Source organism: Pinus tabuliformis, chromosome 3_2 (assembly GCF_031772625.1).
Source record: "Pinus tabuliformis cultivar Carrire ecotype Pingquan chromosome 3_2, CPIR1, whole genome shotgun sequence".
Taxonomy (NCBI): Eukaryota; Viridiplantae; Streptophyta; class Pinopsida; order Pinales; family Pinaceae; genus Pinus; species Pinus tabuliformis.
Window position 1 is genome coordinate 363,451,890 of NC_142302.1, and position 72,089 is coordinate 363,523,978.

The following is a 72,089-nucleotide window of genomic DNA, read 5'->3' on the forward strand; positions in this document are numbered from 1 at the left end:
AAAGACGAACAAAATTTTTATTAAATAGTTGTCGATGTCGAACCGGCCATACCACCAGCGCACAGACCGGGGTAGTTTTGAGCAAGTCGAGGTGGTTTTTGTCAGCAGAGAGTGGTTTTTCAAGGGAAGAGGTGGTTTTGGATCATTTCAGGGGGTCTAGAGGTCACAGTAGCAAAATATGGTAAATTTTATACTCGTTTGACTCGAAATTTTGAGCTGGACGCAATGGTGAGGTCCATTTTCTCATTTGAGTCTCTGTTTTTGATCTCATACCTGTAACATCATTTTGAAGACAAAATAAAGTGATCAACACTAGAAGCTAAAGGACCAGGAGATGTAAACATGAATTCTAGTGAGCTTCTTTATTAAATTTTGTTGTGTTGATGTGCTTGAATGTGTTTTCAATTTACTTATGTGTTTATGTTATTTGCAACATTTTCAATCCATTGCACTAAGTAACATAAACACCTCCACATAAAGTCTGTAAGACCTTTTTCATTGATGGATCATTTAGAGCATAGGACTATCAGTAGATGTACCACTTGCTGCATCCAGTGATCATAATGGAGACACTCTTCAGCAGACCTAACAGTAGTGAAAATTCAAGGGATATCTTGAAGAGATGGGTGAATAAGCCAGCCAAGTTCAGGATGACACCCAACCAGGTTTACAAGACGAAGATATTGTAGAATGAATATCAGTACTTGGTCATCTTTACATGCTTCTTATATGGCCACGAGAGCATGGATACATGTTATACAACAAATTGACCTTGTCATCAACTCAGAGGGGAAAGACATGATGACTGAAGCAAAGAACACAATTACAGGCCTTGATTCCACACTAACACTGGTTATACACTAACAACCTACTTTATAAAGCTTGTTACCAAGCCTAAGGGTGCATTAGTGACCCTACTAACTCAAGTTTCTAGTCAGGGGACAACGTTAGTGAAACTTGGTGAAGTTCCAAGGGTCAAAGGAATGAATTGACTCATAAATATCTAGATATTTGTTCCTAAAATTACTCAAGAAAAGCAAGGAAACATCCAAAATTGACCTATTTGGAGAATTTCTAATCTGAAAGAAGGAGGCAAATGGGAAAGAGCTGAAAAGCATGGAAAGTTCATTGCTTTTTCCCTAGTGAACTCAAGGAGGAACTTGGCAACCCTAACTCAATTGCTACACAAGCAAATTTAGGGCCATTGTGAAAAGGGGTCAGAGCATTTGAAAGGATAGCATACTTGACTGTTGAGCATTGACTCATAACATAAGAAGTGAGCAAGAAGGGAGAGAGAGATAGAAGCTAGAGGGGTAAAGGAAGGCTGATACAACAGATGGTTGTAATCACTCTTCCAACATTAATATAGAACTGCAGTAGTATTGTCTACTCATGGTGTTGATACTATCATTCATTTAGTTGTTTGTTCAATGCCTATTAGCATGAGTAGCTTAGTTGTATGCAATTAGATGTTCTTTTATATATTCATGTATTAGTTATCAGAGTTGTATGCTATGATTACGCTTGTCTCTTCTATGTGCAGGAATTTAATTGGAGCTGGCTTTGAGGGAGTTCCACTTGACTGCGTTGTGATCTCCAAACAAATCTACACAGAGCCTTGAGGTAATCTACTTCTAATGGTTTGATAGTTAGTTATTGTCTATGAACATGCATGTAACTTTTTGTAGTTACAGATAATCTTATAATCTGCTGAAGGTCCCGGGAAGACCTTTGAGGGTATCTACATTCTCCATACACCATGCATTTATCCTATAGCAAAACTAGCGACTCCGCTAGGGAGTATACATCTAGTTCCCAGTTTACCAAGACTCTTCTCAGTTCTATCCTTCTTCTAAGAGCTCCCTATACTTCTGCAATCCCTTTCTGACCCACCAAAAATCTTGTTGCATCCTGCCTACAAGTATTTCCCACACTAACAGAGGTTAGCAGGCTACACAGAGCTTTATAAAGCATTGTTCCTGTTCACAGGGAGCATTAATGGACCTATTAACTCTCTGTAGCCACTGTTACAGAGCGTTAGTCTCCCAATACCTTGATTTTTAGCTATATCTAGAAGCCAAAAGGGATAGGAAGCCTTCTCATGGACTGAAAGAGGATCTGTAACTGCATTTTGCTAGTAAAATAGGTGTCCTAGAAATTTATTTTTTAGGAAAAATGTTTTGTTTTTCTTTCTCAAAAGCATTTTTTACGAAAGAAAGACTCACATTTTTATTCATCCTTTTGTTTATATGGTTAAAAGTTGCTCTATTTTGGTTTCAAGTAGTTGCTAAGAAACATTGGAGAGAAGTCTTTTGGTTATGCATGTGTTAAATGACTAAGATGCATGGAACGAATATGAATATGTGGAAAATATGAATATGTAGAATACAACTTGTTTTCATTGAATTGAAAATTTTTCAAAGCATTGTTTTGTGCATGATTTATCGAGTCAGAGTCTCATCACATTTCATACGTCAACTCCCCTACCGAAGACAATAATTAAGTACACATAAAATTTACCTAAAATCAATCGGTAACTCTTTATTGAGCAAATAAACATTAGTGCAGGCTAGGATCTTGGGCTAAGTAGTGTGAGTAAACTGCCCAAGGTCAAAAACCAAACTAGTGTCATTAAAAGAGAGAAAAATTCCTTCTGCACTCATACTACTAGGACCACTCCAGTAAAAGTGAAGCAAAATATGAGGCAACATCAGACTGTAAGTGAAGGTAGCCCGCCTTCTCCTACAAATCCTTTGGGTATTCTGTGTATTGGGGATCCCTTTGGGGATTTCAGAATTGAGTCGAGGACTTAGGTATCCTTCCCACACAGCGTGCTATCTACGACTATGTCCCCCTCATTTGTGTTTGTGATCTAAGGTATCTTTAGTGGAAAACCTTTTAGGGACTTACACAAGGTGACTGGGACAGGTTGTCCTAGTACCTAACATGAATTGATCTACTCTGTCTTCAGTTTTTGGGAGGGTGCTCGGCTTCAGAAGAGTGCTTGGCCCCTCAATTTGAGGTTCAGGTGAAGCTCTAGAGTAACCGTAACCATACATCTGGCCATCCTTCTCTGTTATTCATTGAGAAACTGGGTTTCATCTCCGGTGATCAGTGTTTATGAGATAGGGCAATTTCCCTCTGTTTGCTGATTGATCAATTTAGTGTTTTTTTTATATTATTAGGCTCTCGTGTGTTATCATTTTGAGACTTTAACAAATATCAAGATAAAATTTATTGATCAAAATTAATGGTCACTATGGCTACATCCGGCCCTAAACATCAATCTAGATGATTGCTAGGACTTCCTCCACTCATTGTGGAAGATCCACTGAGCTCTAGTGAACCAGATTCACCATGTTCGGGGAATCAGTCTCCCAGATCTCACTCGAGATATATTTGGACAACCGATGATTCAAGTTTGTGAGAGAATTTCTTTACCGAAGGATTCCTTCTTCCCTTCAACCCTTTTCTTACAAATCCGTCGGACCCAATCTTGGATCCCGCGATACCTGTACTTCCTGCTTCAGTAGTTGGAACATTTCCATCTATCCCATCGATGACTAATAGGTTGTGGGACTTTAGGGACACTTTTGGTCCTTCACCACTTCCCCAGTCGACAGTCACCACAACACTGGTAATGGTGAACCCCGCTATCCCATTTGTCCTAGGTACAACCACTCACATGACACCCTCTACGAGTAGGACCCAGCCGATGCCGGGTTCCACTCCTTTCATGTCAAACTGCATACCTTTGATAGGTGCCACATACAACACTCCCTATAACGCTCAATGTGGCACTATGGGCGCAATTCCCGTTTGCCAACAACATGGTCAACTGTCGTTGTATAGTTCAAACCCTCAGATCCATATACCTAGGGGGGTTCCCACTATGCACATGCCGGTAGGGAATGTAACAATTCTCCCTCCATTCTCAGGCATGCATGGTCAGTCGCTAATTGACATGAGAATTCCCTCTATCAATCAAGGACAAATGGTTAGTTCTGTGTCAAGTGGAATCCTTAAGGGGTTCCCAAGCAATCCATGGGGGCACCCTACTCACATATTCAAATGATTCAAGGGGGCACCGCTTATCCTTGGGGCAATTCTATACCCCAGTATAAAAATCCTTATGGAAATCCACTCTAAAACACCATACCTCAAAGCAGCTGCTACACCATGCAACCCATGTATAAAATTGGGAACCAAATGATGGGAGGAGTGCAAAGCTTCTCAAGTCATCCGTCATCACCATGGTCTGAGTCGGGGGCACCAAACTCTCTGCCTTTCATGGAAACGTTGGATATACCTGACTTATAATAGCTAACAAACGACCCCATCTATCACAACTTACAATGGTCATTGATCCCGCATAAGATACCAATGGACATCCCAAAGTTTGATGGAAAGAAAGGGGAGGATCCGGGCACCCATATCACCACCTACCATCTTTGGTGTGTTTCAAACTCTATGGTGGATGATAATGTCCGATTACGTCTTTTTCCGCGTACCCTCACTGGCAACACAATGAAATAGTATATTGAGTTACCATGTGTGTCAATAAACGCCTTTGATGCTTTAGCGATGGGATTCCTAAAGCAATTCCAGCTACCCATCCTCATTGAGACTGGGATAGAGCTCCTCACTTCATTTTGTTAGGATATCGCCACCCACATCTCCTATCATATACATGAATGGAGACATAGGTAGAGGTTATTCAAAGCTCCCCTCCTATACATTTTCTTAAAGCATTGGTTCTGCAAGTCCTTACTCCTGCAAATCACTAGAGATGTCACTCTAGGTGGTGCGGTCATAGAAGACCAATCCATACGTCATGCCCAACACTTAGATCTGATATATTCACAGTTTGGCACTCTTTATGACATAATCCCCAGTGCCCCTAGCAACCCCAATGTTTCTGCTACTCACCCCCCCAAAGTGCACGCCGACAGGATTGCTGGTGCCACCTCTGGGGCTGCTATAAAACAACTTAGTGGTCACATCGCCGAGATGTTAATGGACCCCTCTACCAAATCAACTGCTCTTCCTACCACCATGATAAATTATGTTCAGACTATGCAAAAATTTGGTGGCAAGAACAAGAAGAATAAGAAAAAGACCGCTCCTTCTGAGGAGCAGTCGACAAAGCATCCAAACTCAAAACAAAAGGCCATTGTGCCTACTAACAAGGAAAAGGATAAGCCTCCCAGATATCCATGCAAACTCTATGATGAAGACTACATGACCTGGTGTTGTCCGTGTCCTCAGGAATGCACAGAATACCTTGCCAAAAGGGATACTGGTAAGACCCCCACTATCCTTAGAAATCCTTTTCCCACCCAGGAGCAGCAAAATCTTATTGCAAACCAACTGCAACCCCCACAAGGGGGCAACGATGGTTCACAACATCCTTTAGCTGGCGAAGGATCTTCTACCATTTACACATTTGAAACGGCAAAACTCACCACAAGAGCCAAATCTTATGGAGCTCCTGTCGCTCATGTAGCAGAACCTTCCTCAAGTCCAAACCCACAGCCGCCCAATGATTTGCATATCAAAAGGCCAGTTATAGACCTTGTAATTCGACCCCCAAAAGGGTCACTTCGATGCACAATGCATAATACATCTGCACGTGCTGCCCAAAACTACAATATTGTAGAAGATTTGGCACAAGCGTCGTTGGCTATGTCAGCCCTCGAAGTATTACAAACATGCCCAACACAATAGAAAGCTTTTCTTTCGGCTATTGGTGGTATCGACCTAGAGGATTCCATGCTTGCTATTTTCGACATGGGCAAGTGTAAACCTGCCCTTTCTCACCAACTTGCATTCCAAGTGCGTATCACTTCAAAAGGTAAAGGTATACACAGAACTGTCATCGACGAAGGTGCTTCAACCTATGTCATGTCGGCTTCATGTTGGCTTGCTCTGGGTTCTCCAACACTATCCCCACTGTCAAAATCCCTTAAAGCTTTTGACGGCCACACCTTTATCCCAAAAGGATACCTAGCCAGTTTCCCCATCACTTTGTATGGGAAAACTGTAACGGTAGACATAGAAATCATAGACAAAAAACTCGACTATAATCTCTTGCTGGGTTGCAGTTGGACATATGCCATGATGACTATCGTATCTACTGTCTTTCACATCATCTTATTTCCATTGGATGGAAAGGTAGTTACAGTAGATCAGTTGTCTTTCTGCACCCCTAATTATTCACCATTACCAAGTAGCTCCATACTCCTAGTAGGAGGTTGAACTGACTTTTATGTCAGTTTAGGTACCGATCTACTGAAGGCTTCTTCCCTCATGGGTTGTTTTCCTCTTCAACTGCCCAAGGTTTCACAGATGGTCAACATGCTTTCATATATTCCTCATGAACAGACCGATCCATGTATCCTACCGGCTCCTTCGGACCTTGACACATTCATAGAACAGATGCCGCTGTCACCAGCTAAATTGGCCTACAAAGCCATTCAATCTGCATCCGCATCTTTGGTCACATTGGTTACTGTTGACGGTACCACTACCCCTCCCATAACTGCTCCTCCTTTAGATCCACTCAATCAACTCCTACCTACAGATGAAGCTATTCGAGAAATCATGAGTTTTGGAGAGCGACATTGGGAGGATTGGCACCATCGTGTTTCAATATTTGATTCAGACATGATGCCTCTTCAAATCTTGTCCTTTAACATACCAGAAATTGTTTCCTCGCCCTATACAACCATCCATACTTTGGATGTAGAAGAAAACATGGGCAACACTTCCAAATAATTGCGCATCGATATTTTTGTCAAGACAGACATCGTGGAAAACATCCAAATTAGAGTGGATTACAATCCTGAGCAAATTGTGAGCTCCACCTGCCTATTTAAGGAATCCCACGATGTATTTAATGGGTCTCACGAGTAAATTCCCGACATTAATCCGTCTATTGTAGTGAATGAGATCCAGATTTACAGCAATGAAAAACCCATTGCGTGTCAGATCCCTTCCCTGGAAATAGCCATTGAACCCCTGCCCGACACTACTACCAAAGAAGAATGCTTACTATACCTTAAATAGCTGGATAAAACCTGTGGAGATGCCAACTTGGAACTCGGAACCAAGAGGGTGACCTTGTGTTGCTCTATCATCCAAAAGATGACCTCTTGGAGGCATGCACGCTTCAACCCATCTAGCTAGGTCCCTATGTCGTAAAGAAAGTCCTCCCCATGGGGGCATATGAATTGCAGGACTGGGAAGGAGTCCCGCTCAAGGAGCCCATATATGGGCTCTATCTGAAAAAGTATTATGCCTAGTATTGCACTAGGCATGTGCTTTGTAATTTTATGTATTCATAAGTTTTGCTTCCCTTTTTGATGTGATTGGACTATTTTATTATTTAGTGGAGTACTTGTCTCATACATTCTTCTTGCAATGCAGATGTCTTCATTACCCTTAGCATACGTAGGATACGCAGATGGTGCCAGCAGTCACACATGGCACATTGCATCAGCTGCTTGGGTCATTTACACACCCGAGTTGGAACTATTTTGCTCCGTGGGATTCTTTCTTGGTACCGCCACCAACAATATTTCTGAGTACATGTCTGTCGTTTCACTTCTCATGGAAGCGTCATCAAGGTGCATCTCCAATTTGGTGGTCAGGTTAGACTCCCAGCTAGTCATTATGCAATTGACAAACCATTATCACATTCATAATCCAAACTTGTTGCATCATTATCTAAGGGTACGACTCCTGGAACGTCGATTTGAAATAATCACATATGAACATGTTCCTCGAGAATTAAATATAGTTGTTGATTCATTAGCTAACTATGTATTAGATTGGAATTTGTCTCATTATTTATAGAACCATGCATGAAAAGTAAAAATTTATTGAGTTAAAATTTTACAAAAACGTTTAAAAAACATTTACACCATCAAAAACCCAAAATCTCTCTCTCTCTCTCTCTCTCTCGATATATATATATATATATATATATATATATATATATATATATATATATATATATATATATATATATATATATATATATATATATCGAAATCCAGTCTTTTACATCAAAATATTCCAAAACTTGGATGTTTTAAGTACAAAATGGCTACTAAGCCCAGCTACAAACACCCATTTGGCTACGCCAAACCACTTGCTAAAAAGAGCTTATTGCTCCTGAAATGCTAAAACTGCTCTAGCTACCCTCCGAAGAGGAACAAGAAACTGCTCAGGTACACTAACTATGTGTCACTGCATATGAGTGGGAATCTCCCTCATAGGAAGGGGGGGGACACCCATGGTCAAACCCTCCAGGTTCCTTAGAACCTCACGAATATTGTTGGCATCACCCCCTCCAGTAGGTAGTTGGCCTCCTTGTCGTATATGGCAGGGTTCGCTTGCAGGTCGTAATGGCGCCACATCTGTGTTAAGCATAAAGTTTCATGTCAGTACTTATTTCACCTATAAAAACATTACATAAACATTCAAAAGCTAAAAACTACTTAAAGTACTGTAAAGAATTATTATCACCTTGAGGACCCCAGTTGGTCTCGGGCAGTAGCTTCAAGTCTGGGTCACCAGTAAAGTCCATGCCCTCATAAGCGTAGTCATCAATAATCAAAATTTGGCCACGAAGCCACTGGAAGAAATCTTCATCAAAGAAATGTTGGATCAGTCCTCCTCCTGTGCGAGGATTGAGTGATAACTAGTGACCCTGCCTCAGCTCCCTTGGATCAATGGGACCTAAGCTCATCCTTGGGTGCATAACGGGTACCCTCTCAAGGAAGAATGAAACTATGATAGTACCGTACCCAAAATTGTGTTGGGTATGAGTCTTGCATGATGTTAATTCTACCTTCAATTAGAGAAGCACTGCTTCACACCAGTTGAACATCTGCGGCTGGACACAGTCAACTGCAAGCAATAGTTGGGCCTTTGTCGCAACATGGGGACTCTTTGACCCCGCAAACCATGCAATCAACCATAAAACTACCCTCATAGACCTGGACCTTTTCCTCTCTATGGGGACTCTGTTGCTAACTGGTCCACTCTCAGGGATGCAGTAGGATTGCGCCAGCTCTGAGGTAGATCTTGGATCTGGCCTACCACCAGTGAGGTTTGCCTAGGCCCTACGACACAACAAACTAGTCAAAAAATATATGCCATCATGATCAATAGCCAACCCTTGATCTCCAATCCTGAACACTTGCTTGTGTTCATCTGAGTGCTAGATAATCCATCTCAATAAATCCTCCTATCCTTTCATAAGCTCGAGCTTTGTATACTTCAGTAAGCCGCAGTGGCACAATGCAAGTATGCATGTTGTATCATTTTGCATCAACAATTACTGGCTATCATGGGCCTGTTCTCTCCATAGGTGAGTCATTTCGGCCTAAAACATGCACAAAATAACCCCAAAAATAGTCAAAATGGGGCAAAAACACTTTAGGAATCGATGCATGAGGGTTTTAACTACGCCCTTTAGCTCTAACGCTACCTGCAGTGCTGCACAGGGAGGATTAACACCTTCCAATGGCTCGTACAGTGTGTTTAACGCTCCCTATAGGCCATCTGGAGGGCGTTAGTGCACAAACTGGGCTTTAGGGCACCTCAGATATGCAAAATTCCACCCGTAAAACTGTCAAGAAAAGTTAAGCAATAATAGAGCAAGGTTTCAGCCTTCACATGGGACTGATGGCACGTCGAATGGTCACCTAGATCTTCTGCAATGGTCCATGGAAAATCTACTCCTCTTTAGCTCCAAAATGCTCTCACAAATCTCAAAATAGTGAAAATGATGAATGTGAAAGCTCAAAACATTTCCTTATATTTATTTTGGAGACATGATTTTTTGAAATCATTAGAGAGGAATTATTCGATTCTCCATGATTTTTTATCATGCATGAACCCATATGCTAAGGAGTTGCTAGCTTTTTATACTTTTTATCGCTTTTGATGAAAGTACCTTCAGGAATGAAAAGTAGTAAAAGCTGCATGAAATTCTCAATAGAGCACTTTTTGGGATATTTTATTGCTCTTTAAAAAATAGAAACATCTCCGAGTTTTCATCGTTGGGCTCATTAAACATACATGACGATGGTCTGAGCAACTCTTTTTCGATATTTTTCTAGCTCATTAAACTGAAAAGAACCATTAGAGCATTCATTTTAGGCTCTTTTTTCTCGCTCATTAAACTAAAAAAATCTTGAGTTTCGTCTTTAGGCTCATTAAACATTTATAAAGTGTTATTGGGAAATATAGTGTCTATTCAGAGCTGCTAGTCCCACTAAGATGGGTAGCTATCTGAGAAACAAACAGAATAAAGTCACTTGCTTTTCCTTTACAAGAGAGAGATAGGAAAGAAGCAGAGAGTACCAACCTTAGTCTTCCGCTTGGCTCCTTGCTTGTTTCCTTTCCCCTTTGACAGAATCTCGCCATTGCTTCCTTACTTGCCCTGCTTCAAAGAACACCTGTAGATTCACAACAGCATAATACCATCAAAGCATAGAGATCTTTCACTGTAAACAATATAGGATCAAATATATATTGACCATACAAATGCATATAGGAACACAATATTCAAAGATACACAAGAATATGGAGGAAAACTCAAATAGCTTTATTAGTAAAAGTAGTAGAAGAGAGAATTACAACCACTTGGTTTGACCCAGTGCCATCCTCCTAGCATGAAAGCCCTCTTCACCTCATACAAAGCAAGATCACCCCACAATGTCTTCAAAGAGAAACCAACAGCACTTCCTTGCAAATTACAAAATTCCAGCCCTTGGATCTCTTGGATGAGGGATCCATATATAGATGTTTACAGGGGAGTGAGTAAGCTTCTGGGATTTTGGTTAGTGTCATTTCACTGATATTTCTTGGTTCCACATGGAGATTTTAGATCCCTTACTCATCCCTGGGCGAAGTCATAGAGGCAAGTGTCAAATGAGCAATTTCTAGAATATTCTCTGGGTTTCCACCTAGCAAACTGCTTGTGCCATTTGTCTGCTCTCGCTCATCGCACCCTATAGAAGGGATTTCCAGTATGCATTGCACTTTTTGCATGTGGCAAGTGAGATGCATAGCACCTTTAGTACTGGGCAGTCTGTATGGTCCTGCTTTGACCAGTTCTTAATAGTTTTTCACGGAGAACTTCTGGGAGATGATGTAATCAGCTGATGAAACAACACTTTTAGGGACTTAGAAACCCTTAGTTTATGGACATGTATGATTGGGGTTGCATTGCCCAAATATGTCTATAACAGTTTCGCCCTAAAGCATGAGGTCGTAAATTCTTTCGATGTCGGGTGAAATGCTTTATAATGAGGATCCGAGGTTTTTCGAACAGGAAGGTGACTTGTAATAAGATACAATACAATACATTATCTTCATAATATTTTCATGATCTAGCTAAGGCAGGCATTCCCATGCTCAACTTTGATAAATTCATTTTAATGTACATAGGACAGAGAACTGTCTGTGTGCAGACTGATGATTCTAGTAGAGCCATCATCCCTTAGTTTGGATGATTATCTATGCAACAATGATGTACATTTGATGTCTTTATTCTCCTAAATATATCACAACCCGGATGGATGAAACTAGATTCGGGGTCTTCAAAACTCATTCAATCTTTGCCCAAAGTACAAGTCAATCCATGTGAATAGATGTTCTGATGTCGAACATGGAAAGACATCGCTTGATTACCAGCCAATGATGTAAGCTGTTAATAGGTGAAAGATGAATCACCGATGATGATGATGACCCTCAAGGTACTGCAGTACAATTCACGTGGTGTGAATACATGAGTTTATGTCGAACACCACGGAAAGTCTTTCAATTGAAGGCCGTTAGTGTAAACCTGTCGCTGGAAGTGAGAAACTTGCCATTGAGGCATGCAATCTTTAAAGTACTGGAAGGGTTGTCGCTAGGTCGGCTTCTTGGATAATGAGCTGATGTCAACAAGAAGTGACCTGTCATAGGAGGGCATTAATGGATCCCACATCTATGACACGGAATGGAGCAAATGATTTTGTAGAGGTGAAAACGATCTGATGATACAAGGTTCAGGGTGGCGGTCATAAAAGAATGAAGCATGAAGGTATTGTAGTGGATGAGACACAAGCTGGGTAGGTGAATTCTATGAGTGACTTCTCTTGAACATATCGACGACACTGAAATGGATTGGTAGCCTTAACCCCAAAAGTGGATGCTACGGTGGACCAATGGTGATATTACCAGTGAATGGAATAACCCAACCCAACTCAATCATGGTGATAGAGTGAAAGTGTCATGTTCAAGAGCGACCTGCTACCAATAAAGTTTCTTCGAGTTTTCTTCCCAATTTTCCCTAGTCATTTCTCACCAGTACCTCTTTATTTTTGTCAATCTTGAGGAGGATAACATATGCTTGTTCTATAATTTTCCCTTCGGGAAAACCCGTCGCTATGTTTTAATGAGCCTAGCGACAGTGAAACTCGCTCTTGTCTGAATGGACAAGTTTTTCACTATTGTTTTAACGAGTTTAACGACAAGGATAACTCGGTTCTTTTAAACTTTAGAGAGTCTGAAAAGACACAGAAAGGAGACTCCAATTTCCTTTTTCGTAATATAATCCCTTAATTCCAAAAAAGTATAAAACAATGCAAAAGGGATGACTTTTCGATAGTTTTAACGAGACGAACAAGACAAACGCTCGATCTTTTTGTGTAATAATCCCTCAGGTCCAAAAAGATTAAAATCTAGAGGAGGGATAGCACTTCCAATCACTTTAACGAGCTGGAGAGGCCAATTTCTCGGTAATATTTTCATATTTTATGAGTCAGATGAAAAGAGCTTAAAGGAGACTCGTTTTTTGAGGAACGAGTGATGTTTTCAGATAGCAGCTGGTTCCAGGTAAGGTTTGGAACTTCCCAATCATGGCAGTGTAAAGAAGGTGGCTAATAGGATCACTCGTCGCAGTTGTTCCTCAAAAGGGGTAAACAATCAAATGGATGCAAATGATCGGCTAAAACAGAGTGGAGGTGATGGTAAGAACATGACCAAGGCTCAAGAGCTAATGATAATCATTCACAATGGTTATTTACTAGAGGTGGGTTCATTTTTTAATGAGCTTAAACTCTGATGGAACATATGCTCATTGCTTGGTTTAATTTTTAACAAACTTCAACTTCACGTAAAACTTCTCGTGCCAGTTTTATAATAATGATGTCTCATCGATAGGTTCATTTTTTAGGGAGCTTGCACCATTCGAAATAATGCTCTGACTCCTTTTATTATGTAAGCTAGGAACAACCAATCCTACGAGTTTAGAGGGGTAAGAACCTACAAAATAAGAAAATAAATGGTCATTTTTCACTTTCACGCAAAAAGGTTTGCATGCCCCTAGGTATAACGAAGTAGAGTTTCCCAGGTTACCCCTCAATTTGCAGACAAAACATTTGTTCTATCGGGAAAGGCCTACATTTCCAAGTTACCCTTCAATTTGCAGAAAAAAAATTTGTTCTATCGGGAAAGGCCTACCTTCTAATAGAGGTACGTGTGTGTTAGACTAGTCATATATCCTCTGTGGAAACCTACCCTATACCTGAAGTTTTCTTGCTGAAGCAGACCAGGGTGCATGCCCCATGGGTTTCAGTCACGACCACCGAATCACTCACGCTCATCAGGTGGACGGATTGGGGATTGATGAGACATTCCTTGCACAAAGAGACCTGTCAGGGGTGGCATTTGACTATTGGCTATGTGTGAACCGGGGAACGAAAGCTGGTCTATGAGTTGGACCACTCTGCCTTCATGCGGAAAACACATTACTCGAAAGAGTGAGGAGACAATGGCTCCCATGCTATAAATGTAGTCACGCCCAAGGAGTAGATTGTAATCTAAAGGTCCTTGGACTACCATTACGTTTAGATAAATGGTTTTCCTTCTCAAAGTTATAGGAAAACTTGGAAGGATCCCTAACAGTTGAATGGTTCCTTTGTCAAAGGTCAGATTTTGCATCTCAGGCAAAAGCGATGGAGAACCAAGCGCTTTCCAAGCAGTTGAGGAAAGGATACTCACAGAAGCCCCTTCATCTATGATGGTACCAACCATGACCATTTTGTAAGTTTGCACTATGATTCGAAATGGTACATTAGATGGTAAACGGGGTCTGCCTAGTAGGTTCCAATCGAAGGAAATGACTAGGTTGCTTGGAGGTGGGACCGAATAAATGGCTAGATACCACTCTGACGAATTTCCTTCCTGTGGTAAAGGAATGGGCAGTTTGCCCCCATGTTCATCAAAGTCTGTGTTTACGAAAAGAATTTGAACGGTGTCGTTCTCATTCTCTTTGGTGACTGTATCATCTAAAGGTAGAGCTTCTGAAGTCAAGATGGGGTCTTCTACCATCTCGACCTGTTGACTTTGGTCTGATGTGGACTTAGAGGGTTTATCTTCAATGATAGGTGCTTCGACCGACACCAAAGGTGGGTCAATTGGATTTTCAGCTAGCAATGGATTCGGCAAGAGTTTCTTGTATCTAGGAGGGAGTCGCTGCGGTGATACAGAAACAATGTCCAAGACTCTTTTAGCTTCGTCCAGGAAGGGACAACAGCGGAGGGCATGATCGCCTTCACATAGTCTGCAAGGAAATTTAGATTTTCCTTTCTATCCGGTGACTTTGCCTTCACTAGTTGACAGTGTACTTTCAACATGATCGTCAGAGGTTGACGACACTGGATTGTGCAAGCGGGGAGACCAGTCCCTTAGGATCTGTGGTATGCAAGGAGAATCTCGATGATAGTGGTCTCCTTTGCAGATGACACATGGAGATTTAGGTTTGGACGGTGCAGTGTGTGGATTTTCACTAAACAATGCATGGTTGCCCCTTTTTTCCGTTGGCTCCTTCTTCTTCTTCTCCTTCCCCTTCTTCTTCTTCTCAGTTACTTGGTTTTTAGTTTTACTATATTCACCAAGCGAAGAGGAAGAAGGAGAGGGAGAGACAAACGAAGTAGAAGGTTGGGGGGGAACTCTGGTATCATCTAGTTGCTGATTTGATTGTTCAGGAATCATGGTGCTTTGAACGACAGAGGTTGAGAAAGGCCATACCGGCTAGCCAATTGTTAGTCCTGGAAGGGACAATGTGGCCATATGAGGTGCACCAACATCTCCCCAAGAGAAGAAAGGACTAGGATTTCCCCAAGGGGAAATCCTTGGTTGGTGGACTCCATTTTCTCAACGTAAGACCAACGAGGGAACAATGACGTTTTTTTGATTAAAATAAATTTTAGATGCTTTGACACAACTTGCTTTTTCAATTTTTAAGAGTCGAGAAAAAGCTAAAGATGACTCTAGTCACCTTCAATTTTTAATGAGCCTGAAGTGACAAGTGCTCAGATGGACCTTTTCCTTTAAGGAGTATGAAAAGTAATGAAAGAGACTACTCTAGAAATCTAGACAGAGGGATTACCAAACCAATCACAAAACTGTAGAATACTTTTTACGATACGGCAGTCAATCTTCCCGAATGTTGTGTTTAGTGCATTGTGATCGATAGGGCAGCAGACACGGCTTCCTAAGGATAAAGGATATAGCCTATTGTGGTCTCCCAATATATAATCGATGGTACGTGGGAGCACAATTCCGTACTGGCACTTGTAATCTCAAAGAGGGGGAATCACCCAACCTATGATGAAAGCGACAGTTACTAGGCTTTACGATGCCAAAATACGTCTCTAACCTAAACTTCTGGATGTTGTGCGTTAGGTTCCAAAGCGTTTTTATGTTCTTTAAATTTATTTTACAGTTGATCTTTCTTAAGAAATTTTCCTTTTAAGTTCACCGTGTGATGTAGATATACAATTCCTAAAGTTCAATCTCAGATGACAAACAGTCATTTAATCTTCTTTTTGCAATGAAAATCCAAGCTACTAAGGAAAGAGAAATGAAATATTTTTAACATAGAGCAGAGAGCACACACTAGATGCACTATCCTAAATCAAAATCAACAAGCAGTCAAAATGCAAATCCACGTGCATGTATTTGTTTTCCACTTTCTTAATGTGTGAATGACAAAAAGAATGCTAAATACAAATCTGAATGATCTCTTCTTTCAAAGCGACAGTACTAACGATTTTCTTTTCAAAAAATGATAGGAAGGCAAGACGACACTTTGGGATTTTGAATTGAAAACTGCTTTCAACACTTGAAATACTTATAAATTCATATCAAATACAAGAGTAACAATGTAATCGACTATCAAAAAGATAAATATTCTTTTCTTTGACTGAAAATGACACTTGCGACACTTTCAAATCAAAAGACGACAGTTTGATTAAGCTACTATTTTGTAAATGAGAACTGTGAATGGTGAAAAATACATAAAAACATTCACAAATATTTGTACAATGGAGGCTGAATGATGCAAAGGAAGGGGGTTTCTACAATGGTCTACTGATCATAGATAGCAAAACTCCCGAATAAAACTGAAGACAGTGAAGAAAAAACCAAAATCTAGCGGCAGAAACAATCTTGCCTAATCATCGCACCTGTAACACAAGGAAACAGGGATGCATCTCACCTACCGCACATGAGAGGTGCGATGCATCCAGTCTGCCTAAAGGAGAGGGTGCGATGGTCCAGGAACGAGACTTTAACTTGGTTTTTGGTCACAGTTTGTAGTTTAGTTCAGGGATTTAGGCCGAGCAAATGATAGTCAGTAACTACAAAGTATAGGGCTGATCTAATGAGGTTACTCAAGCTACCTCTAGGGCACTTAGGATGTTTGCAAGTCAATTGTTTAGTTCATAAAAAAACCCAGAGATTGACTGAAGCAGCGTTGATCTACTTTGCACTTGCATAGCAAATGCAGTTTGAAGGCTAGTTGGCTTGGCTTCAGGCTTCATCTATGGTTTATGAATCAAACAAATAGAGACAAGCAATCAATCTAATCGCTCCCCAATATGGTCACCATTTTGTTATCAGGAAATCTAGTGTCTATTCAGAGTTGCTAGTCCCACTAAGATGGGTAGCTATCTTAGAAACAAACAGATTAAAGTCACTTGTTTTTCCTCTACGAGAGAGAGATGGGAAAGAAGCAGAGAGTACTAACCTCAGTGTTCCACTTGGCTCCTTGCTTGTTTCCTTTCCCCTTTGATAGAATCTCGCCACTACTTCCTTACTTTCCCCGCTTCAAAGAACACCTGTAGATGCACAGCAGCATAATACCATCAAAGCGTAGAGATCGTTCACTGTAAACAATATAGGATCAAATATATATTGACCATACAAATTTATATATCAACACAATATTCAAAGATACACAAGAATATGGAGGAAAACTCAAATAGCTTTATTAGTAAAAGTAGTAGAAGAGAGAATTACAACCACTTGGTTTGACCCAGTGCCATCCTCCCAGCATGAAAGCCCTCTTCACCTCATACAAAACAAGATCACCCAACAATATCTTCAAAGAGAAACCAACAACACTTCCTTGCAAATTACAAAATTCCAGCCCCAGGATCTCTTGGATGAGGGATCCATATATAGATTTTTACAAGGGAGTGATTCAGCATCTGGGATTTTGATTAGTGTCATTTCACTGATAGTTCTTGGTTCCACATGGAGATTTTAGATCCCTTACTAATCCTTGGGTGAACTCATAGAGGCAAGTGTTAAATGAGCAGTTTCTAGAAGATTCTCTGGGTTTCCACCTAGCAAACTTCTCGTGCCATTTGTCTGCTCTCACTCATCACACCTTATAGAAGGGCTTTCCAGTATGCATCGCACTTTTTGCATGTGGAAGGTGAGATGCATCGCACCTTTAGCACTGGGCAGTCTGTATGGTCCTGCTTTGACCAGTTCTGAGTAGTTTTCCATGGAGAACTTCTGGGAGATGATGTAATCAGCTGACCTCGCTCCTTTAGGGTATGAAACAACACTTTTAGGGACTTAGAAGCCCTTGGTTTATGGACATGTATGATTGGGGTTGCAGTGCCCAAATATGTCTATAACATAAAGATGACCCAAGCATTATTTTAGGTACTTTTCTCGCTCGTTAAATTGAAAAATCCCGAGTTTTTGTTACCAGGCTCATTAAACATATACGCCAGCAACAAGATCACTTTCTTTTTTGGGACCATTTCTCGCTCTTAAATCGAAAAATCCCTGATTTTTCCCCTCCTTTGGGCTCGTTAAATCTATGAAGAAGGAATGTGCAGTTCTTTTACCTCATTTTCCTTGCTCACTAAACTGAAAAAGATACCCTGAGTTTTCTTCATTTTGACTCGTTAAAATTTTATGAAGGTATTGAGTTTGTCATCGCGTGACTCATTAAAAATTCACAACGAAAAAAAAGTTTAGTCCATATCCTCGTACTCGTAACAAAATGAGGCCGACATCTATTGAACATAGGTTTCTCTTTATCCAGATTCTATAGATTAACTCACAGAAAAGTAACTGATCCGGGTTACTATTAACCTTTTGTTGCACCCAGTTAACAACTATGACAAAGGGACCACCATGGAGTTGCTCTTCACAATCTTTTCAGAATCTCTAAATATGAAAATACCACTGAGTTGTCTAGTCTAGACTCTCTAAATTACACAAACAAGATAAAGAGTCACTCTTTTTACGATACTTTTCAGACTCTTAAAAACATGAAAAAATAGATGAGTTTGCCTGTCTGGACTCATTAAACTAATCAGATAGGTCAGAGAGATGTTATTTTTGCGGTCCTTTTTAGACTCTTAAAAAATGAAAAGATCAATGAGTTTACTCGTCTGGACTCATTAAATTAATCAGATGGGGAAAGTGGACAATACAACTATATTCCGTATTTGAAAGCGTGGTTTGGCAGCAGTCGTTCCCTTGAACATGGCACTCCCTCAGATAAACCTTCCTTGTGATGGCCTCTCAATATGAATCCCACCATCCTATGAGTTTAGCCTATATACCCTAATGTTCTTGCATCTCTGTATCCTAACACTCTTTGGTGTTCATGAGTCTAGTGCTGCATGGTTAAAACCATTGTCGTGCCTTCTGTTGTTCAAGGGTTAACCTTTTGTTTCCTCCATCAACCCATCAAGCATATTCTTTCATCCTGCCCTCTATTGTTTAGACCCAAATGCTCAAAAGATTCATCAAAAAACAAAGTCATTCTTGTCCCGTTTCGTGTCGATTGATGTATGACTCATTATTGCCTACCTTTCAACAGGTTTCTTCCTATCGACTTCAACACTCTATCTAGGAAGACAACCCAGAAACAAATTTAGTGCCTTGGTACTTGTAGACATTAGTGGCAGGTTTCCTTGTGTTTGATCAACAGTTCTCATTATTGGCTCTTGGTTAAGCGATTCTAACGGGTGTTCGACGACAAAGACATCTTTCACACTCGTTAGATTGTACTGTGCATCTTGGAGACCATCATCATTTTCAGCGGCCTTCCTCGCGTCTATTAACGGTCTCCATTATTGACTGGTAATTAGATGATTTCATGCATGTTCGACGTCAACGCATGTATTCACATGTATCGATCTATGTTGTTCGGTGAAGCGGAAATCAAGACCTTGGGTAGAGGCTTGCATCATTCAACCTTGTTTCCTCTCCCAATTTGTTGATATTGTTTTCTGGAGACAGCTTACCAAGATGATTCTATTATGACACCAAATCCACATTGTGCTTATTGGCGGCTAGTATCGTCATATCTCTTTGGAGAAAATCACTCCGACATAGCTACTAAGCATGGCAATGCCCAACTCAGGACATGATTTTAGCAGTTTTATATATATGCGCTGTATCAGGTTTCCCTTGCCGCCCGAAGCCTCAATCCTCTCTCTCTTTTTTAAAGGAAAATTACAGTTAAAGTAAAGTATTTCAGCCATCCTCTCAGCCTTTGATCTCATACTTTAGGGGGCATCTGTTATACAACAAATTGACCTCCTCATCAACTCGGAGGGGAAAGACATGATGACTGAAGCAAAGACCATAATTACAGGCCTTGATTCCACACAAATGCTGGTTGTACACTAACAACCTACTTTATAAACCTTGTTACCAAGCCTAAGGGTGCGTTAGTGACCCTACTAACTCAATTTACTAGTCAGGGGACAATGTTAGTGAAACTTGGTGAAGTTCCAAGGGTCAAAGGAATGAATTGACTCATAAATATCTACATATTTGTTCCTAAAATTACTCAAGAAAAGCAAGGAAACATCCAAAATTGACCTATTTGGATCATTTCTAATCTGAACGGAGGAAAATGGGAAAGAGCTAAAAAGCATGGCAATTTCATTGCTTTTTCCCTAGTGAACTCAAGGCGGAACTTGGCAACCCTAACTCAATTTCTACATAAGCAAAGTTAGGGCCATTGTGGAAAGGGGGCAGAGCATTTGAAAGGATAGCATACTTGACTGTTGAGCATTGACTCATATCATAAGAAGCGAGCAAGAAGGGAGAGAGAGAGAAGTTGGGGGGGTAAAGGAAGGCTGATACAACAGATGGTTGTAATCACTCTTCCAACATTAATATATAACTGCAATTGTACTGTCTACTCATGGTGTTGATACTATCATTCATTTAGTTGTTTTTTCAATGCCTATTAGCATGAATAGCTTAGTTGTATGCAATTAGATGTTCTTTTATATATTCATGTATTAGTTATCAGAGTTGTATGATGTGATTACGCTTGTCTCTTCTATGTGTAGGACTTGATTCGGAGCCGACTTTGAGGGAGTTCCACTTGGCTGCATTATGATCTCCAAACAAATCTACACAAAGAATTGAGGTAATATGCTTCTAATGCTTTCATAGTTAGTTATTGTCTATGAACATGCATGTAACTTTGTGCAGTTGCAGATAATCTTATAGTCTACCGAAAGTCCCGGGAAGATCTTTGAGGGTATCTACATTCTCCATACACTGTGCATTTTATCCTATAGCAGATTTGGGTGATCGTGTTGGACCAACTAGCCAGTAAAGGAAAAACTTGCAATTGGTTTGACATCTTGGCTCATAGGCTGAAGGAACATGTCACAGGAGCTCGGCAGCCACCCAAAGGTCAGCAAGTAGAAATATACATGTCCACATACATTCTGGATGCAATCTATGCCCATCAAAAGTTCCCAGGCTTGAGGTGGGCATGGACATCAGTGGAAACCTCTGTACACATTATTGCAAACTGTTTTCCAAATGCAGCTTCCACGGAGTCAGCACACAGTTGTAAAACCATTTTTTCACCCCAGTGTACAAGATGATATTTAAGCAGGATCCATCATGCATGTGAAAGGCATCATTTGAGGCACTGATCGACATAACAGATTAGTATTCCTCACCTTTTAGCACCTTCATACGGATGTATAGTGCGAAGAAGCCTTTGAATGTTTTACTGAAGTTTCCCATGGACAAGTTCATCATGCAAGAAGTGTCATACCACATCTCAGTAAGACTACCACCTAAATTGCATCAGAAGAAGAATGCACCCTGGCCCACTCTTCTATTGCGGATCAGGCTGTATGAGATATAGAATCTCAAGCATGTTGATGCTGAATCAAAAGAGTTCAAAATATTTACTTTCGACACCAGAAGCTTCGATTTGTACAATTCGTATTGCTTTGTAAAGGATCACTATACGAGAGTGAAATTACCTTGGATCCATGAGGCATGTCATTGGGTTGAGGAAGACCCATGGATATATTTTTGTAACTTCTCCTCACCCTATGAACCAGTCGGCATATCTATGGAATGGTTAGTGAAGCAGCATGAAGCATCATCTAGGAGAGACCTAGCATCAGCAGTAGCAGAGGGTAACATACCTGCATGTGACAAGGGAAAGAGAAAGATTGTTGACAGTGTAAAGGCAGAAAAACGCTGCAAGTTTAGAGCAGACCCACTTGTGGAGAAAGCATATTTGGAGATAGAGGCAAAGAGGCAACAACGTGACAAGAGAAACACAAAAAGGAAGAGAGATAAATAGAGGATGGAGGAAACAATGAAGGAGTTGCAAGAGTTAAAGGAGCAACTCTGGGAAGAAAAAGAGCTATGAACACATGAGAAGGAAGCATAGTAGGGATAGACATAGCAAGAGGTGCAACATGCACAAATTGATGAAAATACACCCATAGAGGTGGTAGCCTCATCCAAGTAGCTGGCATAAAGCAAACAGGGTGAGCAATCGCAGGATCGGGACTTCACTCAAGAGATTGAATAGATACTTGAGAATATGGATACGGAGATAGAGAAACCATAGTTAGAACATGACCTCAAACTCATGCCTTACAACCAAGAGGTCCACCCACTGGCTTCACTAGATCTGGAAGCAGAGCAAGTCTTGAGTGATCAAGGAGATACTGAGATCCTTGAAGACAATCCATAAATAGATATGCACAACATATCATTCGACGAATCACAACATAGAGTTGTGAAATTGCGTAGAGTGACTACTTCAAATGTCCACACATCTCCTGCGCAATTTGAAGAATGACTGATCGTATTTGATGTGCACAAGCATCCATCAGCATTGGTTGATCCCACTAGACCATATGCCGAAGCCACCAGCTCCAGTGTTCTCTTATTGATATTAGAGGATGAGCGAATGGCTAAGGAGTTACAGATGGCCAAGTAGGGAGGAGAACAAGTTACAGCATCCGCCAGAACATAATTGAAGAAGGAAATATTGGATGAAGTATCATCCCTTGAGAGAGTCATGTGGATGTTGTATTCCAAATTTGGTACCATTCATAAAGTAGTTATCCATCTCAATGGTTGGCAGCAGTGCTATGCTAGGAGAGCACGTATCTTGTCATATCTACATATTGTTGTTGACCGCATGCAAACATGGACAATGAGATATAAGGGAGCCCTGTTACACTTGCCCAAGTTGATGAAGCCCAAGGTGGTAGAATTGAAGGCATGCATCCAGAGTCAGATCTAGAACTATGACAAACTCTTGCATCTCATCATCAGTTTGCAGGATTCCCACGCACGGGTGTTCAGAAACATGGATGTTGTTGTGCATGCACATGTGATCCTATTTGTTGGGACACTCACTGAGGAAAAGACAAATAATCAAGTCTAACTTGAGCTAGACATGTACTTTAATGAGTTGATGCGCATAGCCACCAACACAATCTTGGTGATTAGTGTAGACTCTATGCATCAGTATGTCACTGGTCTGACCACACTCACGACGATGATGCACATGTTATCAGAGGAGTTGGATAGAGGAGGCAAATCAGTGTACCTGGATGCAACAGAATCAAGAGCTCATTTCTAGAAAGATGTCACCACAAAGTACACAAGCACCATCGCAGGCTACTGTTTTTGGGAAAACTAGTGTCTTGTCAAACGACTAGCCCTCTAGGTTTGGCAGCTACCCTAGAAACAACAGTTTAAAGGAATTCAATGATTTCTTCTAGGTATAATAGATAAGAGAAAGATAATGGAACCAACCTAGAACTTCCACTCAATCCCTTGCTTGATCTCTCTCCCCCTTGACAAAGCTTGCAACTCCTCCTCATACTTAACCCGCTTGGAGAGTACTTGTAGAAACACAGTAACAAAGAACTGCCAAAGCATCTTGATCTATTATAACATAAACATTACAGAATCATATATATAATGAACATACAATAGCATTCATAAATGATAACATTCACAATTACACAATCATATGGAAGAAAACTTGAACAACTTTATTAAATAGAAGGGAGAATTACAACCCAGTTGTCTGATCCAGCATCATCCTCCCAGCATCAATCCCTCTTCACCTCATGAAATAGCAAGATCACATCGACAATACAATGCTCCTTCCTCAAATACAAACTATCAGCACTTCCTTGCAATTCACAATATTCTAGCCTCCTAGATCTCTTAGATGAGGGATCCATTTATAGATGTGTGCAAGGGCGTGAGTCATCTTTTGGGTTTTGATTAGCGTCATTCCACTTGTTACAATTGGTTCCACTTGGAGATTTCTTGGATCTCTTACTCATCCCTTGGCGAATTCAAAGAGGCAAGTGTGATAGGAGGAGTTTCTAGAAGATTCCATGAGCAACCACCTAGCAAACTGTCTCAGGCATTTGTCCATCCTTGCCCATCACACCCTAAAGAAGGCCTAATCAGTATGCATCTCACTTGGCTAGTGTAGCAATCAGCATGGTTTAGTTTAGGCCATTTCTGGATGGTTTCTCAGGTGGAACTTTTGGGGAATGATGTAATTAGATGACCATGTTCTTTTAGGGTATGAAACAACTCTTTTAGGGTTTTATGAGCCCTAGTTTATTGACATATGAGTTTGGGGTTGGAGTGCCCAAATATGTCTATAACAGTTGCTACCTAAAGCATGAAGTCATAAATATTGATGTCGGGTGAAATGCTTTATCATGAGTATCCGAGGTTTCAAACTCAAAGGTGACCTGCATAAGTTACAATACAATACATCATCATAATATAATTTTCATGATCTAGCTGAAGTAGGCATTCCCATGCTTAGCTTTATAAATTCATTTCATGTACATAGACCAGATAGTCATCTGTAGATGCAGACTGGTGATTCTTCAGATGTAGAGTCATCATCCTTGGTTCGGATGACCATTTGTGCAGTGTCTTTGTACATTTGATGTTTTTATATCCCTAAATATATTATAGCCCAGATGGATGAAAATAGATCCTAGGTCTTCAAACTCATACAATCTTCGCTCGATGTACAAATCAATCCATGCGAAGAGATGTTTTGAAGTCGAAAATGGAATGACATCGCCTGATTACCAGCCAATGATGTAAGCTGTTAACAGGTGCGAGAGGAATCACCGATAATGATAATGACCCTCAAGGTACTACAGTACAATTCACGTGGTGTGAATATAGGATCCGATGTTAAACACCACAAAAAATATTTCAGTCTAAGGCCATTGATGTCAACCTGTCGTCGAAAGTGAGAAACTTTCCATTGAGGCATGCAAGCTTCAAAGCACTGAAAGGGGTGTTTCTAAGTCAACTTCTTGGATAATGAGCTGATGTTGACAAGAAGTGACTCGTCATAGGAGGGCCTTGATGTATCCCACATCTACGACATGAAACGAAGAAAATGATTTCTGGAGGTGAAAACAATCTGACGACACAAGTTATAGGAATAGCGGTCATGAAAAAATGAAGGTTGAAGGTATTGCAGTGGATGAGGCATTAACTAGATTGTGGTTTCTCGACTAAATGACTTCTCTTGAACATGTCGGTGACACTGAGATGGATTGGTAGTGTTAACCCCAAAAGATGGATGGTGTGGAAGACCAATGGTGAGATGACTGGTGAACGGAATAACCCAACTCAACTCAATAATGGTGATGGAGTGAAAGTGTCATGTTCAAGAGTGACCTGCTACCATAAGTTCTTCAAGTTTTTTCCATTTTTCCCCAGTCATTACTAACCAATACCTCTTTATTTTTGTCAAGCTTGAGGAGGATAACATATGCTTGTTCTATAATTTTCCCTTCGGGCAATCCCGTCGCTATGTTTTAACGAGTCTAGCGACAATGTAACTCGGTCTTGTCTAGAATGGACAAGTTTGTCGCTATTGTTTTAACCAGTTTAACGACAAGGATAACTCGGTCCTTTTCATGTTTAGAGATTTTGAAAAGGGACGAAAAGAAAACTCTAGAAGTTATTTTTCGTAAAATAATCCCTTAGGTCCAAAAAAGGATAAAATGATACAAAAGGGATGACTTTTCCGATCATTTTAATGAGACGAAAAAGACAAGCACTCGAACGTTTTCATAGGATAATCCCTCGGGTCGAAAAAAGATTAAAATATATAGGAGGAATGACATTTCCAAGCACTTTAACAAGCTAGAAAGGCCAATTTCTCGACAATATTTTCATATTTAACGAGTCTGAAAATGGTTTAAAGGAGACTCGATTTTGAGGAACGAGTGGTGTCTAGGGTAGTGACTGGTTCTCGTGAATTTGGAACTTCTCAAAACATGGTGATTTCTATGAAGAGGTTGGCTAACAAGACCACTCATCGTAACTGTTCCTCAAAAAGGGTAAACAACCAAGTGGAAGTGTATGATCGGCCAAAAGAATGGAGGTGATGAGAGGTACACAACCAAGGCTCAAAAGGCTGATAGAATGGCAATCACAAAGGTTATTTAGCTGGTGGGTTCATTTTTTGACAAGCTTGAACAATAGGGGGAACTATGCTTGGATTCGGTTTCATTTTTACACAAGCTTAAAATGAACAAACTATGCTTGGGTGTAGTATATATATATATATATATATATATATATATATATATATATATATATATATATATATATATATATATATATAGATATATATATATATATATATATATATATATATATATATATATATATATATAGATATATATATATATATATATATAGATATAGATATATATATATATATATATATATATATATATATATAGATATATTATAAGCTTGAAATGACAAAACTAAAAATTGAAAAAATGGCGAAACTAAAAATTGAAAATGAAATTGGAAAATGGTTTGCATGCCCCTAAGCTTCGTTACATTCACTAGACTACTCATGGAAATCAGGTGGATGGAATGAAGGTTCAAGAGATACCACTAATGTAAAAGGACCATTTAGGGATGATGATTGACTTGGAGCTATGCTTGGACCAGGAAATCAAAGCTGGTCAATGGTGAAAATTTTGCCTTCATGTGGGAAACACATCACTTGGAAGAGTTTTGAAACAATAGCTTCCATGTTATAAACATAGTCACGTCCAAGGAGTAGATTTTAATCTAACGATCCTAGGACTATCATCACATTTAGATGAATAGTTTTCCTTCTCAAAGTGATCGGTAACTTAGGAAGGATCCCTAATGGTTGACTGGTTCCTTTGTTAAACCCTAATAGATTCTGTGTTACCGGCATAAGCGACGGTGAACCAAGCGCTTTCCAAGAAGTTGAGGAAAGGATACTCACTGATGCCCCTTCATCTATAATAGTGCCAGACACGATCATTTTACGAAATTATACTATGATCTGGAAAGGTACATAAGAAGGAAGGCAAGATCTTGCTAGTCGAATCCAATCAAAGGAAGTGACTAGACTACTTGGAGGGGGTACCGAATAAACGAGAGAAACAACCCCTTAAGTTACGAGAGCTAGAGGGTTTTCCTCTTATCTAAATGGAACAAGGGGATTTCCCCCAAGGTCGTTAGAATCTGAAGTAACATAAAGAACTTGAATGGTATCATCTCCACTCTCTTCGGGAAAGGTACGATTTTTCTGAAGGTAAAACTGGGTCAACTGTTACCCCGACTTGTTGACTTTGGTAGGGTATGGACTCATAAGATTCATTTTCAGAGAGAGTGGTTTCAACTAACGGTTGATTTAAGTCAGTCGGTTTTTCAACTAATAAAGGACTTGGGGAGATTTTCCTATAGCTAGATGGAAGTCACTGCAGTGATGCAGGATGGTTATCCAACACTCTTTTGGCTTCATCCGAAAAGGGACAAAGGTGAAGGGTATGGTTCCCTTCACATAACCTACATGGAAATCTAACCTTTCTCGCCTGTCCATGAACTTTATTATCACTAGTTGAAGGTGTGTTATCAATATGATCTCTAGAATTTGATGACAGAGGATGTTGTGAACGGGGAGACCATTCTTTCAAGATCTGAGGAAAGCAAGGACAGTCTCAAGAAAAATGGTCACCCGCACAAATTACACATGGAAATTTGGCTTTGGAAAGTCTAATGTGTGGATTTTCACAAGATGATGCATTCAAAGCAATGGTTGTTTGGTTGCCCTCTTTATAAATTGGCTTCTTCTACTTCTCCTTCCCTTTCTTCTTCTTCTCAACCATCTAGTTACTAGCATCACTACTTTCACCAAGCGAAGAGGAAGAAGGGGAGGGAGAAACAAACAAAGAAGAAGGCAAAGGGTCAACTTCAGTATCAACTGGAGGTTGATTCGATTGTGGAGGAGTGATGGAATTTTGAACCACAGAGGTTGAAAATAGCCATACTAGCAGGCCAATGGTAATTCTCGAGAGGGACAATGTGGCCATATAGGGAGCACCAATATTTCCCCAAGAGGAAAAGGGAATAGAATTCCCCTCAAAAGGGATTCCTTGATTGGTGGACTCCGGATTCGTTGCCATATGTCTCAACCTAAGATCAACTAAGGAACAGGGATGTTATTCCGAAATCAATTAATTTTAATGACGCTTTGACACAACTTTGCTTTTTTAGTTTTTAAGAGTCGAGAAAAAGCTAAATATGACTCTAGTCCCCTTCAATTTTTAATGAGCCTGAAGTGACAAGTGCTCAGATGCACCTTTTCTTTTAAAGAGTCGAAAAGGAACGAAAGTGACTACTCTGGAAAATCTAGACAGAGGGATTACCAAAGCAATCGCAAAACTGCAATATAGACCTTGGTGATAAATTAAAGAGAATTTACCAAGGACTTATGTATGACAGTCAATCTTGCCGAATGTTGTGTTTAGTGCATTGCGATCAATAAGGCGATAGACTCAATCTTCTATGGATAAAGGATATAAGCCTATTGTGGTCTCCCAATATATACACGATGGTATGAGGAGCATAAGTACATGCTAGCACTTGTTGTATCAAGGAGGAGGAATCACCCAACCTTCGATGAAAATGATAGTTACTAGTTTTTACGACGCCGGAACACGTCTCTAGCCTAGACCTCTAGATGTGTTGTGTTAAGTTCCAAAGCATTGTTAGGTTCATTGAAATTTATTTTAGAGTTGATCTTGCTTAGGGTTTGTCGTTCAATGGTTCACCGCGTGATGTTGATTTGAAATTCCTAAAATGCGATCTACAATGATAAATAATTGTTGTTTATTTTGAGCAATGAAAATCCTAGCTACTAGGGAAAGAAGATTACAATTCTTTCAAACAAAGAGCAAAGAGCACACACTAATGCATTTTCCTAAACCATTTTCCGCACACAAACTAAATGCAAATGAAAATGCATGTATTTGTTTTTTGTTCTCCTTAATGTGAAAAATGCCAAAAAGGAAAACTAAAAGTAGCAAAGATCTAAAATATTTCTTTCAAAATGACATTTTTGACAATTTCTTCTTCAAAAGAGAAAGGAAGACTAAATGACACTTTTCAATTTTGAATAAAAAAATTATTTCGACACTTTGAATATCAACAAATCAAACCAAATACATGATGAAAAGTTCAATCGACTATCTAGGGAAGGAAGAATCCATGACACTTCTCTTTCTGACACAAAACGACAATTACGACACTTTTGTACCAAAGCAACAAATCGATTTAAGCAACTTTTTGACAAAAGATTGTAAATGATGGACAAATACATAAAAACATTTACTAATCCTAATCTAATGGAGGCTGATCTACATGATGCAAGTAGGCTTCAATAAGGAAGTATTGTCAATGAGAAACAAAATCTACTAAACAAAACTGAAAACAAGGTCAGAAACCCCCAATTGCTAGAATGGAAAAAGGTTCAGTCAGTCATCACACTTGGGCTTCATAGAAATAGGGATTCATCGCACTTTACACACCCAGGAGGTGTGATGCATACTGGTTTACAGTGACAGACAGTGTGATAGGCTAGGGAGCGCAACTAAAGTGGGTTTTGGCTCAGATGTGTAGTTGTTTTCAATGAGTTAAGTTGAGCTATGATGGACAGTAAAGAGCAAAGTACAAAGGAATGTCTTGAGAGGTTGTCGAGCTACCAAAAGGGCATTTAGAATGCTTTTAAGTCAAATGTTTAATTCATAAACTAAACCAGAGATTGACTGAAGAAACATTCATCTACTATGAAATTACAGAGAAAGAGCAATTCAAAGGCTACCTGGCTGACTGCATGCTCCGTCTATAGTTTATAAAATAAACAATAACAACAAACAAACATATATTCGTGTCCCTAGCGGAGTCACCAATTTGTTTCTGGGAAAACTAGTGTCTTATTGAATGACTAGCCCTCTAGGTTTGGAAGCTACCCTAGAAACAACAGTTTAAAGCAATTCAATGATTTCTTGTATGTATAATAGATAAGAGAAAGATAATGGAACCAACCTGGAACTTCTGCTTAATCCCTTGCTTGATCTCTCTCCCCCTTGACAGAGCTTGCAACTCCTCCCCATACTTAACCCACTTGGAGAGTACTTGTAGAAACATAGTAACAAAGAACCGTCAAAGCATCTTGATCTATTATAACATAAACATTACAGAATCAGATATATAATGAACATACAATAGCAATTATAAATGATAACATTCACAGTTACACAATCATATGGAAGAAAACTTGAATAACTTTATTAAATAGAAGGGAGAATTACAACCCAGTTGTCTGATCCAGCATCATCCTCCCAGCATCAATCCCTCTTCACCTCATGAAATAGCAAGATTGCACCGACAATACAACGCTCCTTCCTCAATTACAAACTATCAGCACTTCCTTGCAATTCACAATATTCTAGCCTCCTAGATCTCTTAGATAAGGGATCCATTTATAGATGTGTGCAAGGGTGTGAGTCATCTCTAGGGTTTTAATTAGTGTCATTCCACTTGTTACAATTGGTTCCACTTGGAGATTTCTTGGATCTCTTACTCATCCCTGGGCGAATTCAGAGAAGTTTCTAGAAGATTCCATGAGCAACCACCTAGCAAACTATCTTAGACATTTGTCCATCCTCCCCCATCGCACCCTATAGAAGGCCTAATCAGTATGCATCACACCTGGCTAGTGTAGCAGTCAGTATGGTTCAGTTTAGGCCATTTCTGGATGGTTTCTCTGGTGGAACTTTTGGGGAATGATGTAATCAGATGACCATGTTCTTTTAGGGTATGAAACAACTCTTTTAGGGGTTTATGAGCCCTAGTTTATCGACATATGAGTTTGGGGTTGGAGTGCCCAAATATGACTATAACAACTACCAAGCTTAGCATCAGTTCACCACTGTCGACCATCATGAGGATGTCGAAGAGTTGGTCTTCCGACAATTGTCTGAGTCTTAGTGATTTATTGCATGGCTTTCTCAAGACTATTTTGTCTCACATGGGTACATGTCAATATTGTATGTAACATATTATAAAGTTGAAGTCCAAGTGTTGATAGTTGAATGTAAGAATCATAGAGTACTTGAAGAGTCATTAGGGTAGGTGAACAGTCACAAAGGGGAATGTTAAGGGTTACCCCACCCTTTTCTATTTATAAAACCTCATAACCCATCGTAGAGGTTTTTGGGCAGCCAAGCTTCCAATAGGAGTATCTAAGAGAAATCTTGGAGTGTATTGTAACAAGCCTTGACTTCTCCATAGTACAGAGCTAGTACATCTCTTTAGAGGAGCAAGCGGCAGTGACTGTAATGTTCTGCTATCAGGACTAGTGGTTGGTCATGGTTGTACTGTATGATTGGACCTTTCACTTCTTAATATAACAGAGCCAACATGTTTCATGCATATGTTGTTATTGTATTTCAGTTATCTTGGTTACTCTAATGATATATGTATATGTTTGCTTACACGTCTATATAGACTCTTTCTGTATATGCATGTATGAATCTTACTGAGATGTGTTATTGGTTTAATCATCACTTTGGATTGTTGGTTCACTTGCATTCCAATTTGTGATACATCTTTTCTCATTTGTTCCCTTCCAACGCGCGTGTTTCCACAGGTTTCCAAGGGGTGCACTCACTCCACTTTCGATGTGTTAGAACTGTTCATGCACCTTCCTTGGCTTGTTTTGAACGTCACAACCTTTCTACCAACAAGGATATATTACTTACCTCTACACATAACTGCAGTCAAGGCAATACCATACGACCCATTATTGGGACTCTTACACCAAATGGTATGAGATCTAGTTGGGACTTCTTACCGAGGAGATCCCCTGACATGTTGGCGAGTCTAGCACTATCAACACAACCATAGGCTTTCTTCCTCCAAGTCCTTTTTTGAACTTCTCCTAAAACACTTCATCCTTGGGACACCTAGAATTCACTGACACTCCTTGGCACACACACTTATTCGTTCATTTCCAACCATTTTGACCTAGCTCTTCCTTTTGTTCCCCAGCACTCACTAACACTCCTCAACATCCATTGACATTCTCTGCCATGTGTTACCACACCTTTTCATCCCTTGGCATGCCCGAACACTCCTTAGCTATCATGCCCTCACAACTACCCTTACTTTTTTCGAGACTTCGGAACCCAACCAAGTCTTGCTTCGACTACATCAACTTAACCAAGTTATAGTTACTACAACTAGATTATGCCTTGTTGACCTAGGAACTGCCTATAACACATCTTAGGCTACTCATGTCCAATCTCAACTCATCCCACTTAACAAGTTACCAAGTCAAGGCTCACATCCAAGCATGGCCATAAAAAAACTAAGAAACACAGTTTACATCTTGACATGCCATGGCACTTAGCAAGTCTAATAATCCCCTAGCCCTATGTGGCGCATGTTATTATCCCCTACATTTCATGGCATGATTTTCACTCCCTAGAACATGCTAGCACTCCCTGACATGCCCTATAACTCTAGCATCCCTTGGCACTTCCTAACATGTAACCTTGCCACTCCTTCCTTAAACACTTAGAACCCGTTGACACTCTCTATCACACACTATTATCTCTTCATTTCCATGCATTTTGAACTAGTTCTCCCTTATGTTTTTGTGGCACTCCCCAACATTCGTTGGCATACATTGGCACACCCTGGCACCTGTCACATCTTCACATGTTGCCCTAGCACTCTAGCATTCCTTGGCACTACCTAACATATCTTGTCACTCCCTCCTTAACACACCTAGAACTCACTAACACTCCATGTCACACACTCTTATTCACTCATTTCCATGTATTTGAAACTAGTGATCCCTTTTTTTCCTTCACACTCCATAACACTCCCTGACATGCATTGGCGCACCCTAGCACTTGGCACATCTTGCCATGTTTCCCTAGCCTCTAGCATGCTTTAGCACTACCTACCATACCTTGTTACTCCCTCAACACACCTGTATCTCACCGACACTTCCTGTCACAAACTCTTATTTGTTCATTTGCATGCATTAATTTGACCTAGTGCTCCCTTGTGTTTCCCTTGCACTCCCTAACACTTCCTAGTACATGTTGACACACCCTGGTACCTGGAACATCTTGGCTACATGTCGACATAGCAATCTAGCATGACTTAACGTAGCCTAACATACCATGTCACTCTCTAGTTAGCACACTTGTAGCTCACTAACACTCCCTGTCACACACTCTTATTCATTCATTTCCATGCATTTTTACCTAGTGCTCCCTTATGTCTTCTAGCACTCCCTAACACTCCTTAGCACGCATTGGCACACCTTGGTGCTTGGCACATCTTGGTATGCTTCTCTAGCACTCTAGCATGCCTTGGCACTACATAGCATACCTTGTCACTCCCTCCTTAACACACCTAGAACTTGCTGACACTCCATTTCGATGCATTTGAAACTAGTGTTGCCTTGTGTTTCCTTGGCACTTGGCCCTAACACTCCCTAGCATGCATTCGCACCACATCTTGGCATGCCTTAGCAGTTGCCTTGTCTTAGCATGCCTAACATGCCTTGGAATAGTCTAGCATGTGTTAGTGCTTCCTGGCAATTCCCGGCACACCTTGGAACTCCCTAATTGTCATGCCCTCATAGATATCTTTACTATTTTTGCGACTTGGTAACCCAACTAGTCATTCGAAAAATATTGTTGTGCCCAACCCAAAGTCTCCCTTTTTATGAAACATCTTTGACCAACCCCTTATAATTGTAACCATGGGCTTGCCTCCTACAATCCCTATTATGACCTTCTTCTAACACACTTTGTCCTTGAGACAAATGAAATTCATTGACACTCCTTGGCACCCACACTTATTTGTTCATTTCCATGTATTTTGACCTAGTTCTCCCTTGTGATACCCTAACACTCCCTAACACTCCTCAACATGCATTGGAAATTCTCGACATGTGTTAGCATTCCTTTTCATTCCTTGGCATGCCCTGACACTCCTCAGCTATAATGGATTGACAGCTTACCTTACGTTTTTTGGGACTTGGGAACCCAACCAAGTCTTCCGTCAATTACAACAACTTATCCAACTTAACAAGTTACAAGTTACCATGTCAAGGCTCACGTCCAATTGTGTCCATAAAACAACTGAGCAACATAGTTTACATCTTGACATGCCATAGCACCTGGCACATCTAACAATCTGTTGGCACTGTGTCGCACATGTTAGCACCTCCTACATTCCTTGGCATTCTTTGGCACTCCCTAGAACTCCATGACATGCCCTGGAAATCTAGGATGCCTTGGTATTGCCTAGCATATAACCTTGTCACTCCATTCTTAACACACCTGAAACTCAGTGACACTCCCTGTTATGTAGTATTTTTCTCTAAGGAGTACGAAAATAAACAACTTTAGGTTGTGGATGACAAGCAACCCTAACAATAAAAATGGTTGTTAAATAGTGTAGATCTGCAGCAAATGATAGAAACAAAACTTGCCAAAGCCCTGATCTATGCAACAGAAATAGTTAAACAACAAAATAGAATAGTAAAATAAGTGCAAGTAACTCCAATAATCCAATGGAAGCTAGATATATAACGAATATATTTTATTAAAGGACACCTGTGAAGGGAAAAAATAATGCTACAAGTTCCCCTCTATGGGATGGGTTCATGGTTATCCTCAATGTCTTCAACATTTGTAGAGTCTTTGTCTCCTCTATAATGTGTAAAACCCAGCAAACAAAATGTTTGAGCTCAATGAGAACTCAAATGAAAAATAAAATGGTGTGCGACAATGATAATAATCAGAGCTACAACAATGAGTGCAACAATGAAAATTACCAAAAGTGAAGAATGAATGGAAAACCCTTCTATTTATAAAAAAATATTAGGTTATCCTCGAGTAATGAGCAATAATAAAATATTATTAACCCCATTCTAGAATCAACCGTTCGGAATATTTTATTATATTTGGTTTGGAGGGAAAAAGTATTTAAAAATTTATTTAGAAATAATAAATAAATAAATGATTTATTTATTATCTCAAGAAATATGGGTAAAGAATGATTTATTTAATTATTCCTAAGGGATTTGGTAAAACTTGACAAGGAATAATAACTAATTAGTGATTAATTAATTATTCCTAGAGAAAAATAAGATAATTAATGATTTATCTATTTATTTCTCATAATTGTGTCAAAGTGACAAGGAATATTAATTCAACAATGGTTTAATTGATTATTCCTAGAAAATAATTAAATAAATAGTGATTTATTTAATTATTCTTCATGCGTTTAATTATAAATGACTTAACAAATGTGGTTTATTAAGTAATTTTTCACAGTGAAAGAAATTTTACAATGGTAAAACTGGCCCTACATGGTGTAATTCAACCCATCTAGTAAATTATGTCTAGACAATCAATTTTTTGTGATAACACTCCATATCACACACTCGTATTTGTTAATTTCCATGCATTTTGAGCTAGTTCCCCCTTGTGTTTCTATGGCACTCCCTAACTCTCCCTAACACCTGACAGAAATGCCATTTTTCTTATTCTTGGCTATTGTTCTTCTTTTATACATGTGACCGTTGACTATACCATGAAATCTTGCAAAATATTCTTAAAGGATGGGAGATCCTCTTCATGCATGAAGCTAGTGGAATGTGACAAGTTGTCCAAAATTTATCCAAATATGTAATTTGTGCCTCGGGAATTGTTGGGATGGGGTCTCCTGGGTCAGTTTTCGGGTTAAAAACCCAAGTCTTGATGTAAATTTTGGTAAAAAGATGTAAAGTCTCTACAACTTGTGGATGCAGAGTGCATAGATAGTTAGAAGTCAAAAGGGGTTTTAGCCCCTTGGTTATGTAAATTCGAGTCGGTTTTGAGATCCACCCATGTTTCGCGAACCATGGGATTGTATGTAAAAAGCTATAAATAGGTGTGTCTTAAGAGATTCTAAGGCATGATTGTGTCTATGTCTAAGGAAAAGGGCAAGTAAATAGTGGATAGATAGAATGGAAAAGGATACACAGTTGAGTGCACAGAGCCCTCAAATAGAGTCCACAACTGAGTGCGCGGACCCCTGCAGTTGAGTGTGCAAGGAAGTTTTGAGTCTGTAACCTCATATTGAAGATCAATAAAGAAGATTGTTGAATAGATTCATCTTTTTATATGCTTTCTTCTCTTATTTATGTTTGCGATATATGATGAGATGGAATAATGTCTTTACGAAATAATGATGTATTAATGTGCAACTCCATTGGATAAGTCTTATTAACTGTACGCAATGCATGTTAAGTACTTAAGGGAAGATTATAATACATTCTGTTATGTTATTTAATACTTAAGTAGACATGCGCAAACTGATATCTAGGGTTGTTTTATGGTGCGCATAAGTGGATTATTCATCTGTTAAGGGTACACAAAGACCTATCGTAGACCTTCACATAGGTTCAGAGTCCGTTGAAAGGAAGTTGCAGTACTGAGCCCTAGGGGCTTATAGATCTGAATGAAGGCAGATCTAGGGAAATAGAAGACATCACACTAATCTCTGGATGTGGAAACTTGGTTCCAGCATCCCCCCATACTGCTTCAGGTGAGGCTTGAGCTTATGTTATGTGGGTTGATGCTGAAAGGGACAGTAGTGTAGGGTTTATTTTGGCACCATGACCTCTGAACCTGGGTCAAGACCCACTAAGTCAACAAATGGTTTCGTTGTCAGGACTGGGATCTGCATAAGGAGATGTGTGATGTTGCATCATTGGAATCCGACGAAGAAGGAAATTGAGAAGTGGTTGGATAGGAAGATTAACGAATCAACGACACAAGAGAAAAATAATACATGCCTGTCAAAGGAGAAGTGGTTGGACATATATTTGTATGCAAAAATATACAAAATTTTCATTTGCACCTTCCTGATAGAACTATACGAGTGGATAGCTAAGTTGGTAGACGGCTAAGCTGGAGGCTTGATGGTCCAATAGTGTGGACTTTGGAGCTAGTGTGAAGTTGGAAGCTTATGAAGACAAAATCACGCGCGCTATTGACCATTGGCTCGATCTAGGGGGATTTGTTACAAAATTCACGGTTGATACCTCAGTTAGCTACATTGATGCAGAGTGACGCTTCTTCAAGGGACTGTGAGGTAAGTATATGAGATCTTTGAATACCTAGATTAAGATTCTCTTGTGTGAAAAACGGGTTATGTCGTTGCCTTAATCTTCATATCTACATGAAGTGGATGGATCTTTAGAAATCGAGAAAACATAGGCCCTGAATATAGATCGTTGATTGGACCTCCTTCGAGCGACGATGAGGGAATGGCATAGGCCTCACCATAGAGTGCAGTCCAGCTGATAAGACAGGGTTTTCTGCAGGTACATCATCTATCCACTCCACCTCCACTCTCACCTCCGAAACATACACCTTTGCCCACACCACCGCCGCCACCACAGTCGTTCAACATGTCGAAACTCAATAAAGCTGTCGATTTTCAAGGGTACAGGACGTGAAGATATAGATAATTTCTAGTTTTTTTTGAATGCTATGTGGACCATGCAGCAGATCACTAAGGAAAACATAAAGAAGTCACAACTAGTTACTGCTATGCAGGATCGCGCGCTGACATGGTATATTTAGTACTGTACTGATCATCCTTTAGCAACACTAGAAGATACTAACGATGCTTTAAACAAGGAGTTTAGTAAGCCTAATTTTCACTTGCAGATAGTCATTGGATTTATGGAAATCACGATGAGGGCTGGTGAGATGCCTTGGTAGTTAGATAAAAGGATTAAATGTGTGATTTTCGAAGCTAATATGCACCTCACAGATGGTCAGCACCACGAGTGGTTTGTAGCTTCGCTTCTACCCCACCTAAGGATTACTTTGTAATAGAAGAAGATAGGAACTCAGGAAGAAGCCCTGGAAATTGTGATGAGATTCCATGAGACACCTATTCAGGACGTGACTTTGGGAATCCAACAGATTCACTCGCAGTTGCAGAACCTCTTCTTGGAATTGCAGAGCTTGAAAAAGGAGAAGGAGGTTAGTCCAGAGGTGTGCGAGGAAGTCTGGTGCCTCAAGTGTAAGAGCCAGGGGCATGATCAATACCACTGACCTATCTTCACTAATTATGTTATAGAGGGGAATGGTTCCTCTGAGGCAGGAAGCTCCAGTAGGACCGAGTGCATGGCGTGCGCTATGGTGCGCTATTTGTCGCGTGGCTAGAAAACATGAAACAAATAATTTCCATTTACTTCAAAAATTTGTTCAAACGCAGCAGCAATTGTTCCACAACTTCTGCAATTCAGTGGGCCATGATGAGCACCACTGTCACAACTATGAATTAATTATGGAAAGAATCCCTACCTACCGAATGAAAGCAAAGACTCGACCTCTAGATTGGGGCACTAGAGGAGCGCACGGAGGATATCACAAATGAGGACGAGGCGAAGGAGGAGGAGGACCTGGGAGAGGTCACAGTCAGGTTATTTGCTATTACTTTGGAACATCGGGGCTCTACGTGCAGGAGTGTCAGAATTAGACACGCCCATCATGTCAATACTACAACCAGTTTGAGCACACTATAGAAGAATGTCTTGTGTTGATAGCTAAGATGTAGTAGAAGAAGGCACAACCTCAACAGCCTACGCAGAACTTACAAATGATGAGAGATAAGCCCTGTGAGGAATATCCAAATGTCAATATCATGCTAAGAAGTGGAATAACAACTGTGGATGATAAGCGAAAACAACTTGAAGAGGACAGATGGGTCTGAAAGGCCCCAAAGAATGAAGTTGGGTTTGATCTGGAGCATGCAAAGGAAAAATTAATGGAAGCCAAGAAAATCTTAGCTGAGGCATCTACCTCAGGAAATTAGAGCAAAGTACGAGAAACTAACGTGCCTACAAAGATTAACCCCTCTATACTTACCACGTTCCTGCAAACCTGCATGAAACTTCTGCACAATACTAAGGCTGTGAAAGGTATGCAGAAGTTGATAAACAATTGTGGTGGTAAGTAAAATGATCCTGATGAACATCGTGCAGTAAGAAAAATTTGGAAACATAAGGCAAGAATAGGGCGCAAGATGAGGCTCACCGCACAAATAGGAGATTATGAGATGGACCAAACTATTTTGGATTTGGGGTCTAACACGAACATTTTCCCTAAACAAACATGGGAGAGAATGGGGAGACCTATTCTGCAGTGCTACTCGATCAAGCTTAGAATGGAAAACCATCAGAAGATCATCCCTATGGGATAACTACATGGAGTAACAGTAGATATACAAGGTGTGAGCATGCTGGCTGATTTTAAAGTAATAGAGATCGTTGACGACAACAATCCATATCCCGCACTCCTTGGAATTGACTAGGCCATCGATTTGAATGGAGTCATCAACGTAAAGAAGAGGATGATGTCGTTTGAGGGGAAATCTCTTCGGGTTGTAGTATCATTAGACCCTACAGAAGGACCATGCCATACTGAACTGGCCTGTGACTACAAAGAGAATGATGATGACTTGGATCAGATCTACAAAACAACTATGCGAGATCAAGACTGGATTAATCTAACAGCTAATGGATGGATTGTATGGGACCAAGAAAGTTCATGTACCTTAGATTTAGATGAAGAATTGGAGCATGTGCAGAATAGGTTGCATGAAGTATCTATAGTGCACTCCAACATGATGACTAAATCGTTGCGATGTGTGTCATCATAGGTAATAATTTTACCCTATTATGATGGTTTAACTGACGTAGATAAGTTTTTGAAGTTCTTCCAACGAGAAGTCCCTGAGGACCACTGCTTGCAAGAGTTATATTTGGCGCTGCACACTACGCCTGCACGATGGTGGGGTACACACAAAGATAGCTTTTATGAATGGCGAGATTACAGGAGGATGATGAGGTTGCAATTTGGTCATCCAAAAATTCGTGTGAATGAGAAATATGACAGGAGAAATTATCCACATGATCATTTAGCAAAGTGGACTAAATTTTATGGAAGGGAGCCACAACCGAAGTGGGTGCACTAATTCTGTAATACTTTGGATATAATTCCTATGAATTGGTATCTGGAAATGGAGCTCCGCCATGGCACCACAGAGTGGGATATATTAAGGGAAGGATTCTTAATGACCTTTAGTTTTGAAGATGGGTTTGAATGCATTGATGAAGCTCTATAGGAGATTAAGGCAACAATCTTTAGAATTTTGTAGGATCCTATGAAGTTGGTTCAGCCAGGTTGGAGCACCCAACTGTGCCATGCACTGGAATGTTATAATCTGACCATTGAGGGGGAGGATGAATATCCAAGAAATATCAACATTCCAGAGGCAATAGGTCATCACGAGGTCAAAGGTCCGCAACTAGAAAACCTAGAGATCACCACACCATTGAAAACCAAGAAAGAAAACATTGGCACTAAAGCAGAGCCAAAATTTATGGAGATCAGGAGCTACTGGGATGATGCCATAGTGGATAAGGTTGTTGCGTTACTTCGCGAGTACCAGGATATTTTTCCTACAAAATTTTTGGACCTGAAAGGCATCATATGTGACTTGGGTGTGATGAAGATCATTTTGAAATGGATGCGAAGCCCACTAAGTAGAGGTCGTATCGCCTTAATCCCAAATATAAGGAAAAGGTCTGCTTGGAGTTAGATAAGATGCTAGAAGCAGGCATCATCGAACTGGTGGAAGAATCTGAATGGGTGAGATTGATGGTGGTTCAAGAAAAGAAACAAAAGGGAGAAATAAGGATTTGCATAGATCTAAGGAATCTTAATGATGCCTGCATCCATGATCCTTTTCCCACACCATTTACTGATGAGGCATTGGACAATGTTGGAGGGTTGGAGGCCTACTCATTCACTGATGGATTTTTGGGGTACCATAAAATTAATATTGCGCCAGAGGATAGGAGAAAAACAACCTTCACGACTAAATGGGGTTTCTTTTAGTATACTATCATGCCGTTTGGACTTAAGAATGTGCTTCTCATATTCCCTCACGTAGTTATAACAGTATTTAAGGAGTTTATTCATATGTTATTGGAGGTGTATTTTGATGACTGGATGGTGTTTGGTTTAGTAAAGTGCCACATAGCTTGTCTATGCCCTATGTTGGATACATGTCGCAGATACCATATCGCGATGAACTTGAAGAAGTGTCTATTTTATGTCCGGTTTGGGATCTTGCTAGTTCATGTGGTGTGCAAGCAAGGACTGATCGTGGACCCTGCCAAGATCACAGTGATAGGGAATTTCGGGGCCCCTAGAAGTGTTAAACAGTCACTCGCAACACTTGGGCATACAAGATATTATATAATGTTCATCAAGGTTTATTCTTAGATTACCGCGCCCATGGAGAAACTGTTGGAGAAGGATGCTACATTCTGTTGGGATGAAGAATGTCAGTGAATTTTGGATGTATTGAAGTAGAAGATGGTTTGCGCATCAATTTTGGTCTTCCCAGATTGGAAAAATGAATTCCATGTACATATCAAGGCCTCTTGCATTGCATTGGGAGCAGTGTTAACACAAGATGGTGAGGGAGAGATGGACCACCCTATGGCCTCCGCGAGAAATAAATTATCAAAGGTTGACAAGAATTACTGAACGACAGAGTGCGAAGGATTGGCTATGGTATGCACGCTTCAAAATTTTAGGCACTACTTGTTGGGCAGACATTTCGAAATGTACACAGATCATTCTGCCTTGAAATACCTGGTCAATAAGCCTGTGTTGGGGGGGGAGATCTGTTGATGGTTGCTGCTATTCTAGGAGTATGACTTTGAGGTGATTGTGAAGCTAGAGAGGTTGAATGCAAGACCTGACCATCTATCGCGGATCGAGACAGGAGAGGAGCCTACCAATTTGGAGGAATGGTTGCTCAATGTGTATCTCTTCGCAATGCGCATAGCAGATAACCACTTTGTAGATATTGTCCACATTTTTACTACAAGGACGACACCGGAAGGATATAAAAGTCAGAAAAACAAGGAGCTAGAAGTGCACGTGGAAGATTTCTCAATGATTGCAGGACATTTGTATAATATGGGTGCAGACAAGATACTGCGATGATACATGCTATATTTCAAGTGGAACATAATCCTCACTAAAGCTCATGGAGGGTATGTGGGAGGACATTATGCAGGAAAGGAAACACCACAGAAGATTTTGCGCATAGGCTTGTGGTGTCCTACATTGCATAAAGATTCTAAAGCATACTGTAGGGCATGCGATGCATGTCAAGGAATGGGAAGACCATCGCGGAGGGATGAGCTACCACTGAATCCTCAAGTATCGCTACAACCATTTGAAAAATGGGAAATTGATTTCGTTGGGCTAATCCAACCCCCAAGAAAGAAGACAGGTGCACATTATATCATCACCGTGACAGAGTATCAAACCATATGGGTGGAGGCATAGCCTGTGAAGGATTGTATAGGGGCTATAGCAGCAAAGTTCTTGTTTGAGTATGTGTTAACCAGATTTGGCTAACCAAAAGTGTTGATGAGTGATCGGGGTACACACTTCCTAAGTGAAATTATCAGCGCGTTGACTGAAGAGTTCCAGGTTTATCATTAGAAGATAACACTGTATCATCCTCAGGCTAATGGAATAGTGGAGGCCTTTAATAAGATCTTGAAGAATGCATTGACGAATATTTGTAATGCACAGCGAAATGATTGGGATGTGTGCATACTTGCAGTGATGTGGGCATACATTACTACTTGCAAAAAGCTGATGGGCAGACACCTTTTAGATTGGTCTATGGAGTAGAAGATGTGATGCCTATAAAGTATATCATGCCTAGTCTATGCATAGCAACTTTCACAGGTATGGAAAATCGCAAAGCCTTGGAAGAATGGATCGTGCAGCTGGTAGATCTTGAAGAAGATGAATTTTTGGCTGGATTCCATCAACAAGTATAGAAGGAACACGAAAAAGCATGGCTCAATCAACACATCAAGCTACGCACATTCAAGGCAGATGATTTGGTCTTATTGTATTATAACAAGTTCACTAAGTTTCTGGGAAGATTTTAGATCAACTGGCTTGGGCCATATGTTATCAAAGAGATTACAGATGGAGGCGTAGTTCAGCTCGTGAAGCTGAACAGAGAACCTTTTCCGGGAAGGGTGAATGGCAGCTAATTGAAGCCATATATAGGAGATCCATCTCAATGACTATATGACAATGGGATAGTCCTAGTGCTTGATGCAGCTGTAAGGGAGGGTGGGACTACACTACCTGTGTTGGAGGACTACACGGTAGGCAAGCTGTGTGGAAAATTGTGAAGTTACGATTTAAGAATCTGTGTGAAGGGAGCTACACTACGAAGGAAGGTTCTGCACAACACAACACAAAAGTGACCATTGGAGTCATTGTTCATGATTTGATGGCTAGGATATGGTTAAGAGGAGTGGGCTGGCGGCATCTAAGGCCAAAATCTTTGAAGATCTGCCACCAAAAAAACATTAATGGTCGGATTTTGGGGGGAACTATTGGATTTGAATTCAAAAAACCCTATAAATTATGTGTGTCAGTCCAACAGAGAACACTTTGCACACTTAGAGTTTTTAAGTTGTCTTTTATGTTGCTTATGAACTACTCATTCTTTAAGGATTTGTTCATGAGCTTACAATGGCCAATTTAGCAGAGTTGAATCAGAAGTTCATCCCTGACACCATGTTAGGACCAAGCCCTACTGAGACTATGAGCATTAGGGGAGATGTCGCATCTGAAGTAGATGCTCCAGAGGTGGTAAGTATGAGAGCTCTGAATCCTATACCTACAGCACTAAGGTCACCTAAACCAAAGCCTACACCTATTTGAGAAACCCAGAAGATGAAGAAGGATAAACAGAAGAAGCTGGTGCTAGTGTGCGAGTCACCCAGGAAACATTTGGTGACCTCCAGTATTGCAGCAATAATGCTGCAACTCCTGGGGCTTCTTTCTTTACTTTTATCAACTCGGTAGTTCGTAACAAACTTGGAAGCGACGGTGCTGTATGCACAAGTACTAGCTCTTACTGCAGGCTGTCACTTGATCAGCTGGAGCAAATTCGCTAGGATCTTAATCCAACTTCTATGAGTTTTGAGAAGACGCTTTTAACTATGATGCAAGAAATCTAACTCTACATGGGCTATTCTACTTGCAGAAAGAGAAGGAAAACTGAAATGAAATGCAAACCCTAGCAAACCCTAGTTTACCCACTAACCTTACGTTTGCAAGAAAAGATATGGAAACCAATGAAATGAGTTCTATTTAATTACTAAAAAGGTAAATTTCATTTATTCAAGCTACTTTTAAAAAGAAATGGAAAGAAATCATCTTTTTGCACTTTTGAGTATTTTTATGTGGAATTATTATGCTTGTGATTTGGCTAGTTGTGACTGTGCAGAGGGTTGGTCGCAAAGGAAGATGGATTTGGCTTCTGTAGAAGGTGAGGAAGGTGTGCAGAGCTCCTAAGAAGTCCCTAGTACCCTTCTGGAGACTTCTATTGCGATCAGACTTCAAAAAATCACTAACAGTGAATTCTACAGGAGGCTGCAGGGGATCTACATGAGGTTCTATAGGAGGATCTACAGGAGGAGGCCGAAAGTGGTTTTTGGAGGATTGCACGTGGAAAAATTATGGAAAAATGGAAATGAAGGCTAGATGAAGTTGTTGAGGGGTCTAGAACTTGTCAAGGAAGTTCAGGAATGAAGGAGATGGTTGGATTTGTTCAAAGGTCAAGAAAGCAACTTTGTGAAAAAATGTAGAAATTAGGGTAGATTGGCGAAAAGTGGCGAAGGAGTGGGGAAATCTAGGAGAAGTGAATTGGAATTGGCTTTTTGATGGAGGGATTGTGAGCTGAGATGTCCTACAATAGATCTGCACATTCACTTAGAAAAATTGACCATAGAAAGAACTAAAAACAGAGTTTTGTCTAACTTAACCTAATTTCTGACCTAAAACCAGAAAATGTTGAACAATACCTTATGAATAGAAAAGCATGCGAGAAAACCATGGTAAATGAACATGAAATTATCTAAGCATGTGAATCCAAACTAATATCAACTTCTCCAACTCGAAATATCACACTAGTGGTTGCATTGGAAGAGCAAAAACTATGGTTTTGGTGGCAGCAGTAGTGTTTTGACCTCAAATCATGGTCCCAAGAAGGGAGAAAGGAGATCAAGACCTACTGTTGGCATTTTTGGATCTTTTTCTATTATTGTAGCAAACTACTTAAGCAGCTTGAAGCAAAAACAACTATTCTAACCATCAAAAGCAACCTAATCTAATGAAGCAAAATGAGTATATGCAGCAGAAATTAACTCATGAATGGAAACAAAACATATAAATACACAAAGGAGGTGTTGGGAACCTTGGGTTGGGCCCTAATCCAAGATATTTAGCCCTTTGTAAAAGATCGGTGCTGGTTCAAAACTTGGTTCATCTTCATTTGTCAAAAAATAGCAGTTACATCACAAAATTGTCTTCAAAAAGAGCTCGAAAATGAGTTGAGTACAATGCTGCACAAAAGTACGAAAATAGACTAAGAAATAGCTAACCTACTGAGGCTTGAAGCCTTCTTATTTATACAAATGGGGACTCCCAATAGTCCTCCTAAACTTAAAGAACTCAGCTACCTAGAACTGAAGATAACAGCAGCCCTACTTGACTTGCTCGGTTGAACCTTGGAATCATCAATGTGGGCCTTTGTACTCCGAGCTGTTGATGAAGAATTTGAGGAAGGGGTCATTAATGAAGGAAACACCCCTCCTACAAGTCCTCATCCATGTTTCCTCAAGTTTGGATGCCATTTTGCTCATAAATTCCTAGTCCTTGTTCAAAATTGTCCAAAAAATCTGCAATAAACACTCATTAGACTACATGGCAAAGTGACCAACCAAATTCACTCTATTGACATAAATATATTCAAAAAAATACACAAAGCTATTGAGAATGGTGGATTAAATGAAAATAATAGGTAGAATGAGCCCATATAGTTACCCATTTCTGGGGATCATCATCACCCCCCTACTGAATGGGTTGCTCATCCTGTGAGCAACTAATCTAGTTCTTCATCTTTAATAGCTCTAACAGATTCCCTGACATCCCAAGCCTTTGATGTGATGTCTTTTTCTCTATCATGGAAACCTACTTTCCTATCCACTTCCTCCCATTGTTTCTGTTCTTCCTCCTCCTTAACCCCTTCCAACAGTCCTAGCATCAGTGGAGGACTGAATTTAAGACCAATCCAGTTGGCTTTCGAGTTTTGCATTGATTGTTTATATAGGGGCACTCTCCTCATAGCTTCCATCATTCTGGTTTTGGAGTGATACTCCCTGATCCTTAGGCTATGTAACAATGTATTCCACTTTCTCATGCAGGCATGAAGGTAGTCATCGCCAAACAATCTCTCCATATCTTCAAAATTAGCAATAACCTGTGCTTGCTTGTCAACATAGTCAGGAAGGACTTGAGGATTGGCTGCCAGGTGTTGGTGGGCATAAATGAGAGCCAAGGGTTCTGTTGGTTATTCCCTTATCATCAAGGGCTCACTTAGCTCCTTTACCATGATTTTCTAAATTTCCACTCCTCTCTTTTCTTCATGGCTCAACCAAGAAGCCATAGCCATGAGCTGTAGGTCTCCCAATGCAGCATTTGGATCCCATAAATTCCTGTCAAGAAGTTCCATGTTTTGTAGGTAAAATTATTCTAGCTTGGCTTTATCCTCAGCTAAACTATTATCACATAAATGCATAAACTGGCCATAATCTTGAAATGGTGTTGTGCCCGTCTAGGCTAGTGTGTTAATATGGAATTGGAGCCACTAATCTTTGAGATATAGTGCATATGATCTAGCTAGTTGACTGCACTACAAGGCCTCCATTGCCCAACTCGCCATGCAGGCCATCCGGGCTTCCTTTTCCTACAACTACCTTTTCAAAATCAACACTTCAGTTTGTGCCTGAAATTATTTTTCTTGTTGTTGTTTCATCAACGTCTCACTATTTGTCTGTAGTTCTTCTTGTTGTTTTTGTTTCTCTACTGCTTCACTATCTACCTAGGGTCCCTCTTTTTGTTGTTGTCCTCCCAAGATTGGCAGCTTATTTCCTCATTGAGGTTCCTTTTCTTGTAGCTTCTTTTTCAACAGTTCATTTTTTTCTCGTAGTTGAGATCTTCTAATGCTCTCTGTGTGCCTTACCATGCCCAATTCTTTGCACATCTCTCTCAACTTCTTTTCCATGTGCCCTATATCTTTGACCCCTTTAGATTTGGCAACTTGCATCTAGGTGTGGGTCCTGACTTGTTCCTTTTCTAATTTGAAGAAAAGAGGCACTGTAAATTTTTGTGGGATGATCTTCCCACCTTCTAGAAGATTGTAATAGGATCCTAAATTAGGCTTAGGGCTTGGCAAATGGTATTTATTTTGCCTTACCTTCATCTTGTGACTGTTATTCTATATTATTTTCCAATTTTTTAGTTTCTTTGAGCTTGGCCAGTGTCTCCTGTAGGGAGGTTTGTGCCTCTTGTAGGACTGCTTTGGAGTCCATCAATTTGATCCTTTCCTTCCAGGTGGAGGTATTTAGATTCCCTCTCTCGTAGGTGATAGAGTTTTTGGAGGGAGATTCCTCCCTTGTTACAGTAGGTGCATCCTCAATGATAATGGGTTCTTTTGATGGTGGCTGGGGCTTGCCCACCTTAATCCCGGTGCTCCTCCAGGCCTTGAAATACCTGGATGTCTGTCTTTTTCTTTTCCCCTTTTGCTTATCCAGAGTGCTCAATGCAGCAAGGACAGCTGCTGCTTCCCTTGCTAGTGTCTCAGGGGACACTTCTTCTTACCGTTCTTCTTCTTTATCCTATGTAGTCTTGCCTATGTTTGCTGCTTCTGTTTCCATTTCTATTGTCCCTGGTATTGTTTTCTCCGTTTCTTGCTGAGTCTCTGCCTTTCCTGTGGTAGTCTTTTTCTGAGCTTTCTTGGGCTTCTTCTTCTCATCTTTTGTTCTCTTCCTCTTTTCTACTTTTGATGCTGTTTTCTTTTCTGCCTTAGGTTCAACTGTGGTTTTGTCCAGTTTCTCCTCTTCTTTGTGTTTCTCCTCTTTTTCTTCTTCTATTTGAATATTTTGTCCCTCCTCATAAATTTCCTTCTCAAGTTCCTCTTTCTGCTCCTCCTCTTCACTGCCAAATGGGCTAAGGTCATTAGTAAGAGTTTTTATGTCATCTTCTCTAGACATGTTCCTGAAAAATTTCCCATGCTATAGGGATGGTGTATGTGTGTAGGGCATCCTTTACCAACAATTTGATGAGCCCATGGTGGGCCAGTTGGTCTAGAACCCCTGCATTCAACTTGGTGCCACATTCTATCAAATATTGGAGGAGGAAATATGGGAGACTGAGTTTTCTAGCTGCAGGTAGGTCCATCCCATATCTCAATTCATGTAATAACCTGAAGTGATAACCATAAACTATACTGAATCTTCCTTCACAAGAGATATATTTCATGATCTGGTAGCTGACCTCACCCCATGGATGAGGTAAACTTGTCCTTCTGACCCCATTCTTATCCTCTACAGGATGTTCATCAAGCTGAAAAAATGTCTTTTTAGCAACCTGTCCTAATGGTTTTTCTTCTTTGCTCCAAGGGAGCCCAAGTGGAAGACCTGTGATTCTACTAATAAATTCTAGTGTAAGCTCTATGGTCAAACCCCTGAAACTGACTATAGCATGGGTTTTTGAATGTGGCCTTAAGGACATTAAAAATTCCTCTGTCACCTCCTCATCATATCCATGAATTCTCTCAAAGAAAGGCATCCAGTTTTCCCTGGTGAAGAGGGCCACCACTTATAGGTGCTCACGCATTTTGTTGGAGTTCAAAGGCTCCTTTCTCATAAAGCCTCCTAGCATGGTGTTTAGTGACTTCTGAAAATTCTCAGGTGACGAAGAAGGCAATGCCTTTCAAAACCAGAAATGGAGGAATAGCTGATGTTTGTTTTTCTGAAACCAGAGAGGGAATTTCTCATGTTCTTCTTTTTTCTCCACATCAATTTGCAATTTTTCCCTCCCTTCAAACTATTTTCAACCTTAATTTACTTCTCAGCTTTTGGAGGAACTCAATATTTTGACAGAACATAGAATATATAAAACAAATTTTTTTTTCTTCTCGCTGAGTAAATAGACTTGCAAATTCGTTTTTTTTTTCGGGCTTGATTTTCTATGGTTGCATCTCTTTTTTATAGAAGAATACGAGGAAGAAAAAGATATATTTTGAGTGCAGAGAAGAAAACGAAGAGATTGTATAGAATTCAGAAAAACACAGGCAGACTTTTGTGCTCACTTTCCTTTCCTTTTTCAACCCAATACTTTGCTTCTAACCCACCACCTTGTATAGATATATCACATGTAGAGTGGGTTTCTGAGCCTACCTCTTTTCAAGCTCGAATTTGACAAAAATTCTGAATTTTTCCTCTACAGAGCTACTCTCTGGCCTTCCTGTAGAAAGGCTCTTGTAGACGGTGTTCCTACTCCTGTAGAATGCGATAGTGCTCCTATAGAGCCCGATAGGTGGCATGCTTTTGAAAAACTTGCAGAAAACGACTAGTTCACTATTTTGAAGGTGGTAGGTGAGTGCTACAGTTGAGAACTCATCGATAAAAATGAAAACAAAAGGTGGTGGAGGCTTAGACCGCACTGTACTTAAGCTGATGGCGTGATCTGTGTTGACGAGGTGAGGTGGTAGGATGGGTACATTATCCCCGTCCGGAATGTTGGTCCTACTCCAGTGCAATTATGGTATTTCATGTCGCATGATCGCCATCACCTCCATTATTCCCATTATATGCCGCCACCACTACAAGTTTTGAGTTTTTTCTTCCTGAGTTGATGGGCCACACATGCTGACCACATATCTGAACTGCTGTTTGAATGGGAAAAAGCTTGTTTGAACTCAACGAGGGTGATTTGAACTGAACGAGGGTGGCCAGTTAGCTGGCCACTAATTTCATTTAATCGTGACCATCCCAATAGTTCATGCAGTTCCTAAATAATATTCATTCAACAGAGGAACGGGTTTTAGCCACTTACCTATTAGTCGCTGATGTGCTCTGCATACTCGAACTTTGGCACTTCATTTTCTCATTGCTACTACTGCTGGTGCTCATGGCCTCTGAACTGGTGACTTATGCTAGTGATTTTTTGATCAGGCTTTGCTCCTTGCATGTTGCACCCATCTTGGCTCCGCTAACCCTGCCTCTGGAGCTTGTTTCTTAAAGGGATCAGCTGCTACAGGAATCCTGCAGGATTTCCTATAGCTGCTTCTCCCTCTAAAATTTCAGGCTGATGCTTGAGCAGGGGCTAAAGAGACAGCTGAAGAAGGTTCTGAATGAAAGGAATAACAGCTAGAAGGCATCAGGTAAGAACAAGTGAAGAATGTTGTTGTTTTATTCATTATTTTCTTTTATTTTTTGAAAAAAAAACAAAAGAAACAGAATTATATGTTTTTTTGTGTGCAGGGAAGAAAAAGCGAGTGGAAATGTGGGTGTGTAGGGATGGAATGGAGAATTAAGAGGATGAATGGTGGCAAGGAGGTCCACAGGCCTTCTGGACAAATTTCTAGCCCTCGGATTCTTTTCTAAACTCGATTTTGAGCTCTCTGTAGTTTCTATAGGAGCCTCCTGTAGAATTCACAGAGTTTCCTGTAGGATATGAAATTTTCAGAACGAATGAGACCAAGGCCTGGGAAAAGATAATGGTGATGGAGGAATGGATTATGAAGGGTGTATGTAGCCTGGTCATGTCCTTTTCCCTTATGTGACCCTCCTACAATCTGCAATGCATTCGAAAGAAGTTAGTTTTTTTCTATTTTTTTCTGTTTTTTCATCCTTTTTTCACCCTCACTGCTTGCCCTGGGCACCTCCAAGAGGTTTTCACCCAGGGATTTTTTATTCCTTTTTTTGTTTTTTTTCTCTGTTTTTTTCTTTTTAGTTTTCTCAGGGTGTGGGTGGAGTGGAGACAGATACCTGCTCCACTACCAACACTATTTTACCCAGATTCTCAATGAACTCCTGCTTGGAAAGGGGCTTCATGTAGATCTTCAACCTATGCCCATTGATGAGCATGGGGATGGCTTCTTCATCGATGGTCTGGATCAGGATTGAACCATTGTCATTGCATTTTTCTACTGTGTATGGTCCCAACCATCTTGTCCTCATTTTGCCCTTGAAATCTTTATATCTTGAATCATACAGCAACGCCCAATCTCCTTGCTGGAATTGTTTTTCTTTAAGGTGTCTATCATGCCATGTTTTTCTTTGAAGTTGGACTACCTCTGAGTCGCGAAGGGCCTACAATCTCTGTTCATCCAATCCATTTAGCTGAAGTAACCTTTCCTTTTGTGCATGGCTGAGATCTAGGACTAGCTGAGCTGCCATCCTTAATGTGTTATATTAAAATTCTATTGACAACAAAACCTTCTTCCTGTAGACCAGCTCATAGGGTGTGGACCCTGTGGTGGTTTTCCATGTGGTGTTATAGGCCTAGGTGGCCTCAACCAATCAATCTGCCCAATCTTTTCTACTGCTGCTCACTGCCTTAGTCAAAATCCCTTCCAAAGCTTTGTTAGTGACTTCCACCTATCCATTTGCTTGTGGATGATAAGGGGTGGAAGTTTTGTTCTTAATCTTGTGATGTGTGAGTAGGGTCTCAACCAGATTGGAGGTAAACTAACTCCCTTGATCTGTGACTAACTCTCTTGAATAGCCAAGCCTGTAGAAGATATTTTCCCTCAAAAACTCAACTACTTTTTCTTCTGTTGCTTCCTTGATCGCCTTTGTTGCTACCCATTTTGTCAGATAATCAGTACACACAATGATGTAAGATTTCTGTTTTGAAGGAGGGTTGATAGGACCCACAAAGTCCATGCCCCACTTTTCAAATGGCTCGAAAGTCACTTGAGGTTGCAAGGGCATCTCATCCCTTGGAGTAGGTTTCCCCATCCTTTGACATCGGTGATATTGGCTAATATATCTCCTGACATCTTGATGAAGAGTGGGCCAATAGTACCCTGCTTGCAGAATTTTGAAGGCAATCCTCTTTGCTGCAAAATGGCCCCTACAGGGCCCATCATGATAGGTTAGGAGGATGTCAAAAACTTCCTCCTTCCTGACACATCGCCTCAAAATCTGATCTGGGCCAAGTTTAAAAATATTTCCCCCAATCCAGGTGAATATGGAACTTTTCCTCACGATCTTGCTCTTCTCTTTTAAGGATAGGTGTGGCGGAAATTGTGTTGAAACCAAGTAATTTGCTATATCAGCAAACCATGAAGAGAGTATTGAAATAGTAAATAGGTGTTCATCTGGCATTTGATCATCCACCATTCCTTCTTCACCTGCAAGTAGATCTAGTCTAGACAGAAAATCAGCAACAACATTTTCCTTACCTGGCTTATCAACAATGGTCAAATCAAATTGTTGCAATAAAGGTAACCATCTAATGATACAAGCATTTACATCTAGTTTATTCATCAAATACCTAATTACAGCATGATCAATGTGTACGAATGTTTGATAGCCGGTGATGTAGTGTCTGAACTTATTTAGGGAATGGACTATAGCTAGGAGCTCCTTTTCGGTTATAGTGTAGTTTAATTTTGCCTTGGATAGGTTTTTACTTACAAAATATATGGCATAAGGTAGCTTCTCATCAACTTTCCCTAAGGTTGCTCCTATCGCTTTGTTTGATGCATCTGTGTGAATGTGGAAAGGTAGGGCCCAGTTTGGACCTCTCAAAATTGGGGCAGTTACCAGTTTACCTTTCAAGGCATCTAAAGCCTCTTGATAGTTGTCAATCTATATGAACTCAACATCTTCTCCCAAAAGAGAAAATAATGGAGAGGCTAGCTTACTAAAATCCTTAATGAATATTCTATAATACCCTGTTAAGCCTAGAAAATTCCGAACATCTCTTACCTTTTGAGGAGGTGGGACCCTTTGAATGATAGCAATCTTATTGGGATCTACCTATAATCTTTGCTAAGAAACTGTATGACCTAGCACGGTCCCTTCAGTCATCAGGAATTCACATTTTTCAGGACTGAGGGATAGGTTCATTTCAATACCCTTGGCTAGAAGTTTCCCCAGGTTAGTCAAAGCTTCCTGGAAATTAGAACCATAAGGGGTAAAGTCATCCATATAGATTTCCACAAAATCATGAACCAGTTTAGCAAATATGCCTAGTACTGCTCTCTGGAAGTGGTGGGAGCATTGCAAAACCCAAAAGGAAGGACTCAGTATGCAAAGGTATCCCAAGGACAAGTGAAAGTGGTCTTATCTTCGTCATCCAGGCTGATTTGGATCTGGTTGTACCCGCTAAACCCATCTAGGAAGGAGAAGAACTTCTTCCGTTCCAGGCCATCTAACACTTGATCTATGAAAGGAAAAGGGAAATGGTCCTTCTTGGTGGCCTTGTTTAGTTCCCAATAATCTACACAGATTCTCCACTTCCCATTTTTCTTTGGCACTAGCACCAAAGGAGAAACCCATTCGCTATCGGAGATGGGGTAAATGAGTCCTGCATCCAACAACTTTTGCAGTTCTTCTTTGACAATGTCCTTAAGGTCTAGATTCACCCTCGCTTGAGGCTACCTGACTGGTTTACAATATTCTTTAATGTAAATGTGATGAGTACAGACTAAAGAGTGGACTCCCTTCATCTGCTTATAGCTCCATGCAAAAGCATCCAAGTGATTTTTCAATAAGCTACACAGTTCTTTCTCCTGAGAGGTGGATAGGGATGAATTGATATTCAAGGTTCTTTCTGGGCTGAATTCCACATTCTTAACTCAGAGAGAGGTCGGATTGGCCACACAGAGATCAACTAAAGGATTGGCTTGGGTTTCTTCCACCAAATCTTCTAATGGAAACACACCAGGGGGTGGATTCTGAATCAAGTTTTCAATAAGATCATCCTCAGTTTATGGACCCCCCATGGTAGCTTCTACTGTGCACAATGGTGCGAAATAGACTTCGTCCTCATCTTCCTCCTCCAACTAAAGAGAAAAATCATGTTCTAGCAGAGGTTGGGCAGGAGGATATAGGACTAGCTGTTTGGACATATGCCCGTTCTTGATTGTCATGTCCCAACTCGACAACTGATGTAGGCATCTGCAGTAGCCAACCAATGTCTTCCCAGGATGAGAGGATACCCAGTGAGCTTTGCCTTTGGTTGGAGAACCAGGAAATCAGCAGGGTACTCCCAGGAATCAATAAATGCCATTACATCTTCCACAATCCCCTCATAGGTCACGATGGAGCGGTCTGCTAACTGTAGTATTGTTGAGTTCTTTCTCAGGGAACCCTAAAGGTTGAGTTTGAGCATAGTTTCTCTAGTCATCACATTAGTGGCAGCCCCTAGTTCAATTAAGGTATGGGGGATTACGATGCCATTGATGTGGAAATCGACTACAGGACTTCCAGGGTCTAGATATTTTGGACAAATTACTTGCCCCAACATCAGGTTGGACAATTGTCCTATGACATTGATAGTTGGGGCATCTCTCTTATGCCTACCTGGGTGCTTGAAACGCTTCTCCTTGATCATCTTGTTGTATATAGGCACATCCTTTATGGCTTGGAGAAGCGGTATCTTTACATATAACTGTTTCAATTCTCCCAGAAGTTTAGTTTCTTCTGAGGTCGGTTGTGTGGTTCCAGTTAGTCTCTCAGGAAAGGGTGGAATGAATTTTGGTTCACTTTCCTGTTTTTCTTCCTCATCCTCCTTAGGAGGAGGTTGGCTATCTGGGAAAACCTTCCTAGATCATAGGTTAATCTCCTGAATCTCCACAGCATAGGTCGGGCATGATGTTTCTCCACTATATACCTGCTGGGCTTGTCTGTTGTTGGGGTTCGGGTTCGGTTGAGTAGGTATTTTGGGTTGTCTTGGTGGAGCAGGAGGTAATGGTTGTGGTTGAGTAGATGGTGGAGGCAAAAGAGTGGGAGGAGAGTTGTACTGGGGCCTCCACCCCTGATGAGGTGCATTCCACTGAGGTTGTGGCTAAGCATAAGAGTGAAATGAATGAGAAACTGGCGGAGCCTGGTATTGAGGAGGATACGACCAAGGAGGGGGTGTGGACCAGGAAGGATGAGAAGAAGGACCCCAAGAAGGCATGGAAGTGGCTTGATTGGGGTTGTAATAGGTCTGGGATGTCCCTTGCATTCCCTACTGGTAAGGTCTGGGTCCATGTGGCCTCCTTTGATTCATGAAATAGAGTGGTTCAGTGGCTCCTTCAGCCCCCTGATATGCAGCTTTAATTCTGGGTAAGGAAGGGCACTGATTCGTAGGATGGTCTTCTTCAAAGACTAAACACACTTCTATGGAGTGCAATGGACATTCGTTCCTAGGATGCTTTCTAGTGCACCTGAGACAAAATATGGTTAAAGCCCTCTCGTCTTCCTCTTGTTTCCTTTTGATATGTAAGGTATCCATTTGCATGGCAAGAGTCTACCTCACCTCGCTCTTGAAATCTTCCAGCCGATTCTCAAGTTTGTTTCTAAGGGATGAACTGGATGAGGATGTACTAGCTAAAGGTTGAATTCCCCTACCTCTCTTTCTAGCTGACCTGGAATGGTTTCTAAACACAATCTTTATGTCATCATAACATAGTTGGTAGATGTCTCCCCCAGCCAGTAGATGGAGGGTATCTAGAAGGTCTTCAAGGACTCCTCTAAGTAGAACCAACTTCAGAGATTAAGGGTCAAGTGTCTACTTGGCCCTTTTATAACTGAGTTGAAACCTTTCTTCATAGTCTTCTAAAGATTCATCACTTCCCATGGTCATTCGGAAGATTTCCTCCTTGGTATCCTTTGACCTACAGTAGCTCCGGTATTTGTTGTTAAAGGCTTGCTGCATCTGAGCCCAAGTTGTGATATTGTTTCTAGGTAACCCCATGAACTAGCGCAATGCTACTTCCTTGAGGGTAGAAGGAAATAGTTTCAACTTCTGCTCATCCTTTGCATAGTCATAGGTTTGACAGAGAACAACAAATTCAAACAAGAAGGTATCAGGATCCTCGGTAGTCAATCCATAGAAGTGAGGTAATGCTGAAGGGCTTATGTTTTTCATTTTTGTGTCCCCATTGCTCTCTCAAATAGGAAAGGCACCTTCTATTCTTTCCCCATTTCCTCTAACATTTCTGTTTTCAGCCATGGTCTCAGGAGGAATGGTTTCTTGCTCTTCTTCTGTTATAGGATCTTCGTGTATCTCTGGAGGTTCACCTATAGGTTTTTCTAGATCACTGCCACCAAAGAAGAGAGAAGGGTGACCCAGTGATATGGTGGGGGTGTTCGATAGGAATTTTCCTAAATTGTCTCTGTTCCTATGAGGCATGAAAGGAAATCTCTTTTTTCGGGTGATTTTTTTTTCTTTTTTTCTTTTTCTGCTTGTACCTGCAAAATTGAAATGGATTGAACAAAAAATTGCAACTAATTGAAGTAAACCTTGTTGAAATGGAAATTGCAGAATTGGAAGGAAAGAAGGAAATAACTAATCTACTTTGTTGAAATGAAATTGCAGAATTGAAATGAAAGCAGGAAATGACTACTCTACTTTGCTGAAATGAAATTACAGAATTGAAATGAAAGCAGGAAATGACTACTCTACTTCGCTGAAATGAAATTGCAAAATTGAAATGAAAGTAGGAAATGCCTAATCTATGCTTGCTGAAATGAAATTGCAGAATTGAAATGAAAGTAGGAAATGACTAATCTACTTTTGGAGAACTGAAATTGCAAAATTGAAATGAAACAACTACTCTACTTTTGCTGAAATAAACTACTTAACAGAATGTTGCAGCAGAAAATAGAAGAAAAGTAGTAATCACAAAATACTCTGACGCTTCCCTGGCAATAGTGCCGAAAAGAGTGGTGAGATCCAGTATTGCAGCAATAATGTTGCAACTCCTCGGGCTTCCTTCTTTACTTTTATCAACGTGGTAGTTCGTAACAAACTTGGAAGCGACGGTGCTGTATGCACAAGTACTAGCTCTTACTGTAGGCTGTCACCTGATCAGCTGGCGCAAGTTTGCTAGGAGCTTAAGCCAACTTCTATGAGTTCTTAGAAGAAGCTTTTAACTGTGATAGAAGAAAGCTAACTCTACAGGGGCTATTCTACTTGCAGAAAGAGAAGGAAAACTAAAATGAAATGCAAACCCTAGCAAACCCTAGTTTACCCACTAACCCTACGTTTGCAAGAAAAGAGATGGAAACCAATGAAGTGAGTGCCATTTGATTACTAAAAAGGTAAATTGCATTTATTCAAGCTACTTCTGAAAAGAAATGGAAAGAAATCATCTTTTTTCACTTTTGAGTATTTTTATGTGGAATTATTATGCTTGTGATTTGGCTAGTTGTGACTGTGCAGAGGGTTGGTAGCAAAGGAAGATGGAGTTGGATTTTTTAGAAGGTGAGGAAGGTGTGGAGAGGTCCTAAGAAGTCCCTAGTACCCTTCTGGAGACTTCCATTGTGATCAAACTTCAAAAAGTCACTCACAGGGAATTCTACAAGAGGCTGCAGGGGATCTACAGGAGGTTCTACAGGAGGATCTACAGGAGGAGGCTGAAAGTGGTTTTTGGAGGTTTGCACGTGCAAAAATGATGGAAAAATAGAAATGAAGGCTGGATGAAGGTGTTGAGGGGTCTAGAACTTGTCAAGGAAGATCAGGAACAAAGGAGATGGTTGGATTTGTTCAAAGGTCAAGAAATAAACTTTGTGAAAAAAACGCAGAAATTAGGGCAGATTAGCGAAATGTGGCGAAGGAGTGGGGAAATCTAGGAGAAGTGAGTTGGTGTTGGCTATTTGATGGAGGGATGGTGAGATGAGATGTCCTACAATAGATTTGCACATTCACTTAGCAAAACTGACCATAGAAAGAACTAAAAACAGAGTTTTTCTTAACCTAATTTCTTATCTAAAACTAGAAAATGTTGAAAAATACCTTATGAACAGAAAATCATGCGAGAAAACTATGGTAAATGAATATGAAATTATCTAATCATGTGAATCCAAACTAATATCAACTTCTCCAACTCGAAATATCACACTAGCAGTTGCATTGGAAGAGGAAAAACTGTGTTTTTGGTGGCAGCGGTAGTATCTTGACCTCAAATCATGGTCCCAAGAAGGGAGAAAGGAGATCAAGACCTGTTTTTGGCCTTTTTGGATCTTTTTTTGTTACTGCAGCAAACTACTTAAGGAACTTGAAGCAAAAACAACTATTCTAACCATCAAAAGCAACCTAATCTAATGAAGCAAAATAAGTATATGCAGCATAAATTAACTCATGAATGGAAAAAAAACATATAAATACACAAAGGAGGTGTTGCGAAACTTGGGTTGGGCCCTAACCCAAGAGCTTTAGTCCTCTGGAAAAGATCAATGCTAATTCAAAACTTGGTTCATCTTCATTTGTCAAAAAGTAGCAGTTACATCATGAAACTGTCTTCAAAAATAGCTCGAAAATGAGCTAAGTACAATGCTACACAAAACTACAAAAATAGACTAAGAAATGATTAACCTAATGAGGCTTGAAGCCTTCTTATTTATACAAATAGGGACTCCCAATAGTCCTCCTAAAATTATGGAACTCGGCTGCCTAGAACTAAAGATAACGGCAGCCCTACTTGACTTGCTCGACTGGCCCTTGGAATCATCAATGTGGGCCTTTGTACTCCGAGCTGCTGATGGAGAATTCGAGGAAGGGGTCATTAATGAAGGAGACACCCCTCCTACAAGTCCTCATCCTTGTTTCCTTGATTTTGGCTGCCATTTTACACATAAATTCCTGGTCCTTGTCCAAAATTGTCCAAAAAATCTGCAATAAACACTCATTAGACTACATGGAAAAGTGACCAACCACATTCACTCTATTGACATAAATATATTCAAACACATGGACAAAACTATTAAGAATGGTGGATTAAATGAAAATAATAGGCAGAATGAGCCCATATAGTTACCCACTTCTGGGGCTCATCAACATTCTATAGCTCAAAAGCAGAAGAAAGACAAGTAGCTCGAGAGGGTTGTTGATCTGGAAGCCGAGGAAGGACAGGGCACTGAGGAAATCAACGATGAGGGCATGGATCCCATTTCAAAGTTGTCGAACTATATCCCTCCATGCAAGGGGAGAACAAAGGTCACCAAGGACCCAGACTCAAAGAAGTTTGTCATCTCTATGCCCATGCTATTGAAGCAGGTCCCCTCTAAAGGTATGTGCCTTATGCAGATCCCCCTATTGAAGGTGGAAGATTGGGACCTGGTAGACCATGAGCAATTCCTTCACCTTGCAACAACAAATTATATGAAGCATGTCTATTACCTGGACTTAGTTGTCATTGAGTTAGAAATGGTTGAATGGATCTGCGGAGTGGAGAATTCCGGGTTGTTGAACCTGTTGTGGGTGCCCCACTATCGTCGTACTACTACCAACACAAATTGTGTGTGTCAATTGCTTACTCTAGTACATGATGGGTGCTTATGGCTAGGAGGGCCTGCTAGCACTAGGCCCAAAATTTGATCCATATATGCTCTTAAAGTTTCCAAAATTGCTTAAAATCATCCCATGGGATCCATATATGCTCTTGAAATATTCATCATTTGCTAAAAAATCATCCAAAGGTCAAAATCGGCACAAGAGGAGAGCCCTTCGAAGGGCAGAAATACACTATCAAGAGGCTAAAAGACTCCAAAACAGTGAAAAATATTACAAGCATAAATAGGGTAATGCACAACTGCCATTATATCTGGTCGATCAACATCCCAGATCTAAGCGACTAATCACAATCGGCCGAGCAGAAAGGACTATTTGAAGTTGGGCACATGACAACGCCGATCAGCAATCACCAATGATCAGATCGGCGGGTCGCATCGGTGGGGAGCATATGCTATATTATACAAAGGACCTAGGGAACAAGTGATGCATGATTGTGATTTATCGCATCGCAATATCACTATCGGCGCCAACCAAGGGGTAGGGCCTATGCACAGATATATGGGCGACATGATAACCGGACCCAATGGCATTAGGAGTTGAAATATATAAAATTTGAGATCCGCGGGAAGGCTGTTTCAATGTATTGTTGCGTATTTTCATTATATAACGAAAATAAAAAGGGAGCCTTGGGCAGCATCGATGCAATAGAAGCCTGGACCCGAAAGGGTTTGGGAACAATATTATATAATATTTCAGGTCCGGGGAAAGCCATTTTTCAATGAATTTCATGTATTTTTGTTTTTAAGGAAATACACAAGGAACAAGCCAAATGTGACTTGCGATAGCGAAAAGGGCGGACCTGATGGGTTTCGAAGGTGAAATATATATATATATATATATATATATATATATATATATATATATATATATATATATATATTTTCAAGTCCACAAAGGCCTATTTTTCATTTTTTTTTAAGGTTTTCGCCATATTGCAAAGATACGAAGGGAGCAAAGGGACCAGGCCGTCTGCGATAGGAGACAACAACCCAAAGAGTGGACCTGATAGATATATATGCCATGTTTAAGGACTTTTAAAGTCTGAAAGGAACAGATATTGGCAGGATTTTACATTATTGTAGTGTTTTTTGTGTAAAATAGGAAACATTCATTATTAAACATTTTGAAGAGAAACTGAGACCGAGAAGCAGCACAGCGCAACAAAGCATGCCCAACTAGCCCGAAATAGAAATATCATGGGCATACAACACAACACAGCCCAAATTAGATACATCATGGTGCATCAACAACATGACACAGCTGAAAAAAATAGAAGAGATTGTGGGCATCTTTGTCAAGAGAGAGCTCCCTGCCAGTGCACCCAAAATATCATAAAGCAGTTGCTCTTCTGTCAAAAGAAGAAACCTCTGAAGCCAAGCTTGCCTAGCGGGAATCAAATTTGTTGAATAGACAAGGAGGATGGATTAAGACACTCCGAGCCTTTGAGAGCTCAGGAGCATTGTAAAGGCCTATAAAAGGCTGAAAACTAGATGTAACAGAGGTTCAACTTTTGGAGATTATTCCTCCTCTGTTCATTCAATATTCTCATCATCATTCTAGCAATATAAGCTTCTTTTGCCATTATATGTTTAATGTCCATTCTCTTTGTTGTTCTATGCTTTCACTTGAAGAGTTTGTTCATGTTTTCTTTGTGTCTAAGGCCAGATAACTGTCATGATATCTTTGCTTTGATATATTAGATTTGCAATCTTCTTTGCTTCCTGTAGCTAGCCATTGATGTATATTTATATATGCAATCTACTGGTATAGTCAGTATTCTCCATCTATCCATTGAATTTATAACTTATTGAGCATTAGTGGTCTAAAGCCTTGTATTGGTGAGCACGTTCATGCATGCATTGAGTGAAAACAGAGCTGAAATGGTTATCTAACCTTATCCAAACCATCATTTCTTCCAATAGTTCAGAGAACAATATTGAAGATTATATGTTACCAGGTATCTCCGAGCTACAACCTAGGAGAGTTTCTTAGAGTGATAACATAATTGGCACTGATGACAGGGAGAGGAAACTGAAGCTCAAATTCCCTAGGAAACAACATAGATCCAGCTTTGATGATAGACAGTGTGGGAACATTTTTGGTTATAATCATCTATCTGGCGACTCTACTGGAGGTCGGACCTCTTGGAGACTCCACTTCATAGTTCTAGCTCAGTTTGTGAGACATAATCGGACAAATCCTCAGAAGCTACAAGCTAACCTAATACCTGACCCTGAAAAAACCATCAAACAGAGAAAGGTATTGCAGAAAGGAGCATCAGGATTAGGTAAACCTAAACAATCTTCTAGATCTCTTCAAGAAAGGCTTATAATATAACAAATACATGTTGAGAGTATAGCATCTAATACTAGTAGTGAAGGAAAACTCCCAGAGATCATAAAGCTCCTTATTCTTTAGGTTCTCCTTTTGTTGTAAGCCCAAAGGAAACCTCACCTCCTATCCATCATACTCCTTTAGTCCTGTCAATCACTCCTCAACCCTCTATCATTCAGAGTGCCAGTGCTCTTTTAGCCACCACAACTATGGTAGGTCCACAAGCACCTACCAAAATGGAAAGAATCATAGCTTCTAGATATGGACCTCTAATACTGCCCACTCCTTTGAATGCCATGCCTATTGGAGAGTATCATAAATATAGGCCTAAGTTCACTGGGACTGAAGGTGTTACTACGAAAGAACATCTTGAGTCATTCTATAGCTATGATGATAATCTTGACATTAGTGAAGATGATGTGTGGATGAGAGTCTTTTTCCAAAGCCTAGATGGAGAGGCTAGAAAATGGTTCAGAGAACTAACCCCAAGATCTATAGCAAATATTGGAGCTTTAGATGATGCATTACTAAAGCACTGGGGGGATAAGAAGGATCTTCTCTACTACCACACTAAGATTGGTAACTTAAAGAGGGAAAATGGTGAGTTGTTGTCTGATTTTAATAAGAGGTTTAACCGTAGGTACAACAAGATACCAGCTGAAGTAAAACCCACTACTACCTCTGCTAAACTCACCTATGCCGGTGATTTTGATTCTAACTTTTGCCTACTGCTGAGGGAGAGGCGATATTCTACTTTGGCTGAAATGCAGGATACAGCCTTGGAAGTGGAATCAAACATCATGGCTGCAGAGAAGCTCAAGGGAAATGTTGACAGAAGAAGACAGAGGGGCAAGTCTTGATCATCCTCTAATCCTAAGATAGATAAAATGACTAAAATAATCAAGTCATTAGCCTCCAAAATCTCCAAATTTAAGGTTGAGTAGCACCCGAGGAAAGGAAGAGTGCCTAATACATTTGCTCCTAGAAATCCAAATCCAAATCCATATAGAAGAACAAATGAGCAGTTGCATATTTTGCAAAGAAACAAAGATGCTAATGAAGACCAAAGGGTGAAGGCTCCTTTTGAAAATGAAGTCATGGAAGAAGAGCTGTTTGAAGAAGATGATAAGATCCATTGTTTGGAAGACAAAGGAAATGCTTCCTTTTTTACCTTAGCTACCTATGAAAATTCATTATGCAATGATCAGATCAACCAAGAATGGGATGGTAAAGCTATTCTACAAACTGTAGATTAGCAAATATTTCATTTTAGGTAAAAGATAAATAATGCCAAGGAAACTCCTGTTCAAAGAGCTGTTGTCCCTGTAGTACAAAAAGCTAATAATAAAAAACAACCAGCAGTTGATTCCATCATCCTCAAAGCTCCAACTAATGAGATAAGAGGCCTGGATAAGTCCCCTTCTCCTTTCAGTTTTCAATCAGAAATTCAGAAGCTAAGAATACCAATGCCTCTGATTGAACTAGTGAAGAATGAGTCCTTCAAAAGATCCATCCTCAAGGCCCTTGAGCCTAAAGCCATCCAAGCCTCCAATGACTATGTAAATCTGCCAGATGACAAACCAACTGTTATTCTCAGCCCAATGATTCGAAACTGTGAAGACAACTCCCCATCATTCTATGTCTCTCTAACTATTCATGATAAGATCCTTCACAACTACCTTCTAGACACTTGAGCCAACCATAATCTAATGCCCAAGGCTGTCATGGATGAGTTGGGTCTTGATATCACTAAGCCTTATCATGACCTGTTTTCTTTTGACTCTAGAAAAGTGAAATGTCTAGGATTAATCAAGGACCTAGCCATCACTTTGTCTCAGTTCCCTATGAAAAGCATGATCATGGATATTGTGGTATCTGATGTACCCCCCAAGTTTGGCATGTTACTTTCCAGAGGTTGGATCAAGAGATTAGGTGGATCATTACAAAATGATCTGTCTTATGCTATTGTCCTAGTTTTCAGAGGTGAGAGCAAGAGATTATACAAAGAGAAGCAATAGGCTTATATCATCAGCGATGAGAGGAACCCTACTAATCATCCCATCTATGTTGTTGACACTAATTTTGGAGCATGTTTTCTCCATATTGAAGAATCCTAGTTGGACTCCAAGCAGCTTAAAAAACGAGATTGCTAAATCACTAAAGAAGAAGACCCACAGATTTGGGACATGTTCTTCAATGGAGCTTTCTCTAAAGACGCTATAGGGGAAAGTGTAGTCCTTGTGTCCCCAACACAGGAATATATTCATTTATCATTAAAATTAACATTTCAGGTCACAAACAACATATCATAGTACGAAGCCTTGATTCTGGGCTTAAACACTGCTAAAGAAATGGGCATCAAAGGCCTGAAAGTGTTTGGAGATGCAAACCTCATTATTCAGTAGGTCAATAAAATTTTCCAAGCTAAGCATCCAAGGCTGAAAGCATACAGAGATGAGATATGGATGCTCAAATATTCTTTTAATGATTTCATCATTTCTTATATTCCAAGAATGAAGAATCATCTTGTTGACTCCCTTGCTGTGTCAGCTAGCATGTTTATTCCTCCCTTGCCTCCTAGATTGACATATGAAGTTCAGGTAAAATACAAACCATCTCTGCCTGACAATGTCAAATATTGGAGAGCTTTTGAAGACGATGAGGAAATTAATAGGTTTTCGCAAGTTGTTGAGGAATTTTCTGAAACACACGTCGATCAGGAAAATGAAGCCATGGGAGAATGTGGCCAGCCCAAGATAGAAAACGAGATCGACCGAGGAAGCATCATCCAGCTACCTAGTAACCATATACCAAAGGGATTAGTGCCTCTAGAGAAGCTATTCAACCAAAACAATGTGCCATATAAGCCTGCCAAAACAGAAAATGAGTCTGTTGTTCGTAAACACAACATAGGGAGCCCAACCCATCCGAAATACATAAATCGGTCCACTCAATTGTCCTCTGCCCAGAATTCCGAGTATTTCACCCTCATGAAGCAATTCATTGATATTTTTTCCTGGGAATACAAGATCTCAAAACCTATGATATGACTATCATTCAGCATAAGATCCCACTGGAAAATAACACCACCCCTTTTAAGTAGAAATTAAGACCTATCAGCTCTCTCTTACTGCCTTTGATTGAGAAAGAAATCAAGAAGTTGTTGGATGCCAAAATCATAGTTCCCCTAAGGTATTCAAAGTGGATAGCTAACATTGTGGTAGTAAAAAAGAAAAATGGAGAAATCAGGCTTTATGTCGAATTCATAAATCTAAACAAGTGCTCTAAAAAAGATAACTATCCCCTGCCTAAGATGGAACACTTGCCGCAAAGAGTTTCAGGGGCTAGAGTCACATCTTTCTTAGATGGATTTTCAAGTTACAATTAGATTGTTGTACATCCTAAAGATCAGGAAAAGACCACCTTCACTACTCCTTGGGGCACTTTCATGTACTCCAAGATGCCTTTCGGACTGATGAATGCTGGGGAAGCTTTTCAGAAGGCCATGGACATAGGCTTCATGGGAGAGAAGGAAAAAATTGTCCTTATTTATCTTGATAACATAACAGTATTCTCCAACAGCCACAAAGACCATTTACAACATTTGAAGAAGGTCTTCCTAAAGTGCAGACAGTTTGGAATTTCAGTGAACCCAAGGAAGTCACAGTTTGCTCGAGAAGAAGGCAAGCTTCTGGGACATATTGTTTCTGTTGAAGGTGTGAAGATTGATCCAGCAAGGGTTCAAGCCATGCAGACATTGTCCATCCCAAGGTTGAAAAGGGACACTCAATCCTTCTTGGGTAAGATTAACTTTGTAAGGAGGTTCATTCCGAACTTTGTAGAGCTTGTAAAGCACATCACTTCCATGCTGAATAAAGGATCAAAAATAAAATGGAAAGATGCTTCAAGAAGCTCTTTTGAAGCCATCAAGCAAGCCATCATGGAAGCTCCCACTCTAATCAGCCCAGATTACACTAAGGAGTTTTGTATCTTCTCTTTTTCCTCTTATGATACACTTGCAACAGTTCTCTTGCAAAAAATGATGAAGGCATAGAGCACTCCGTGGCCTTTTTCAGCAAAACTTTAAGGGATGCTGAACTAAGATATGACCTTATTTAAAAACAAGCTTATGCTCTCATAAAATCTTTAAAAGCATTCAGAATTTATATTCTACATTCCAAAGTGGTTGCATATGTACCTTCAGCCTCAGTAAATGATGTCTTAACTCAGCCAAATATTGATGGGAAGAGAGCTAAATGGATTGCAAAATTCATAGAATTTAACATTGAGGTGAAGCCCACTAAGCTTGTCAAAGGCTCGGGCTTGGCTAAACTTATGGCTGAAGAAAATTGCAGCTTGTTAGACATAAATTCCATCAGTCTAAATTTAGATGTTGAGCAGACAGAGGAAGCAGCAGAAGAGCAAAAGCAAAATCAGTCTTTGGCTAAAAATATAGCCACATGTGAATGGTATTACAACATAGTTCATTTTTTGCAAAAGCTAAAAATCCCTCCAAGGCTTAGCTCAAGTCAAGCTCATGCCATTAAACTCAAATCAGCCAAATTCTGCATTAATAAAAATCTGCTTTATTGGAAAGACCCATCAGGAATCCTCTTGAGGTGTCTAGATAAAGAACAATCTGTGGAGGTCATACACCAGTTCCATTCTAGCATCTATGGAGGGAATCATTATTGGAAAACCACAGCTCACAAAATCTTGAGGGCTGGATATTATTGGCCTACTTTGTTCTCTGATGTGTTTTATTTTGTAAAAGCTTGTGACAAGTGTCAGAGGTTTGCAGGAAGACAACAGTTAAAATCTCTACCATTGAAGTCAATACATGTCAACGGTCCCTTCCAGCAGTGGGGCTTGGACTTTATAGGTGAGATCAACCCACATTCCAGTGGCCAACACAAATGGATCTTAGTAGCCACTGATTATTTCACCAAGTGGATTGAGCCTATACCCACTAAGAATTCCAATCATCAAGTTGTCATAAAGTTCTTGAATGAGAATATTTTCACTAGATTTGGTTGCCCAACCAAACTAGTCACTGATAATGTAGCAGCTTTCAAGGCAAAAGAATTGATGGACATGACTAAATCCATGGGGATTCAAGTGGTGCATTCTACCTCATATTATCCTCAAGGAAATGGCCTGGCAGAATCATCTAATAAGATTTTGGTAAGGGTAATAAAAAAACTATTAGAGGACAACAAAAAGAGTTGGGATTCTGTTTTTGGGAAAAGTATCTATTCAGAACGCCCCTATCCCACTCTAAGGTGTGATAGTGCCTTAGCAACAAACAAGGAAAACTTACTTGAGTATTCTTCTTTATGAAATGTAAATGAGGAGAAAGGATGTAACTAACCTGTGTCTTTCGCTAGTTTGTTGATCCAATCACTCCTCTCTTCAGTAGCTCCCAGCTCCCTGCTCCCTTACCGGCCCAGCTTCACCGAATTCCTGCAAGATCACAAGAGAGAGAAACTACACGAAGATATAGATATACATTCATAAAAAGCTCAGGATCAGATTAAGCTAAACATGCAAATATAACAAAACATCATTGATACACAGCATATAGGAGAAACTCAAATAGTTTATTGATAGAATAAGAAAGTCCAAGAGGAGATACAACCAAGTGAGTCCCGATCCAGCATCTACCTCCCAGCAAAGGAATCCATTCCTCTCCTCCAACAAAGCATAAATCACCCAATGTACTAAATCTCAATCTCAAACCAACAACAATTCTCTGCAAAGTACAAAATTCCAGCCTCTGGATCTCTGGGCTGAGGGATCCATATATAGATCTAAGCAGAGAGGATGAGTCAGCTTATGTTTTGACTTGTGGCTTCTCTCTGTCAGTTCTTGCTTCCACTTGGAGACTGAGAGCCTCTTACTCATCACTTGGTCGAATTCAGTGAGGCAATGTCATTGGAGAATATTCTGGAAGCTTCCATGGTCTTTCCACCTCGTTGAATGACTTTGCCACTTGTCATTTCCCGCTCAACGCACCTGGGTAGTGCATTCAAGTGCGTTGCAACGCACCTAGACAGTGTACTGGGGTGCTTTGCAACGCAGGCAGCTAGTGGAGCACTTGAATTGATCCTGAATTGATTGTTTCTGAGTGGTTTTTGGTGGGGAACCTCTGGGAGAAGCTGTCATTGGTTGACCTTGTTCCTTTAGGAGTTGTAACAACATCTTTAGGGACTTTGGATCCCTTGAATTATGGACATTTCATGCTCATAGCTGTAAGGCACAAAAATGTCTATAACAGTTGCCCCCTAAAGTATGAGGCCGTTTATTGGGTGAAATGCTTTATTAGGAGGATCCGAAGTTCATTCAATGCTGGGAGGAGACCTGTAATAAGATACAATACAATACATTATTTTCATACTACTTTCATGATCTAGTTGAGGCGGGCATTCCCATGCTCAGCTTTATAAATTCATTTTTATGTACATAGGACAGACAATCGTCTGATGGTAGACTGATGATCCTGCTGAAATCATCATCCTTTTGGTAGGATGATTATCTGTTCTGCAATGCTGTACATGTCAATGTCTTTATTTTTCCTGAATATATATCGCAGCCCGGATGGATGAAACTAGATCCGGGGTCTTCAATCTCGTCCGATCTTCACTCTAAGTACAAGTCGATCCATGTGAGAAATGTTTTGAAGTCGAGCATGGAAAGACATCGCTTGATTACCAGTCAATGATGTAAACTGTTAACAAGCGCGGGAAGAATCACCGATAATGATGATGACCCTCAAGGTACTGCAGTACATTTCACGTGGTGTGAATAAAGGACTTGGCATCGAACACCACGCAAAATCTTTCGGTCGAAGGTCATTGAGGTATACCTGTCGCCGGAAGTGAGAAACTTGCCATTGAGGCATGCAAGCTTCAAAGCACTGAAGGGGGTGTTCCTAAATCAACTTCTTGGATAATGAGCTGGTGTTGACAAGAATCGATCCGTCAAAGGAGGGCCTTGATGTATCCCACATCAGTGACACGGAACGGAGCAAATGATTTCGATGGAGGTGAAAACGATCTGATGATATATGGTTCAGGGTGGCGGTCATGAAAGAATGAAGGATAATGTATGGTAGTGGATGGGACACGGTTGACTTCTCTGGATGACTTCTCTTGAACATATCGGCGACACTTGTGCGATGGATCGGTAGCATTTACCCCAAAGGTGGATGGTATGGTGAGACCATGGTGATGTGACCGGTGAATGAAACAACCCAACCCGACTCAGGCACGGAGTGGAAGTGTCATGTTCAAGAGCAACTTGCTACCAATAACGGTTCTTTGAGTTTCTTCCCAATTTTTCCCCAGTCATTGCTGACCAATACCTCTTTATTTTTGTCAAGCTTGAGGAGGATAACATATGCTTGTTCTATAATTTTCCCTTCGGGCAAACCCATCGCTATGTTTTAACAAGCCTAGCGATAGTGAAACTCGTTCTCGTCTAAAGACAAGTTTGTCGCTATTAATCTTTTTAACGAGTCTAATGACAAAGATAACTCGGTCCTTTTCATTTTTAGAGAGTCTGAAAAGGTACGTAAAGTTAACTCCGAAAGTCCTTTTTCGTCATCTAATCCCTTAAGTCCGAAAAAGTATAAAACAATACAGAAGGGATGAATTTTCGATAGTTTTAACAAGCCGAACAAAACAAGCGCTCGATCTTTTTGTGCAATAATCCCTCAGGTCCAAAAAGATTAAAATCTAGAGGAGGGATAGCTCTTCCGGTCGCTTTAACGAGCTGGAAGGCCAAAACTCGGCAATCTTTTCATATTTTACGAGTCAATTGAAAAGAGCTTAAAGAAGACTCATCTTTTGAGGAACGAGTGATAAAATGGGTAGCAGCTGATTCCAGGTAAGGGTTGGAATTTTCCAATCACGGCAGTGTCACAAGGATGGCTAGTGAAATCACACTTCGCAGCTGTTCCTCAAAATGGGTAAACAATCATATGGAGGTGAATGATCGGCCAATGGAAAAGTGGAGGTGACGGTGCAAACACGACCAAGGCTTTAATGGCTGAGATGTTACATTCACGGTGGTTATTTACCAGGGGATAGTTCATTTTTTAACGAGCTTAAATGCGGGTGGAAACATTTGCTCGGTGCGGGTTTATTTTTTAACGAGCATGAACTATGTGCTAAAACTTCTCGATTATCCAGTCATATGATAAGAATGTCTCATGTAAGATTCCATTTTTTATGGAGCTTGTGCCTTACAAAGCTATGCCCTGCATCCTTTCGTTATGCAAGTTCGGAAACGACTAATCCTACGAGTTTAAAGGGTTAGACCTACAGGTTTAAAGGGAGGACCTAAAAATTTAAAAAAAATAAATAGCCGCCCCTTGCTTGCATTCCAAAAGGTTTGCATGCCCCCAGGTATAAAACAGAGTTTCAAGGTTACCTCTTCTTCACTTCCGCCAAAACAATTGTTTGACCGAGAGAGGCCTACCTCTTTCAGGTTACCCAAAGATTGTTCTATTAATATTTCAAACAAAACACTTCTTCGGCGATGCCTACCAAGATAGACAAAGGTGAGTGACTCTGTTCTGTCAACCCACATAATTTTGACACAAGAATCTTATTCTAGAACAACCCCTCTTCCAATCACGGACGGGGTACGGACTAGTCATATTCTCCCGCAGAAACCTACCCTATACCCAAAGTTTTCCTGCCAAAGCAGACCAGGACGCATGCTCCCTGGGTTCCAGTCATATCCTTCTGAATTACTCGTGCTCATCGAGAGGACGGACCGTGGGTTGAGACATTTCTTGCGTGAAGAGACCATTTAGGGATGGTATATGACTATTTGCGATGCGTGATCCGGGAAATGAAAGCTGGTCTACGAGCTTGACCACTCTTCCTTCGTGCGGAAAACACATTACTCTAAAGAGTGATGAGACGATGGCTCCCATGCAATATATATAGTCTCGTCCAAGGAGTAGGTTATAATCCAAGGGTCCTTGAACGACCATCACGTTCATTTGAATGGTCTTCCCTTTCAATGTTATGGGCACATTGGGGAGGATCCCTAAAGGTCGACTGGTTCCTTTATCGAAGCCTGTCAGATTTCTCATTTCAGGCGAAAGCGATGGCGAACCAAGCGCTTTCCAAGCAATAGAGGAAAGGATACTCACAGATGCCCCTTCATCAATGATGGTGCCAGCCATGACCATTCTGTATATTTGGACGATAATTCTGAATGGTATGCTCGTTGGTAAACGAGGTCTGCCTAGTTGATTCCAGTCGAAGGAGACAACTAGGTTGCTTGGAGGTGGGACCGAGTAGACGGCCGGGTATGGCTCTGACGAACTTCCTTCCTGCGATAAAGGAATGGGTAGGTTGCCCCCGTGTTCGTCGAAGTCTGTGTTGATGAAGAGAACTTGGACGGTGTCATCCTTATTCTCCTCAGTGATTGTGTCATTCGAAGATAAAACCTCTGAAGGCAAGACCGGGTCAACTACCGCCTCGACCTTTTGACTTTCTTCGGGTATGGATTCAGCTGGTTCATCTTCAATGACCAGCGCTTCAGCTGACCACTTGAGCGGGCCAGCTGGATTTTCAACTAACGAAGGACTCGGCAAGAGTTTTTTATATCGAGGAGGGAGTCGTAACGGTGAAACCGGACAATCATCCAAAACTCTTTTAGCCTCGTCTAAGAAGGGACAGCGGTGGATGGCGTGGTCGCCTTCGCACAGTCTACAGGGAGATCTAGCTCTCCCTTTTTGTCCTAGGACTTCACTTTCGCTAGTTGACGATGTGCATTCAACATGGTTATCAGAGGTTGACGCCACCGGATTGTGCAAACGGGGAGACCAGTCCCTTAGTATCCGAGGGATGCAGGGACAATCTCTGTGAAAGTGGTCTCCCTTGCAAATGACACATGGCGATTTAGGCCTGGTCAGTGCAGTGTGTGGATTTTCGTTAGGCGACACTCATTTGCCCCCAGTCACTTTTGGCTCCTTCTTCTTCTTCTCTTTCTCCTTCTTTTCCTTCTTCTCCTTAGGAACTTGACTTTTGGCTTTGCCAGCCCCATCAAGCAAAGAGGAAGGAGGAGAGGAAGAATTAGAGGAAGTGGAAGGTTGGTAGGTAACTCTGGACTGGTCTAACTGCTGATTCGACTGTTCAGGAATAGTGG